General features: G+C 44.3%; 1 long non-coding RNA gene and 1 pseudogene across 1 annotated transcript; both read left to right on the forward strand.

Annotated features, from left to right (window-relative positions):
* The first annotated feature begins 14,726 nt into the window (after window positions 1-14,726).
* Window positions 14,727-25,576, forward strand: LOC142894954 (NLR family CARD domain-containing protein 3-like; annotated as a pseudogene).
* A 1,510-nt stretch (window positions 25,577-27,086) lies between these two features.
* On the forward strand, window positions 27,087-28,085 carry LOC142895075 (uncharacterized). Its single transcript, XR_012928158.1, has 2 exons — window positions 27,087-27,255; window positions 27,644-28,085. It is a non-coding gene; the product is annotated as an uncharacterized LOC142895075 (long non-coding RNA).
* Window positions 28,086-72,089: the final 44,004 nt, after the last annotated feature.

The raw sequence follows: 72,089 nt of genomic DNA on the forward strand, positions 1-72,089 counted from the left end.
ATGACAGGTTTGTTGCACTAAGCCTGGCTCTTTGCGGGCGCATTATAATACCTCCGTGACTAAATACCCTCTCTACTGGTGCACTGGTAGCAGGGACACTAAGCACTCTCATAGCCACCCTATGAAGTCTGGGGAAACCCTTAGTATGTCGATTCCAGAATTCCAGACAGTCTGTTTGCGTTTCTTCTTCATCGGCCGCAGTGGACTCCGAATTCTGGATGTAGCGCTTGAGTTCAGCCCTGACAGATGAGGCATGGTCTGGGTTCTTCTTGCTTTTCTTCCGATAGGCTGAGAACAGGCGAGGAACTTTGGCAGGTGTCGGTGACTGCTCCTTGTCATCTTCACCACCACTGCTGTTCTCTTGACGTACAGTGACTTGAGAAGCATCAGCCAAGACATGATCTGAAAAATGTCCACAAAAAACATGGTTAGTTACATTATGTTCATCAGATCATGAGCTTAGTTCTACAAATAGTGATGATTAAATTAAGGAATATATAAGTTAAGGAATCTATCACAAGTAAACTTACCCATTACCATCTCCTTCACATCACTCTTGATATCATTTGGGATGGGAACATCATGCTCCAGCCAAAAGAGGCAGTAGTATGGGTCCAGTAGTGCAGCCATCATGTAAACCTTATCTCCAAAGGGCAGGTCTCCTGCAGGCTTGTCCGACTCCTCCATTCTGACATTTACGAACATCCCCTGAAACAAAATCAGATCATCAAATTCAGCTTTACGGTCAGATCACAGGTTTACAGAAGTAAAGAAGTGGGTGAAAATGTTTTGTTTTTATAGCTACCATCATACCTGAAAACGGCGTTGGAGGGACTGCTGTAGGGCTTTCACTAAACCGCGCAGGTAATGAGCTTTCTTCTGCATACTGTTGAGGTGGCTGTTGAGTGATAGAATGCTAGGGAGAGCCGCACTGAGAGTAACCACCTTCTCTGCTTGTGTGAGATCTGTTGCTTGAAGAAACGGGCCCAGAATTTCCACAAGCTCTTTCAGCTGGCTCAACTCTCTGCCTGTTAGGCACAGGCTTTTGTGTCTTTCATCTTCCAGGAGAGTGTTAAGGCTTTGGGGATCAAGGTCAGTGACTGCCTGTACAAGGCGGAGAGTCGAGTTCCAACGAGTTGCTACAGCAGAGGGGATGCTCCGATTGGCTCCATACGTTTTCTTAAAAGCTTCCTTAAGTCCACAAGTTGTATGAAGTAAACTGCAGAATTTTGTCACCTTTGCCAATGCACAGTTAATAATTTTGGTCTCTTTCAGTCCATCTCGCACGACGTGCTGCAATGAATGGGCAAAGCACTGCAGCCGCTGTTGCCGGCAGCTACTCTGGATGGTGTCCACATCTTCTTGGAGGGTTTCACCTGTATCCTCCCATAAGTCATCATTTTCTAGCTCATCATCATCTTCACCCTCGTCATCCAACTCATGCCTCTCAGCTCTAGTTGTTGAGGGGAAACAAACTGTAAAGGCCTTCTTCATATTTGAAGCGTTATCACTGATAATGTAATCTAATTTGTGTTTTACATTCAATTTGTCACATATCTCCTCAAATTGTTCACTGATTCTGATTCCAGTGTGTGAACCTGTGAATCTATCACAACTTAAGAGAACTGTCTGCAGTCTTGAGACACTGTTCTTCTCCATTTCCATGAAGTGGGCCGTTACACCTAGAAAGCCTTGCATGCTCCTGTCAGTCCAAATGTCCACAGTCACAGACACAGTGTCTGCTTTTTGTAATTTGGATTTGATCTTGTACTCTTTGTCGGATGCTAGATCACTCAGACGTCTGGTAACGGTGTTTCGACTTACTGGGCAGTATTTTTCATCCACCACTGACATGAAGTTCTGGAAGCTGGGTATGTCAACCAAGGACAGAGGAAGGTTGCATGAGATGATGAGGTCATGAATTATGGAGTCAGTAATGGTCTTCTGTCGGGGATGGCCCTGGCTGTATGTTTTCACTCCTTGTTTTAGTCCCACAAAGGAATCGAGGCTGCTCTGAGTCTGACCCTCTTGGGCTTCTCCACAGGAAACTTTTTTGGCTGCCTTATATTCAGCATACCTGTAGATGAACAACATGGGAGGTTGCTCATTTTTGTAACACAAACACTAGTAGGGTTGCCACCTCCTAGAGTTTCAAATCCGGGACATGGGGGGGAGGCGGAGGCATCCCCGAAATATACGGGTAAAAAGTGAAGTGCGTATATTTACGGGAGGGTTGGCAACCCTATCTAGACCACAGACGGAAATCAAATGAGGTTTTGTCATTTTCCCTAAACAACGGGACAAATTGTGTCCCGGGAGAGATTTTATTTTTCCCGGGACAGGTGGTGAAAAAAGAGAACAATTTGTGGGAAAAACGAGACGGGTGGCAACCCTAAACACTAGTGTGATAAGCTAGCGCAACAAGCTAGCGCAACATGCTAGCGCAACAAGCTAGCTTGTAAAACGGCGGTAACCAAGCCGTGGTGTTTGTTTAACGTTACACTGCGGTCTCGTTAAACACCACGGCCCGACCGTTTCTTCTTGGTAATGCACCAAGCTAAACAATAACTAGACAATGTATGCAAAAACACTATGAGTACAACTTACCTTTCCTTGTGCACCTTTTCAATGTGCCGCAGGAAGTTGCTGGTTGTGGAACCTTTTTCTTTTATTGTCCTTTTGCAGCATTTACATTTTGCAGTTCTGTCTCTGCCGTTCTGTTTGAAGTTTGTGTAGCAGTACGTTAATATAAAGGGTAGCGAACCTGGCGGTGGACTTTCTTTAGCAGCAGCTGCTCCACTTGCACTTGCCATGATGACTGATAATGAAGGAGAGAGGGAGGGATGTGACGCGATGCGTCGCGCATCGGAGGTGGTTTTGTGAAAAATAAATAAATAAATAAAACAACAATATTATTATTATTATTATTATTATTATTATTATTATTATTATTATTATTATTATTATTATTATTATTATTTCTGAAATGTTTATTTGTTAATTCTGAGGGGTTTTTTTTATTCTCACTTTAACATGTAAAAATAAACAAGTGAGATGCGAAAATCTTTGTTTTTCATTTAGTTGCATAATAATTGTGCACACTAATAGTTTCCGAATAATGGTGTACATAAAGATATTCTCATAAGAAAGCCAGAACTTCACTTTTACTACTTAAATGTTCAGGTTTGATGGTTTGTTCACATTTTGGATAGATCAAAAGCACTCTAGATGTACAATAGCAAAATGAATCCTCAAAAATACAACTTGCCTAATAATTGTGCACACGGTGTAGACGGTACCGCTGCGGTTCCGACCCGACTCTGTTCATGACAGACAGAATCTTCAGACATCAAGAACCTGATTCTAACTCCACTGGTAGTTTGGTGGCCTGCAGTGCTGGGATGCTTTGTTTTGTCTGTCACTGTGGTCCATTGAAGCAGCTCCAGAGAGTTCTTCCTACACACAGAGATGTGAAGGTGTGAATGGTGTTAGTGAATGGAACTCACTCTGCTGTAGGTAGTACATGGTGGCGACGCCTCCACCAGTCAGCACAGTGGTGAAGATGGTGAGCTGCTGCAGCTGAGAGGTAGACACCCTCATCTTCTGCTTCCTCTGCAGACTCTTCCAGTGAGCTCACAGGACAAACTGTTGCACAGAAGATCATGTGGAGATCCACAGTGGGACATTTCAAAGAGATGGTTGCTTCTTCAAGCCCAGGCCAAGACCATGGTGCTCATCAACAGACACACTACACTATTGATTTTATTATGTTAATGACTTTGTAAAGTGTCTGAGGTTTCTAAAATGTGCCATACAAATACAATGTATTAATATCTATCTATCTATCTATCTATCTATCATGCTTGATTACTACTATTACTGATGTACTACATCTGCTGAAGTTCCACAGGCTGTCTAATACATTCAATGAGTGTTTGTGACCAGTGTATTCTTTCTAATGATCCATGAAAATACGTGTGAACGAAGTGAAAATACACCAGGCCAGGCAGAAAGTACCGCGCCGCACCGGTAGGGGGCAGTGACGTGCCGGGAGGCTGATGACTGACTGACTGACAGCGCTATCAGGTGCAGTCAGGCACAGACGTAATAAATAATAATAATAATAATAATAATAATAATAAACTTTTATTTGTACAGCGCTAAATCACAGCCAAAGGCTTCTCAAAGCGCTTTATACAATCAGAGAGAACCAACTGGGCCCCCGGAGCAAGCACGATGCGACAGTGGCTGGGAAAAACTCCCCTGTGGGAAGAAACCTAGGGCAGAACCAGACTCCAGAGGGACATCATCTGCCTATGAGTAGTTGGGGTGAAGTAGAAAGATAGAGGAGAGACAGAGAAAGAGAGAAAGGAGCAGAGTGAGCCAGGGTGGCAGACAGGACAGAGTGAAAAACAGATACACCAACCAGGCAAAACGGATATAAACACAAAGAATAGGAAATAATTCAAGGCTGCTGTCCATGTGGAGTGTAAGTGTCCATGCTTTGGAAGGCAAGAGCCTAGCTCGATGGACAATCTGCCGATAGGACTAGTCCAGGTCTTAAGCGTGGTGGTGGGATGAAGCGATGACAGCAAGACCCCCAGGACAGCACAATCCAGCTCCTGGCGCAGTGGTCATCACCTGCCGGGGACACAGAGACTGCGGCAGTATCATGCATATCGAGCATACTGTACAAAGCATAATGAGAGCTTGGACAGAGTGGATAGAGTAAAAGATTGGATAGAGTAAAAGATTGATTGGGTGAGGAGAGTGATAAAGGTTCCGCCTGCACAGAGCAACGATCCCTGTAACGGGAGCGAAAGATCTCCCTCCACGGCGTAAGCCTACAGCAGCTTAACTGACAGTGGATGGAGTCTAACTATAAGTATAAAGTTCAATGAGTTCCCTAATATAAGAAGGAGCCTGAGAATGAAGAGCTTTGTAAGTTAAAACTAGAATCTTAAATTCAATTCTAAATTTGACAGGCAGCCAATGCAAGGAAGCTAAAATTGGAGTAATATGCTGCCTCCTTCTAGTTCCAGTTAACAATCGTGCCGTGGAGTTTTGGATTAACTGTAATGTCCTAAGGGATGAATTTGGGCATCCTGCTAGTACCGAGTTACAGTAATCTAGCCTAGACGTAACAAAAGCATGGATTATTTTTTCCGCATCTTTGAAGGACAAAAAACTTTGAATTTTGGCAATGTTTCTTAAGTGGAAGAAAGCTGACCTCCCTACATTCTGTATATGAGAATTAAAGGTCAGGTCCTGATCAAAAGTGACTCCTAGGTTCCGCACGGTAGAACTGGGTGTAGTACCAAATAGACCACTTTGTCCATCAAAAACTCTGTCCCTACTCTCTCGCGATCCAAATATAATGACCTCAGTTTTGTCGGAATTAAGCAACAGGAAATTCTGTGTCATCCAAGTTCTGACATCACGAAGACAAGATTCCAATTTGGCCAACTGATGAGCCTCGTTTGCCTTAAAAGAAAAGTACAACTGTGTGTCATCTGCGTAAGAATGGAAACTGATGCTATGCTTTCTGATGATGTCACCAAGAGGTGACATGTAGATGTTGAAGAGGAGTGGCCCAAGTACAGATCCTTGCGGGACACCATGACTAACCCTCCTACGTTCTGACGAATGATTATGAACATGAACAAACTGAAAACGGTCAGACAAGTAAGATCCAAACCAGTCCAAGGCGCGATCCTTGATGCCGATAGTATCTTCTAATCTCCTAAGAAGAATGCTGTGGTCAACTGTATCAAATGCTGCACTGAGATCTAGGAGGACCAGAACAGAGAGAAGACCTTTGTCAGATGCACACAAGAGGTCATTACTTACCTTAAGCAATGCAGTTTCAGTGCTGTGACCAACTCTGAAGCCAGACTGAAAAGCCTCAAGTAGATTGTTGTCGTTCAAGAAGTCCACAAGCTGCCTAGCAACAACTTTTTCTAAGATCTTGGAGAGAAACGGAAGGTTCGAGATTGGCCTATAATTTGAAAGCACACTCGAGTCCAAATTGGGTTTTTTGATCAGAGGCTTGATTAAAGCCACCTTGAAAGCATGAGGGACAAAACCTGTTGATAGAGAATGATTAATAATTCTAAGAAGGACACAATGAAGCAATGGGGAAACCTCCTTGAGAAGCCTGGTTGGAATTGGGTCCAGAAGACTGGTGGTCAACTTAGCAGAGGAGACAAGAGAATCAAGTTCCGAGAGTCCAACTTGCTGAAAACTCCCGAAATACACACTGGGGTTGCCATGTTGAGAAAGATCTGCCATGTGACCTGTGGAAGACAAAGAAGACAAAGAAGACGAGGAATTCCCAATCTCAGTTCTGATACCTTCTACTTTTTGCTGGAAGAAGTTCAGGAAATCGTTGCTTGACAGGCCAGTAGGGACGCATGGCTGAACACACTGATGGCTCCTCGTCAGCTTAGCAACTGTACTAAATAAAAACTTTGGGTTGTTCTTGTTAGAGTCAATAAGAGCAGAAAAGTAGGAAGTTCTACTGATACGCAGGGCCTTTTTATAGGACCTAAAGCAATCCTGCCAATAAATGAGTGAATGACGGTGGCCAACAGAGGTACAACACCGCCCCCAAGTGGTGAGCACTAAACAAGACATGTGTGGGAGCTTTCTGACAGTGGCCACCTCTCTTTGAGCTGCAGCCAGTGATGGTCTTCATCCTCTTCCACACCTCCCTCATATTGTTGTTCTGCATCCTTTCTTCATTTTTCCTTCTGTGCTGCTCCCTCGCCTCCTTGACTTGGACTCTGAGTTCCCTCTGGACCCGCTGGAACTCCTGTCGCTCAGCATCTTTGAAGACCTTCTCCTGGTTCAGAAGGTCCTTGATGTCGCTGGTTCTCCAGGGCTTGTTGTTGGCAAAGCAGCGTCCAGATCCAACTTGAACAACAGCGTCCATACAGAAGTTTCTAAAGTCCGTAGTGCAGTCAACCATCTGGTCCATGTTGTGGTTGTGAGAGCCCTGCAATGCGTCCCAGTCTGTGGAGTCAAAGCAGTCTTTCAGAGGCTGCTCCATGTGACCAGCCTCTCTGTCGTGCCTTGTCTTGTCCAGTGGGTGAAGGGCCTGGGTTCTGGTCCAGGGCCTGGTTCTGGTACTCTCTTGTCCTGGGGGTCCCCATCCATCCGGGGGCCAGGTTGTGCTTCCTGTCCTCCATCCAGGGGTGTCTGCCTCCCAGCCCTCTGGTCCTGGCTCTTCGGGGGGCTGGTGGCCTCTGGCCAGAGGGGCTCACTGCTCTGGACCTCTTCCCCACCGGCTCTGAGTTCATCTGTTTACGATTTGAATGAGTTCATTTTTGGATCATTAATTATGTAAACTAATATCTGTTGTTGTTTGGACACAATACCTGTACATTGTTGCCAGTTGCTCTCCCAAGCCCTCACTCCCATCCAATTTTTTCTCTCTTTTTCTCTCTCTGTCCCTCCCTCAGTCCTGGCCACAATATCACTCATCCATCAAAATAGAATCAAAGCAGTCATCAGGTCCTTCCTGAACCCACCCGTGTCATTCACACCCTGGGCTCACAAGCTCCGCCTTTGAGAATCAAATCTGTCAGCCATCATGAAGACATTCAGACACACTTCTGCTGCTCATGATGGCCAGACAGGAGAAGGGAAAAAAAGATTCCCCTCTGTCATTGTCAAGAAACATTTGAACATTGACACCATCACCTACCCTCACATATATTTGTATTTGTATTGATTTATTGAGCACAATTTAAAACAAGGAGGGAACGAAGCCCAAAGGGCTTGAACAGAGTTCTACTCCCATCATCTACAATCAATCCAAAGTCAAATGTCAACATAGGAAGAGAATCATTTCAAACAACAGACAACAATATAGAATACATTGAACAGTTCAAACATAAGGAGATGTTTTTTCAGTCAGTATATTTGCAGAACACACACAGTGTGTGTTGAGGCCAGTCAGGTTATTGAGTCATACACACTCATCCTTTCATTGTTTGCTGAGGGCTTCTGTTAACTGCTGTCTCCCTCCTCCACAGTCACTGGGTCGGAACCAGAGCTGCTCTCAAGTGCTGCTGATAGAGCTAACAGGAAGTAGCCATCTGCACAGGGCTGCTGCTGATAGTGGAGCATCACGTGTGCTTCAGTAATCATCCAATCAGGAGTGTTGTGCTACGACTTTGAGGTTGACTTGTCAGGGGGAAGCAGTGGAATTGTGTGTATTTTTGTTTTGCTTGTGAGAGTGATGGTAGGGAGCCTCTAATGTTGACTGAAGGCCTTCTATTGGCTGCTTTTGTCATTTGCCACTTCATTGTGGGTTGGTCCAGAGGGAGGGGCTTGCTAGTTAAAAGCTGACCACCAAGGCTCAGGTGGTTGTGATGAGGCAATTCAAAGCAGAAACAAGGTATTGAAAGTCTTCAAACAGAATCCTAATGATCAGAGTCTTATTGTATATCAAAGATCACAAGCCAGGGTAGGAAGAATCATAAAGTGTGCAAAGAAAGAGTATTGGCAAAGGTTTTGTCACTCAGTAGGGACTAGTGTTTTCAATTCAAGAGGAGCAATTTGTCATCTCAATTGAAGCATCCAGTATTCAGAGATATTTTGCTTTTCATGCTGAGCTACGTGAAAACTCTGAAGTCACTTCTACTGATCTTTTGGGGCCATTGGAGTCTCAGTCCATGGTGGGACTCGAACCAACAACCTTGTGATTCACAGTTAGTTGTCTTATTAACTGAGCCATCTGTGGGCTGATGGGATGCAGCTCCTGGAGAACTGATTGAAGCTCTTCTCTGAACAGTTGAAAAAATCTGCATACAATGTTGTTTTTTTTCCAAGTACAAAGAATTTTAAATACTTTCATTAAAAGTTATTAAAAAAGTCCTGTGGTAGCTTAGCACGAGACGGCGCTACTCCAAGCAAAATCTCAACATGTCTGAAAACCAGAAAAAAACACATGCTATAGTATAAAGTACAAATATACACAGTAAAAACCTGGTCATGTGGGATTTGAACCCACATCTTCTACAACCACAGTGGGAGATTTAGCCTACTGAGCTAACCACCTTGTTAGCATGAGCACTGTGGAGGTCAATAGGTCACCCTGTTCATACATCCTATTATACAGTCCACTGCTTCTGGTAAACACGTGACTATAAACTGTGTCATTATATCATACAGTGACCTATATATGATTGATTTGATGCTGATGATCTTCTATTATTCATCACTGATGAGGAAATGAGTTGAAGAATCTTTGGTTTTGGCAACTTGTTGTCCTTTGTTGTGCGTCTGTGTCGCTGCTTGTCAGTGTGTGTCAGTGTGTGTGTGTCAGTGTGTGTCAGTGTGTCAGGTGAAGCACTGATGCCTCTGTAGTTCTTTGCTTTCTCAGCGCTGAAGACGGTCTTGTGGGGACCAATGCTGACTCCCAACACGGAGCTCCCCCTTCCCTCTTTTCAAACTCTGTTTGAATTCCATTTTCAAAGAGTGAGGAGAATTTTCTTTCCTCTTCATTGTATCTAAAAGGCTTCAGCTCCACTTGTTGTGTTGCACTTGTACAAAGTGACTGTGTGTTTGTTTCTCCTGCAGAGTCCAGTGTTGAAACGCACCAATGTCATGTCACTGCTGTCTATTGATGTAGTGACATCCCTGCACAGACCTCAGGAACCTGCTTAGCAGCTTAGCAGCTTAGCTCAGTGGGTTAGCCTGCTTACTGTGGTGCTGAAAACCAGGGTTTCAATCCTGGTTGTTGGTTCAATTCTGAAGCAAAGCCTCTTTTGTTCTCTTGCTACTTTGAACCAAGCCCAACTCCAACACTAAGTGAGCCTCTAATCCAGGGGTGGGCAAACTGTTTGACTGGTGGGCCATAATGGCTTCTACAAAATGACAGAGGGGCCGCTTTCTCATTGGAGGAAGACATATATCAGGGGATGTGTAGACAACATGTTGCTTTAATGGCAATTAAATAATGAACACAACAAAATAATTGTTTTCATTGTTTTCTATTTCATGACTTAATGACTATTAATATAATTCCTTCAAGTTTGGTCGGCCGGATTGGAGAGTGTAATTGGCCGCATATGGCCCCCGGGACGTAGTTTGACTTCAAACCTGGATCCTCTGACATAATTCCTCCCTTCTGAACAGGCCAGAGGTGGAATCATCTTTATATGACCTTCCGTTCCTGAAATACACGTCTTTGACCTATGAATTTGACCTTTGACCCGGTTCCAACCGCCTGACCCCTGATTCAATTGTTCCGTTACAATCAGGCGCCCTGAAACTGGGAGGGTGGGCGGAGTTTCAACTCAACAACAGGAAGGTAAAGTCAGTGAATGTGGCTTTGAACAGTGCCACTGATCCCTCTGGCCCTGCGCTTTTCAAAGCCTCCACTGGGGGGCGCCAGAGGACTGCAGGGGAGGCGAGCGTGAAAAGTGCGGCATCTTATTGAAAGTGAAGCCAAAGTTGAACGATGAAGCGGCGGGAAAAGCAACAGTGTCCATAGTGATGATGAAAGTCTCTGACTACAGTTGATGTGTTGATGATTTGATTGGAGGAATTGCACCAGCAGCCTCAGAATGAAGACATGAGTTGACTGGAGAACTGGAGGAGCTTTCAATGCATTGAAAAATATGTTGAAAAACACTGCGATATTTATTAGAATGTGTTTCAAAGAGATGGTAAAGCATGCAGATGATAGAATGTGTTGAAAAAAGACATTGAAGATCAAACACAAAGGATTATTAAAATGTTATTGAAATATACACGTTTAAGAACATACACATGTGAAAGATGCTTACAAAAATACACATGTGTACAACATTTATTGTTGAAACCTTTTTTTAATTAACAAAGCAATGAGAATAACAGTAGTAATGGACTACCTTGACCTCTGACCCTTGACCTTTGACCCTGAGAGAGAGAGATTATTTCAAGTCGAGGCTTTTTAAGGTCAAAGGTGATCAGAGCAATGATACTTCAGCATCAAAGCTTCTCTACAATAAATGCAGCATCCTGAATGCTGCTCATTGAGATGTGTGTGTGTGTGTGTGTGTGTGTGTGTGTGTGTGTGTGTGTGTGTGTGTGTGGCCAGCAGAGGGCAGTGTTACTGCAGTTTGCAGTCATTTGCAGCCATTTTCAAGCAGTGGCTCCAGTGCTTGGATGTTTCCCACAAGCTTCATTTGTCCATCACTACTTTGTCCTGCAGTGTGTTCTGCTCCTTGTGCAGTTTCTGCCACTGTTTTCCTGCCACTGCTTCTGACACAATGTTTGCTGCCCTTGTCTTTTGATGGAGTGAGCAGCTCCTTGAGGACCAGACCATCTTCACCTCTTGCACTCCAACTGCTCCTGGGAGCCACAGCCACACTGGATGCACCCTGGCAGAGAGAGAGGGGCGTGGCTGCACTTCAGCTCAACACAGCGTCATGTGATTTCAGGGAAGTGGGAGCAGAAACACTGATCAGAGAATATAAGAATCAGAAAATATCCCAAGAGCACCTCAAAGTCCAAGTGCTTCTCCGTCTGGCTGCATGTTGGCTGGAGGCAGCAGCAGCAGCAGCAGCAGCAGGAGTCCTCCTCTCTGTTCACAGAGGGTCGCTCTAGGTGGACACAGGTTGCTTCTTTCACTCCTCTCTCAAACCATCTGTCTTCTGTGTCTAAAATCTGGACCTTTGAGTCTTGGAAGGTGCGGCCTTTATCCCGGAAATACAGATGAACCGCTGACTCAACAGAGCTGTTGATGACAACACCTGCTTGATCATCAACACCTGATGTTGAAAAATCAACACCTTGCTATTGGTCGGTCCCATCAGCCTTGGCCCCGCCCACGCCTTCACTGGTAATCTGATTGGATGTTGGTTCTGGGATTGGATGGAATCTTGGAAACGGGTTGAAAAGGGAAAGAAGGATTCTGAAATGGGATTAGATGATGTAATCCAATCCTAATTTTAATCTGGATCAAAGCTTCAGTTTGTGTTGTTGAAAACATTTCAGTAGGATGTGGAGAACTTTGATCCAAAAAGAACTGTATTATCCTGATCCCAACTGGGGGTGGGATTTCAAGGTGAATTTCAGGAAGGAAATGAGCAAAACTTTAACATTGGTCAAATAACCAATTTGTATCATTTTAGCAGAGGCCCTTCAGGCAGGCAGGCAGCAGTCATACAGAGTTGGAGCATTTCTATCTGGCTGTACCCCAGAGAAACAATGGAAGGCCTCAGATGACTGGAGTATTGATTTGAGAATCCACGTATTGGACGGATCAATATTTTAGTCCTGATCTGCTCAATACTGTCATTTCCCATCATGCCCCTCTCACCAGTCAAGCCGTCCCGCTGCCAATACTGGTAAAGACACGACATATAAATTTAAATATTGAAGTTTCACATAAAGTATCCAGTTTTTAACGTAGGATTTTACTTATTTGATCATCCAACAGCATTGTTAGATGGCGAACCAATGGCTTGATACTATAAAAACGTCACTTCCGGGGTTGGCCAGCCGGAGGGAACGGTGGTGACGCAACGAGGAAATACACTGAAGGCTAGACCGTCCCCAGTGGTTACCGGGGAGGCGGGGTTTGGTCCGTCCTTCTAGGCTGGGTCCTCGAAGAACGCTTCCTTCAGACGGAGGACACTTGGACTGAAGGGTGCACACCCTGAATTGAGACACAGCACATATGTGACGGAGAGTCTGCTTCTCATCAGCAGTGAATCCATCATCTTCACTCAACAGCAGTGAATGTCTCTGATGATGCGTTCAAGGACTGAAGTGTGAGTGCTGACTTCTGCCGTCTCTTCTTCTCTCCTCACATGGAAGTGATGTGTTCACGTTGAGGGAGGATCACTTGGTCCTGAGGATGGGGGGAGGGCTCTTCCAGAGTGCAGCCAGTAGGGGGCATTATCCTTGTTGTCCTCAGGAGCTGACAGGAAGTGTCACATCACTCAACAAGTGTCCAGTCCCATCACGTCAGGGAGAAACAGGTGCAGCTCTTCAAAGAGGAGATCACATTTTTCTCACCGTCATCATGGACTGCCAACAAGTGATGGCAACTGTAGTTCTGGAAAGAGCCGCCAGGGGGCGCCCTCGAGTCAAAACTACCTTCTACTGCAGACTTTACAGAGAAATGAACACATACTGAAAAAATAACACATTGATTAACAGGCAGATATATCAGACAGGTCACTCTATAATATGTCAATAAGAAACACAATGTGTTCAAATGTGGCCTTGAACCTTCAAACCTTCCTGTGACGCGTCGGTCCTCGCAGCTCCCAGTTCTGCCACTGAGGGGCGCTGTTTGACCAGTTTTTGCTTGTTTGGTTTTGTTTGGAGCCACAATGCAAGCATCAGTTGTATCATACTGGGGAGTTGATCTTTCTGCCTGGCAACAAGACATTTCCAGCCAATAGAAAAACTATGTCAACATAATAATACTGCTGAAAATCAATCAATCCTCTCTCTCTCTGCCCCCCCCCTCTCTCTCCCACCCACTCTGTCTTCCCCCCCACCCCCCACCCCACCCCACCCCACCCAACTCTCTCTCTCTCTCTCTTACACACAGCATCATGTGACTTTCTGGAAATGTGGGAGCAGTTGAGGCGGCTGGATGAGAGGAGCCACAGTGAGCAGTAGAAACAGGAAAAGAAGCCTGAAGTGAAAGTTGTTCTGTGTCAGGCTCCATTTTGAAGCATAGCAGCAGCAGCACCACCACCACCACCAACAGCAGCAGCAGCAGCAGCAGCAGCAGCAGCAGGTGAGTCCTGACTGACTGAATAACTCATTCAGTGTGACGCTAGTCAACAATGTGACTTCAGTCTGGTTGATTTCTTCCTGTTCTCTCGCTCCCAAGTGGAAGTCAGAGTGTTCTGAGCTCACTGCCTCACTTCCTGTTTGACCTCCAGCTCAAGATGAGTGTTCGAGTGGAGGAAGAGGAGGTCGGAGCAGCAGCGTCTCCAGGGTCCAGTGGGGTGTCTCTGAAGAGTGACAGGTCCATGGAACTACCTGCAACCTTCAGTAATGAAGCTGGAGCCTCTGGAAGACAGTAAGAACACTAATGTCCTTGTTTCTCAGTCTAATTCTAGTTTGATTTGATAGTGATAAATTCCTCAGAAGGTGAAAAGGTGTCAGATGTTGTGGTCAGTGGTCAAGAGAAGAGAATCTTTGACATGGTCACATTCATCATGTTGAAATGCAGCAAAGCCCTTCTGAGACTGAACTTTATGCAGTGGCAGGAATGTTTGATGCTCTGTCATAAAGTGCAGCTCAACTCCACTGAGATGAATTTCAATCCAAAGTTCAGTGCAATGTGACTCCACTGTCTCTGTCTGCTGAGAAACAAAGGGCCAGTTCCACAGAGCCACTGCTCAACCAGAGCCCACCAGGTGTCCAACCACATCAAACATCAATTGATCCAGGATAACCAAGATATCCCGGCTTAATCCCTCATCCTAGTTTCCTGCAACAGGGCCCAGTCAAGTGAAAATCATGACAACAATAACAAGAGTGATAGAAGTTGTAGTCCACACCAGATAGAAAATATACATTTGATAGATGAATATGTCATCTAATAATATATTAGATGATGTGACAAGACCAGCCTAGAAAACAGCTACAAATCCATGACGGGCGCAACGTGGTGGCTAAAAGACGGCGTCATTAACGGCTGCGCTCCATTCTTTGTGGGTCAAATTCTTTGATTGTGAAGCTGCATGAAGGGATTGAAGTCCTGGTGGTGAGAAGCAGCAGCTGAAGGAGCTTCTACAGCGGCAGCAGCAGAAGCAGCAGCAGCAGCAGCAGCAGCAGCAGCAGCAGCAGCAGCAGGCCAGGATGAGCTGGACGTCCTCGTTATACAGAAGGTTCATTGGCTCATTCTGGGACCGGTCTGCTCCATCAGGTGAGTTCTCGTGTCTTCAGTGTGGAGCAGCACTGCAACCTGTCAGTCACAGCCAGACTGATCACAGTAAGACTGTCCACCGGCACCTCCTTCACTTCTCCCTCTGAGATCACGTCAGGACCTCCAGTGAGAAGATTCACTGAGGGACGTTGAGAGCAAACAGTCACACAGCAGCTTCACCACAGCAGCTGAAAAGTTGTGGAGAGAAAATGATGCTCACACTGTCACACTGATGTTTTCTTCTCCAACCTTTTCTCTGCTCCAGAGGCTGATGATGGTCTGCAGGAGCTTCTACAGCAGCAGAAGATCAGTCTGGAGAGGAGATGTGAACGTGCGACTGAAGGTGAAGAAGCAGGAAGTCAAACCCTCCTCAACAGCATCTACACTGACCTCTACATCACTGAGGGACTGAGTGAGGAGGTCAACAGAGAGCATGAGGTCAGGCAGCTGGAGACCAACAAGACCAAGAAGACCACAGAGACCAAGAAGACCACAGAGACCATGGAGACCAAGAAGACCAAGAAGAGCCTCCACGACCGTCCAATCAGGTGCAGCCAGATCTTTGAAGCCTCACCTGAGCAGCAGGGACTCAGAGTCAGAGTGGTGCTGACCAACGGCGTCGCTGGGGTTGGAAAAACCTTCTCAGTGCAGAAGTTCACTCTGGACTGGGCCCAGGGCCTGGAGAACCAGGACCTTCATCTGGTGCTTCCTCTCTCATTCAGGGAGCTCAACTTGGTCAAAGAGCAGCACTACAGTCTTCTGGAGCTTCTCCATGTTTTCCATCCAACGTTAGAGAAGCTCACAGCAGAGCAGCTGCATGTCTGCAAACTTCTCTTCATCTTGGACGGCCTGGATGAAAGCAGATTGGCTCTGGACTTTGAGAAGAACCAGGTGGTGACTGACGTCACTCAGAAGAAGTCAGTCAGCGTCCTGCTAACAAACCTGATCAGAGGACATCTGCTTCCCTCGGCTCTGCTGTGGATAACCTCCAGACCTGCAGCAGCCAATCAGATCCCTCCGTCATGTGTGGACAGGCTGACAGAAGTACGAGGCTTCACCGATGACCAGAAGGAGGAGTATTTCAGGAGGAGGTTCAGAGATAGAGGAGATGTGTCCAGCAGGATCATTTCCCACATCAAGGCCTCCAGGAGCCTCCACATCATGTGTGAGATCCCGGTCTTCTGCTGGATCACTGCCACAGTTCTGGAGAGCATGTTGAGCTCAGAGCAGAGAGGAGAGCTACCCAAGACCCTGACTGACATGTACTCACACTTCCTGCTGGTCCAGACCAAGAGGAAGCAGCACAAGTATGGAGGAGGTCCACAGGAGCTTACGGAGGCTGACAGGGAGCTTCTTCTGAAGCTGGGCCAGCTGGCATTTGAACATCTGGAGAGTGGAAACATCATGTTCTACAGTGAAGACCTGGAGAAGTGTGGTCTCAGTGTGACTGACGCCTCTGTGTACTCAGGAGTTTGTACAGAGATCTTCAGAAGAGAGAGTGTGATCTTCCACAAAACTGTCTACTGCTTCGTTCATCTGAGCATCCAGGAGTTTCTGGCTGCAGTCTTCAGCTTCCACTGTCACACCAACTGGAAGAGGACAGAAGATGGTCACTCTGGAGAATCCCTGGATGAGTTCCTTCAGAAGATGATGAAGAAATCCTGCAGAGTCCAAACGGTCACCTGGACTTGTTTGTTCGCTTTCTCCATGGACTCAGTCTGGAATCCAACCATAGACTCTTAGGAGGCCTGCTGGGTCTCACTGACAATCATCCAGGAACCTTACAGAAGGTCATCAACAACCTGAAGAAGATGAACACTGGTGATGTTTTTCCTGACATAAGCATCAACATCTTCCACTGTCTGCTGGAGGTGAAGGATCAGTCAGTGCATCAGGAGGTCCAAGAGTTCCTGCAGTCAGAGAACAGATCAGAGAAGGGACTCTCAGCCATCCAGTGTTCAGCTCTGGCCTACATGCTGCAGATGTCAGAGGAGGTTATAGAGGAGTTGGACATCAACAAGTACAACACAACCATGGAGGGAAGATTGAGACTGATTCCAGCTGTGAGGAACTGCAGGAAGGCTGTGATACGTTTAAGGTACGTAACACACTGTGTGTGTGTGTGTGTGTGTGTGTGTGTGTGTGTGTGTGTGTGTGTGTGTGTGTGTGTTGAATTGTGAGTCAATGATGAAGAATAATGTCAAGCATATTTTGTTGAGTTGCACTTCTCTTTTTTTCCTTTTTGATTTTGTCTGACTAATTATTCCAGCTAATCTTATGGACTGTATAGGAGAGGCAAGAATCAGCTTGGGCTTCAGCCTGCTGCTTTTTCCTTCACACAGTTGTTATGTTTTTGTTGTTGTGAGTCTTTATAATGTGCACATTTGTTTTGGAAGCTTCTTTTTCATTGTTGTCAGTTGATTGCACAAGATTGATTGAATTTACACTGTCAACCAAAATCAACTCTTCAATCATTCATGATGAAGATGATGGTGATGGTGGTGATGATGATGTTGATGATGATGATGATGATGATGATGATGATGATGATGGAGGTGATGATGATGATGATGATGATGATGATGATGATGATGATGATGATGATGAGGATGATGAGGATGATGGAGGTGGTGATGATGATGGTGATGATGATGGTGGTGATGATGATGATGGTGATGAAGATGATGATGGTGATGATGATGAAGATGATGATGATGGTGGTGGTGGTGATGATGATGATGATGAAGATGATGGTGATGAAGATTATGATGATGGTGATGATGATGATGGTAATGATGATGATGATGATGATGATGGAAGCAGCAACTTCTCATTCTGCTCTCCTTCATTCAGTGTTCAACTCTCAGATCTTCACTGTGCAGTGGTGTCTTCAGCTCTGCAGTCCAGCCCCTCCCACCTCACACTGCTGGACCTGAGTTGGACAATCCTGAAGGATCCTGGAGTGAAGCTGCTCTGTGCTGGACTGCAGAATCCAAACTGCAGACTGGAAGTTCTCAGGTCAGTTCCTGCTTTCTACTGGTGGACAGTGTGTGTCAGCAGATGACAACTGGTGTGTAACGCTGCTCAGTGTGAAGACTTTGAAGCAGATATTAAAGACTCATCTAGAGGTTTCATCAACAACATCCACCAAAGTGGATGTTGTTGATATTTTCATGTCAACAATCTGCAGCCAGAAAAGACTTTGGATGGTGGAAGAAAGTGTGGAAAATGTCTCTAGTCACTTGAGAGCTCAATGGAAGTTGTTGATTGGTGATGCAGGTCACATGACTGAGCAGAAGATCCTGTGAAGAAATATTAGAGGCAGATTAATAGTGCAGCAGTATTTCTTCATCTTGTCCTTTGAATGTGCTTGACTTGTAACGAGTCTCTGATGACTGAAAACAGCCACAAGCACACAAAGGACTCACTGATTATTTTCCATCTTCACTGCTGATTGGCTGCACACTGACTGACACACTGCTGTTGTTATTGTGTTGACAACACACTGGCACAATGACTCCTTTGAGGGAATGACTCAGTGATCCCAACAGCCGCACATCTGGATCATCAACAGGGAGGAATGACTCTGAATATGACATTTACACCATGGAAGGAATCAAATATTCATTCTTTATTCAGGTTGGAGAGGTGCAGTTTGTCAGAGCTCAGCTGTGATTGGCTGCTCTCAGCTCTGAAGTCCAACCCCTCCCACCTCAGACTCCTGGACCTGACTGGGAACCAGCTCCAGGAATCAGGAGTGAAGGAGCTGAGTGGTTTTCTGCAGAGTCCAGACTGTAAACTGGAGACTCTGAGGTCAGTTCACCCTCTTCACTCTACAACTTCTATCACTCTTGTTATTGTTGTCATGATTTTCACTTGACTGGGCCCTATTGCAGGAAACTAGGATGAGGGATTAAGCCGGAATATCTTGGTTATCCTGGATCAATTGATGTTTGATGTGGTTGCACAACAGTGGGATAGGTGGAAGTGAGATATGTTCTGCTAGAAGTTACCGTGGAGATTTATTGTGTGGAGTGAGCTGCTCCAGACCAGGCTGAGTTCCAGGATCTATTTCATCCTTGTCTCAGTCAACAGTCACCACCAGTGGAAGGCAGTGCTTCTTCCACTCAACACTGCACATTGTTATCACATTCACCTCCAGCCACTGTCATTATTTCAAGCTTTGGAATCATTTCATTTCAATCATGATAAAGAAATGAGTTGAGATCATATTGCAATCATTGGATAATTTCTAACATGACTTCTCCTTTGCCATGCATCCTATATAAAAATACACATCCCATAGAAAGATGAAGACACATCAAAGAGTAACATGAGCTTGTTTTTGTGACAGTGGACGGTCCTGTCACTATGCCTCCAATTGATCATGCGCCCTGGCTGCTTGGCCAAGGGAAGATCCCTTTGGCTGAATGCTTGGTGCGCATGACTATGACCTGGGAGTCTGGGCTTCCAAGCTCGCGAGCTTTGAAAGTTCACGAGTCTGGAGACTCATGGAGATGGCAGCTCGATAGAACGGCTCCCGAAAGAACCGAAGAAATCACAGACCTACCCCCATCCAGTTGAGTAATATAATTTCCACATACCACGGTAAACGTACAGAGGGGGTAAGACGACAAACGAAGCCCCTGCTTCTATATAACAATCGGCAAGAGAAAGGAAGTAGTTACAGCTAACTCCGTGAAGCCACGGGCTAACGAAGAAGCGAGGACGAGATGGCTAGCTTAGAAGTGTTACTAGAAGAACTGAGAGGTTTCCGTCAGGAAAACAACGAACAACTGAAGTCTATCAAGGAGGAAATTAATAAAACGAATGCAAGAATCAGCGAAGTGGAGGAGCGGGTGGAGAAAAATGAAGAGAGGACTCTAAACACGGAGGAAGTGTTAACCGGGCTGCTAAAGTTACACGTGAAGCTGGAAGAAAAGCTAACGGACCTGGACAGTCGATCTCGTCGGGAAAATGTCAGGATCTACAGTGTTCCGGAGGGGTCCGAGAAGGACTCGGAGTCGATGACTACATTTGTGGAGACCTTACTGAAAGAGGGGCTCGGTCTGGTCGAGAACGCGGCAGACGTGCGGATAGAAAGAGCACATCGGGTGCTGGGACCGCAACCCCCGAAGAATGTATCACCACGTTCAATACTTGTGAGGTTTTCGAGCTTCAAAATGAAAGAGTCTGTACTGCGCAAGGCTTGGCAACAAAAGGGACTCTTTTGGCGTGAAAAGCGAATAAATCTCGACCACGACTACCCACCAGCCATTCTCAGAAAACGACGAGAGTATACGGAGGTTCGTAGGGCTCTGAAGGAGAACGGGGTCTCGTTCCAGACCCTTTTTCCGGCGAGATTGCGAGTGAGATATGAAGAAGGGCCCAGAACCTACGACAACATAGAGGAGGCTACGGAGGACATGGTCAAAAGAGGTTACAAAGTGAAAGTCATCAGTTCACCTGATTCCCTGAAGGAGCAGATCGAGCGGCTGACCTGGACTAGGACAGGAGGGAGAAGAGAGAAAGGCGCCTCCAACTCTTCAAGAGAAGTCAACTACAAAGAGAGGCTCCGGGCATTTAGGAGAACATCACCACCAGCTCCTTGAGAACTGAAGGATACCACGTTTTTCCTCTTGAGGTACACTTCTCAGATAGAAATTTCTACATAGGCTAAGTTAAAGATGATAGTTTCACAAAAAGGTTCGTCAGGGTCCATCCGGAACTGTGCTGCTGCCACCTGAAGGGCCCTCACCAATAGATTTGGGAGGACATTCCCTTCCGGGCTGTCACCAAGAAGCTCAACAGGGTCTAGGTTATGGACCTCTGTTTGGAAGCCGAGCTTGTTTTGTTTTGTTTTTTGTTTTTTTGTTTTTTCATTGTGCAGTGAGTATGTATGTTCTTGCTTTATCTGTTCATGTTCTTTTAGTTCTAGTGGGCTTGAGGGGGCTCTCCAATGTGATTGGTGAAATGGAAGACATCACTTAAATGGAAAGAAAACAACTGAAGGTGGTTTCATTCAATATAAATGGTATGCATAATCCGATAAAAAGATGGAAGATTTTATCTAAATTAAAGAAAGAAAAGGTCCAAATAGCTTTTCTGCAGGAAACCCACCTAGACGATTCCGAACATGCCAAGTTGAATAAGATGGGATATAAATATGTGTATTTTTCTTCCCATGCTTCGGGGAGGCGAAGAGGGGTGGCAACTTTAATATCAAGTACCCTGCACTATGAACATATTGCAGAACATAAAGACAAGGAAGGCAGATTTGTTTTGACTACAGGGAAAATTGATGGCGTCCTGATAACTCTTATTAATGTTTATGCTCCACCTGGTAGCGACTGGACCTTCTATAGACACATATTTGAAATGACAGTAACAAAAAGTCAAGGGGTATTGATATATGCCGGGGACTTTAATGTTAGATTAAACCCGAATTTGGATTTGTCTAATGGAAAATCTAATACACAAACTATCAGTAAAAGAATCAGAAACATGTTAGAAGAAACTGGATTGGTGGATGTATGGAGAGTTAAAAATCCATGTCGTCGGGATTACACGCATTACTCCCCTCCATACAAAGTATACTCACGCATAGATTATTTTTTCATGCTCAAAGATGATATTCATAGGATAGAAAAATGTGAAATCGGCCAGAGCCCTAACTCGGACCACAGTCCAATTTATATGTCTTTTTTTCTGACTAAGAAAAACAGATTCACTCTCTGGAGGTTTAACACAAACTTGCTGAAAAATAAAATTATTACAAATAATTTGAAAGATGAAATTAAAAGATACTTGGATGAAAACGACAATGAAGAAGTGGGGCCAATTATACTCTGGGACGCGTTAAAGTCGGTGATCAGGGGTAAAATAATAGCGATCTCCTCAAACGAAAAGAAAATGACATTACAAAAACAATACAAACTGGAGGAGGAGTTAAGGAAACTCCAACAGGAGCATTCTAAAACCTTCCGGGAGGTAACAAATATTAAAATCAAGGAAGTGAAAAGAGAATTGGATGAGTTAAACACACTAGAGATACAAAAGAAACTTCTCCTTACAAGACAAAAATATTATGAAGGGGGGGAGAAATCGCTCAAGCTCTTAGCATTTAAATTACGAAAACAACAGTCAGATAGAACTATTTATAAAATACGAAACACAAATACAAATGGTGTTGAGACAGGACTGGGAAATATTCATAAATGTTTTAAAAACTTTTATCAGACTTTATATTCCCAACCCAAATTAAACAACGATCATCAGATAGACATCTTTCTTTCCCACCTGACTCTCCCTACAGTCACGAGTGAACAAAATAAAAAATTAATATCGGAGATAACCGACGAAGAACTACGAGCAGTTATTGGAAAGTTAAAAGGAGGAAAATCCCCAGAAATGGATGGTTTTACCTCCGAGTGGTATAAAGAAATGCAAGATCAGTTAATCCCTACTTTATTGAGAGCGTTTAACTGCGTTTTGAAAGAGAAAATAATCCCTCCTTCATGGAGAGGCGCAATAATATCAGTAATTCCTAAGGAGGGGAAGGATAAATTGGATTGTGGTAACTACCGTCCAGTGAGTGTGTTAAATATTGATTATAAATTATTTACTGCCATATTTTCACAGAGGCTTGAAAAGATTTTACCCGACATAATACATAAGGACCAGACGGTTTTTATCAAACACAGAATGACTCAGGACAACATCAGAAAAACATTTCACATCTTGAATCACGTAGAACAAAACAAAATAGAAACTGCGATGCTGAGTTTGGACGCAGAAAAGGCATTTGACTCGGTCAGATGGTCATTTCTGTATAAAGTGTTGCATAAATTTGGATTCCACCAGTCCTTAATTGATGTATTGGCGGCATTGTACGAGAAACCATCAGCTAAGATAAAAATTAACGGAGATCTATCGGAATCATTTATTTTGGAAAGAGGTACGAGGCAGGGGTGTTGTATTTCACCTCTCCTCTTCGCCCTTTTTATAGAGCCTTTGAGCCAAAGGATAAGGCAGAGGCCTGACATAACAGGAGTTGCGATGGCCTCTGGTGAACAAAAGCTATCCCTGTTCGCTGATGATTTAATACTAACTATAACAAATCCAACTAAAACTATACCCATATTAATGGAGATGATTGCGGAATATGGTTCATTGTCGGGTTACAAGATTAATATCAACAAGACTCAAGTTTTAACACTGAATTATGTCCCTCCAAACAAAATTAAGAGTTTGTATAGATGGAATTGGGAGGCGGATTCCATAAAATATTTGGGGGTTATTCTAACAAAAGAATTTTCCAGGACTTTCGATGCCAACTATGGCCCCCTAACATCAAGACTAAAAATAGACATACAGAGATGGAATGTGATCCCTTTTTTCAATTTACACTCCAGAGTTGAGTCAGTCCACGCTTGTTATATCTATTTCAGTGCTTACTTATCTTGATTCCAGAGAAACAATTTACAGAATGGGACAGATTAATATCACAATATATCTGGCAAGGGAAAAAGGCCAGAATAAGGTACAGAACACTGCAGTTGAAGAAAGAGAAAGGGGGGTTGGGTCTTCCCAACCTACAGGAATATTATCTTGCAGCTCAACTGAAACCATTAATCTATCTATGCTGTCCACAATACAATGCAGGATGGAAAGACAGAGAGTTCCTCAGTGGAAGGTGTACCTCTCTTATCGATGTTGATGGACAAAGAACTACAAGATGATTTGATGATACCGCATGACTCGATGTTATACACAATGCTAAACTCTTGGAGAAGAATAGTGAAAATTTGCCATTTAGGTAACCAGATCAAAATGTTCAAGTGGTGCGCTTTTGACTCGGCTTTTAAACCAAACAAGAATGACGGGAGATTCAAGGGATGGATCTCAAAAGGATTAACCACCTATTATACATTTATCAAGAGGGGGGTGTTTCAGAGTTTTGAAGAACTTCAAAGGTCAAATGGGTTGGAGAAGGATGACTTCTTCAGATATCTGCAGGTTAGGTCTTACTATAATCATAATCTACAAGAAACTTGGGAAACAGCTGGACCAGGATTCTTAGAAGTGCTTTTGTCATTGTTGAAATCAGGTTCCTGGACTAAAGTTGTCTCCAAGTTATACAATGGTATTCAGCTGTTCAAACAAGTTGACACAGACTACATAAGGAATAAATGGCAAAAAGAAGGAAATTTAATTATTTCAGTTGAAAGCTAGGAAAAGATTCACAAATTTCAATGGACGACCTCAAGCTCCAATTCATGGACGGAATTCTGTTGGAAGAACATTGTTCGGTTTTTTGTAACCCCTGCCCAGAAAAAACATCACAGCAACAGTGCTACCTGCTGGAGACAATGTAAGACAGACAAGGCAAATCATTACCATATCTTCTGGGGTTGTCCGGTGATCAAACCATTCTGGGATCAACTGTGCATGCACTTAAATAACATTTTTGTTGAGAAAATTCCTTGTAAATGTGAAGTCCTGTACTTAGGAGACATCTCATGGGATAACTGGAATTTGTCAGATAAAAAACTCATGGCAATGCTTCTGGCAGCAAGCAAAAAAAACTATCACGAGAAAATGGTTGAGGACTGAAGCACCTACAATTGATGAATGGATTGATATTGTTCAGAATATTTACATTCTAGAGAAATTGTCATTCTGTCTTAAAGGTCAAAGAGACTCCTTTTTCAGGATATGGACAAAATGGACGGAATATATAAAAGCTGTAATTTCTGTAAACTGAATTTGACTGCTCTGTAAAATCATTGTCATGATACACACTGCTAGACTGGTTCATGAGATGATACACATTTTACTGTGTTTTTTTTTTTTTCTTTCTTTTTTATGTTAAAAGGAATGGAGTATTATTAGCAATTATATTTTCATATCCACACTTGATGTGGACTTTATATTGTACGCAAGAGAAATGTCTGTACACTTGCTTCTCCAAATAAACAATAAATTACAAAAAAAAAGAAAGTTCGAGAGTCTGAATCCCCGTCCCAGGCGCAAATCCTCATGGAGGCTTATGAGGAGGTCAAAGATGGCCAATCCGTTAATCCCAGCTCCATAACCGGGGTCTATGGAAGGAAGCCGCGTGCATGGCGCACTGATCCAGGATAGCTTTCACCTGGCTTGATGAATCCGTGTCTTCTCATCCTGGATGGCTTTTAGTGCGACCCATGAAGCCTGGACACACGTGTTGTGGATTGGTTGAACGCTGAAGGCTTAGTGACTCATCTTGGATGACGCAATCCTACTTTGGTGCAAGGGGGCCCAGACAGCAACATCATCAAGAGCCAGTAATGGACTCCACAGTGCAGCACTCGTTCGCTCACCCTCCCTCTCCCATTTTATTCTGTAGAGTCAGATTCTGAAGTCGACATTTCACTTTGATTTTCAGAGTGATGACACCCTGGAAAAACTCTCCATCATTATAAACTCTCCATCATTTATTCTACATTCAGGCTGGAGAGGTGCAGGTTGTCAGAGCTCAGCTGTGATTGGCTGCTCTCAGCTCTGAAGTCCAACCCCTCCCACCTCAGACACCTGGACCTGAGTGACAACCAGCTGCAGGATTCAGGAGTGAAGGAGCTGAGTGGTTTTCAGTTCACCCTCTTCACTTTACAACTTCTATCACTCTTGTTATTGTTGTCATGATTTTCACTTCACTGCTGTTGGAAATTCAATTTGCAGTCACTGGTTTGTGTTTGAAATGAGTGAAACTGGGTTTGAAGGTCCAGTATGTAAAATCCTGCCATCTAGTGCCATCAGATTGCAGTGCTTACTTGCTGACGCTCCCTCTCCCCTTCTTGCCAGTGAACTACGGTAGCCTTCCAGCATCATAAAGGATGTGGTTGACAGCAAAGGTGTCTAGTTCTCTGTATAATGATAAAGTTCCATCAACACAAATATTACAACCATCTATTAGCATCACAATCAGTCATAGTCACAGCAGACAGTCCAGTGCTAGCATGATTTTCAGCTAGCGCTAGCATTAGCCACCTGTATGAGCACTTAGATACTGTAGATAGATCCGATAGATCCAGCTGGACTCAGCAGAAGGTCAAGGGTCAATGCAGGTTCTATCATCTCAGTCAGTTCAGTATTGATGAGCAAGATGCAGAAAAGATTCCACTGCATTTCAGTCACTTAATAACCATTTGTTCTCAGCATTTGCTTTATTAGAGGATTCCAGCCTCCAACCATCAATATGAAACTGTCTCTCAAACTCATCTTCCCAACCAGCCGCCTACAAACATGGCGGTGCAAGATGGCCACGACCTTTGACCTTCTGTCTGTTTCTAGAAAGAAGCATTCTAATGGCAGGAAAAGCAGAGGACTTTTATTTTCTACTAATCAAAGACTTCAAACTATATTGACGGTTGTATATGAAGCTTTCAGCAATAAATCTGCACTGATTTTACACACTGAACCTTTGAGGCAAAATGAATCAATGAATTCCAACATTGTTAACAGCTGATCAGTGGTCACATGACTAAACAGGTTGATATAAAATATTTTGTTGTGGTGATTCATTATTTCAGTATTATTGTTGTGCTTCTGATTGGTTTAATGGACATTACAGTGTTATAGACATTAATATTTTTAATTTGAGATAGTGATGAAAACTCCACTCACTCCATCATTTATTCTCTATTCAGGTTGGAGTTGTGCAGTTTGTCAGAGCTCAGCTGTGATTGGCTGCTCTCAGCTCTGAAGTCCAACCCCTCCCACCTCAGACTCCTGGACCTGAGTTGGAACCAGCTGCAGGATTCAGGAGTGAAGGTGTTGAGTGGTTTTCTGCAGAGTCCAGACTGTAAACTGTAAACTCTGAGGTCAGTACTGGTTTGGAACCAGTGGATGATGGTTTCAGCACCAAACACAGTTCATCACACATGTTGAATAAACATTGAACTGAAGGTTGATTCATATCAAAATGACATCCAGAAATATGAAAACTTCATTCTGTTCATCAGTGGTCATGTGACCAAACATCATTTCAACACACATTAGTTTTGGACTGAGGATTTAATTTCAAGGTGACATTTTCTGTCGTGTCAGATTCTGAAGTCGACATTTCACTTTGATTTTCAGAGTGATGACACCCTGGAAAAACTCTCCATCATTATAAACTCTCCATCATTTATTCTCTATTCAGGTTGATTGACTGCAGTTTGTCAGAGGTCAGTTGTGATTGGCTGCTCTCCGCTCTGAAGTCCAACCCCTCCCACCTCAGAGAGCTGGACCTGAGGTTGAACAACCTGAAGGCTTCATCAGTGAAGCCACTGATGGATCTTGTCCACAGCAGAGACTATCAACTGCAGACTGTGAGGTCAGTACTGGTTTGGAACCATTGGATGATGGTTCCAGCACCAAAGCCAGTTGATCCCACAGCAGAGGTCCAGTGTTCCCAGTCACAGTGTGAGAGGAGGATGGTGACGTCCAGCTGCTCCTCATTCATCCAACATCTGCTGCCAAACTGCTTCTTCTCTCAGTTCACCCCTCAATTATTGATCAGTTCATCTTCATCAGGCCTCAGTATCAGTCCAACACTCCATGGTCACATGACCTTCATATGTTCCACACTTGACATGTGACTGAGAGTCTGCTTCTTCTCACCAGTCACTCCATCATCTCCATCAACAGTCAACGTCTGTGTGATGATGCGTTCAAGGACTGTGAGTCCTGACTCCTGCTGTCTCTTCTTCTCTCTGCAGGTGGGAGAGGTATTGAGGGAGGATGAGGAGGAGAGTGAAGAGGAGAGCTCCATCTAGTGGTGGCTGACAGAACTGCGTGTCACGACCTTTGACCCCAGTGGAGCCTGGTGGCTGGCGGACTGCTTCTCCCTACACGCTGCTGTGGTTACTGGGAGAGACGTCCCAGAAGCCACTGGTGGACCTTGCAGTGCCACATATGGACTCTTGGATTGTTCTTGGCCTTCCAGTGAAGCACTGCGTGAGCACTGGAGGTCAACCATGACTGATAGAGGTCAAAGGTCAGAGGTTTGACCAATTACAAAGACCATAATTAATTAGATTATTTTCTTTAATGGAGTCCCAGCACTAATAAATATATATTTGTATGTGTACCCATATAAGTCCATCAATGTTTAATGCACCTTTTTTCTTGAGCAGTATCTTTAAATCTCCACCTGCTTGTGTTTGCATGTTCAGGTAGATTAATGTGTATGTAGATCTATGTTAGTAGCTTCAATGTGCTGTGAAATGTGGCATCTTCACCAACACTTGTATCATTTGACTCAGGTGTCTGAGTGTTTGCAGAGTCATTGCAATAAAGCGCTCAACACCCTGGTGGTTCTGGATTGTTCTCGGGGGTTCTAAGAGCTAAACACCCTGGTGGTTCTGGATTGTTCTAGGGGGTTCTAAGAGCTAAACACCCTGGTGGTTCTGGGTGGTTCTGGATGGTTCTAGGAGCTTCTAGGGTGTTCTAAGAGCTAAACACCCTGGTGGTTCTGGATGGTTCTAGGAGGTTCTAGGAGGTTCTAAGAGCTAAACACCCTGGTGGTTCTGGATGGTTCTAGGAGCTTCTAGGGTGTTCTAAGAGCTAAACACCCTGGTGGTTCTGGATGGTTCTAGGAGGTTCTAGGGGGTTCTAAGAGCTAAACACCCTGGTGGTTCTGGATTGTTCTAGGGGGTTATAAGAGCTAAACACCCTGGAGGTTCTGGGTGGTTTTGGATGGTTCTAGGAGCTTCTAGGGTGTTCTAAGAGCTAAACACCCTGGTGGTTCTGGATGGTTCTAGGAGGTTCTAGGGGGTTCTAAGAGCTAAACACCCTGGTGGTTCTGGGTGGTTCTAGTACAGACATGGGCAAACCCCGTCCTAATAGAGTTGCCGTATGTGACGTCATTGGCAGTCGCCTCTGTCCGGTGGGCGACTGCCAATGACATCACATACGGCAACTCTATTAGGCCAAACTACATCGGTTGATTAAGGTTATCTTTTTTTTTTCTGTCAATCCCTGGCGTATTTACGGTACTTTGTTTGTATTAATGTTGTATACACAAAATTCTCTCTCTCTCTCTCTCTCTCTCTCTCTCTCTCCATGTATTGTTGGATCAGATTTCCTTGTGCCGTGCTGCTGATCCGCGTGTTGGTTGAATGAAGAGTCACAGGAGAAGAATGCCAATTTAAATATGTCTTTAGTAAAGAAATCAATTGAGGGTACAACTATACAGAGCTCTGGGCCCAGTTCAGAACCCTAGCAACACCAAAGTATTGTCAGGGCATGAAGTCTGACTGCTCTCTGTCCCTTGACCCAGTCCTTTTATACAGAAAGAAAACATGCAAACACTCCCAGGTGTTGTCCTCTTCTGACTGGCTGCCCGGTCTCCAGACCCAAGCCTCATTGGATGTTGGGGCAGCCTTTGATCCAAGTCTCTGATTACTGAGTGCAACAGGAAACAAGTCCTTATTTGGCAGGGAGCCAAATGATCCATCATTGGTTCCAGCGTGACCTGTTGAAATAATACAGTGCACAACATGCCTGAGGTCACAGGCTCCTCCCCCCCGTGCCTGGATCATGAGTTCTTCCCCCTGTAAATGACCGGGTTATAAAGTCTTATGGTGGTCGCAAAGTCAGTTTGCTCTCTGTCCATCCTCTGGTCCCCCATGGTCACCCTCTGCTCCCCCAGGGTGATCCGGTCCCCCAGGGTCACCCACTGGTCCCCCAGGGTCACCCTCTGGTCTCCAGGGTCACCCTCTGCTCCCCCAGGGTCCCCAGTTAGTGAGGGATGTTCTTCCCTTTGTTCCTTCTTGAGCTCTTTGTGTGACTCCTGCAACAATGCCTTTTCTCTATGAGTAGGTCAGCCAAACAGCTTTATATTAATAATCATGTTATTATAAACAAACATCTAAACTAATTATATTATTCAACACTAACATCTAAACTAAATATATGATTCCAACAGTATAGATATACATACAAGGTAAATCAAAATACAGTGACGAATGTATGTATTCAACACACACTATCTATCACCGGCGAAATAGCGTTTTGACCGCCATCTATCCATATATCACGTTCGACCGCGATGTAGAGGTCTGTCCCAATGGAGTTGCCCCCCCCCCCGTCAACATAACTTTGGTGGCCCGCCGACTCGATGCAGGTCTGTCATGTCACCCCTGTTCTAGTAGCTCAACACCCTGGTGGGGCTTCACAGACACTGACTTGGTTCCATTGATATTACAGCAACACGTTTTCTCCATGATATCCCAGGATACATTGTCTCCTCCTATGAGGTGGCTCACCAAAACACTGCATCCATCTGCTGCTGCTCCGCTACCCCCCACCCCCTCTGTCTAGTAAAGCCTTCTCGTGTGTCACAGTTCCACTCATAGCAAGGCTCCATCAGGGTTAGGTAAAAACAAACCCAGTGTTTGAACAAACTGAGTGGAGCTCAGCAGTGACAAGGTCACTACTGTCCTTTGTCAAGGCCAACGTTGAGCCTCCTACTCCCCCTACAGCCACAAGGATCCAGGACTTCCTCTGGAAACACACCAGGACAAACAGCCCACATCAGAAAAACACATTTCAGTCCATAAAATGTGTGTATTTATTGATCTATTTGTAGTAGTTGATAATAGTTGATACAACTCACTGCTGACAAGGTTTACACAACACAACAAACCGTTGAGTTCAAAACCCAAAGAATAATTGTGTACTTTTCACACACATCCCCACGCCATGTTCACTGGTCAGTGAACGGGTCACGTGACCCCGTACGTCACCAGCAATCCATGGCTGTGTCTCAGTTCAGGCGCTGCATCCTTGGAAGGCTGCAATTTGAAAGGAAGTTGCGTCACCGCACTGCGCTGAAGGCTCCTCCCAATTCCCAATAGTCAGAACGACGCTCCAAATGCTCCCTACTGTTAGCACCAAGGCTACACCACTACTATCCTTCACCTCCTTCTGTATCCCAGGATGCTTTGCGTGCTGCTGCTGCAAAGCATCCTGGGATCCTGGGAAGTCAGCTGAAATTAGCGCCATCTACTGGCAAAGACACCGCGTATAAATTTAAGTATTGAAATTTCACATCAAATCTTCAGTTTTTAACGCAGGGTTTTTACTGATTTGAACATCCAACCAACCAATGGTGAGCTTGATGCTATGAAAACCACACTTCCGAGGTTGGCCAGCAGGAGGGAACGGCGGTGACGCAACCAGGAAGTACGCCCAAGGCTAGACCGTCCCGTGAGGTTACCGGGGAAGCGGGGTTTGGGTCGGTCCTTCTGGGCCGGGTCCTTGGGAGGACGCTTCCTTCAGACGGAGGACGCTTCCTTCAGACGGAGCTTCCTTCGGACGGAGGACGCTTCCTTCAGACAATGGAGGCTTCCTTCCAAGGATGCAGACCCTGGATTGAGACTTAGTCCATGAACTGCTAGTATGTTTTTCTAGATATACAGCGCTTACTGTCTCGGTGGGAACAACTGGCTGTGTGTGTGTGTGTGTGTGTGTGTGTGTGTGTGTGTGAGACGGGCACTAGTAGACAGAGTGTGCGGTCCTCTGGGACGTGGTCCTGCTGCTCTGGCTGCTGAGGCTCATGTGCTTGTGGAGGCACGGCAGCTTCCTGGCCAGCAGCTTTCTCAAGTGGCTCTGGAACTTCTTGCCCACAAACGTGTAAAACACGGGACTGACGCAACAGTACACGTAGGCCACGTTCTGCGTCACGTACAGCGCATAGTCTGTGGCCTCCGAGGCGGCACACGATGAGCCGCCCCCCCCCCGGCTGGGGCCGGAGAGCTCGAGGGCGCGCAGGAAGACTATCACGTTGTAGGACGTCCAGCAGAGGAAAAAGGTCAAAACGGTGACAAAGATGAGCTTGACGGTGCGGCACTTGTTCTTCAGCCGAGTGGACAGGACGCGGACGGTGATGCCGGTGTAGCAGTACATCACCATGAAGAGCGGGAGCAGGAAGAAGAGCAGGACGTACCGTACCACGGTGCTCTCGGGGTACCCGGCCTCCTCGCACATCAGCCCGTCGAACGGACTCTCCCACACCGTCTGCAGGACAAACTCCTTGGCGCTGGCCGCCACGCTGACCAGCCAGACCGCCAGCGTTCCCGCCACGGCGTTCGCCCTCCTCCTGCTCTTGGCGGCCGGGACCGCGTGCACCACAGTCAGGTAGCCAACAGAGTAGGCGCCGCTGACCAGCTTGCACAGCGCCTCGCCGAAGATCCACTCCAAGAGGTGGTAGGTGGCCCAGAAGGGGAGGCTGGAGGTGAAGAGGACATTGGACAGGACCAGGTTCAGGAGGAAGACGTTGGTGGCGGTGTTGAGCTTCTCATACTTGTAGATGACAAAGAGCACCAAGCCGTTGCCGAGGTAGCTGAGCAGGAAGTTGACGTAGTAGAAGACTGGGATGATCCTGGCGCCAAAGTGGTTGACGCCGGTCCTGGGACACAGCTGGACCGGGTCGCTGACCACGTAACCCGGCTCAGAGGTGTTGGCGGTGTCGTTGAGAAGCTGCTGGAAGAGCAAGTACTCGTCGTCGTACTCCTCGTAGTCCATGACCCGTACCGGACCTGTGGAAGACACATTACAGACGGTAAGTCTCAGTGGATACATATATATATATATGTATGTATATATATATATATATATATATTATTTTGAAATTAGTTTATTTTGAAAATTCACCGGATTTTCTTTTCTCGTTGTTGTTTTTTTTAGCGACTTCCTGTACTATTGACGAGGATCGCTCACGGCTCGCGCACAAAATAGAGCAGACGCCGAAGCGACAACTGCATGGCGCGAGCCGCGCGCCTGTTTGCGTCTAGTGTGAACCACCACATTGAATAACGTGGGCGCCGAATGGAAGCGCTCGGCGCTTCGCTTCCACGTCCAGTGAACTGACGTTAAATGCATGGCGCGATCCGCGAGGGGAGCCGCGCGCCTGTTCGCGTCGGGTGTGAACTACTACATTGATGAACATGGGCGCCGAATGGAAGCGCTCGTTTTTTTTGTTGTGTTTACAAGCCGGTACACCGGCTGCAAGCGTGTGACTGTGTGCTGTGAGTCAATTAATTTCCGGTTTCCACAACCTACGGAGCGGCCAAAGGCTCAAAAAGCATTGTGTGCGTTAATTGCGCGTTAGTTAACGCGTTAACTTTGACACCCTTAATATATATATATACACATATATATATATACATATATATATAACCCGAAAGCTTTAACAGATATAATTATATAATTATAGGTCCATAAATACAATAGATGTCAAGTTGTCAAGGCTGTGTATAAATAAGTACAATATGGGTACAACTACAATGCATACATACTGTATATATAAACAGTATCTCCATTATACACAGTCAGCCGTTAATAAGAATATATGAAGATATAATGTCAGCTGGAACTCACCAGTGCAGCTGCAGCCTGAGGGGGAGAAAGGCTGATCAGACAGAAGAACACTGTGCAGCAGCAGGAAGTGCAAAGCTGATTTCTAGCTTGTGCTCCAGATGTGGCCAGGCAGTGGACAGTTTGTGCAACAGACTGGTGTGATGTGGCAGGCAGGCAGCTAGCTGCTACAACAGGGTCACTGATCATTTTTATTGAAAGACATTGATGGCATAATTTACGTATAAATAAACAAATGGATTTTATGACGCAGGCAGAAAATGAGTTTCCCCTCCTTGAAAGACCAGAAGCCGCCACTGCCCTCAACAAGTGTCCAGTCTCATCACGTCAGGGAGAAACAGGTGCAGCTCTTCAAAGAGGAAATCACATTTTTCTCACCGTCATCATGGACTGCCAACAAGTGATGGCAACTGTAGTTTTGTAAAGAGCCGCCAGGGGGCGCCCTCGAATCAAAACTACCTTCTACTTCAGACTGTACAGAGAAATGAACACATGCTGAAAAAATAACACATTGATTAACAGGCAGATATTTCAGACAGGTCACTCTATAATATGTCAATAAGAAACACAATGTGTTCAAATGTGGCCTTGAACCTTCAAACCTTCCTATGACATGTTGGTCCTCGCAGCTCCCAGTTCTGCCACTGAGGGGTGCTGTTTGACCAGTTTTTGCTTGTTTGGTTTTGTTCAATGCAACCATCAGTTGTATCGTACTGGGGAGTTGATCTTTCTGCCCTGCCAACAAGACATTTCCAACCAATAGAAAAATTATGTCAACATTGATCAACTGCTCCTCATTCATCCAACATCTGCTGCCAAACTGCTTCTTCTCTCAGTTCACCACTCAATTATTGATCAGTTCATCTTCATCAGGCCTCAGTATCAGTCCAACACTCCATGGTCACATGACCTTCATATGTTCCACACTTGACATGTGACTGAGAGTCTGCTTCTTCTCACCAGTCACTCCATCATCTCCATAAACAGTCAACGTCTCTGTGATGATGCGTTCAAGGACGGTGAGTCCTGACTGTTGCTGTCTCTTCTTCTCTCTGCAGCTGGGAGACCTTTGTGATGGGGAGTGAGGAGAGTGAAGAGGAGAGCCCCATCTGGTGGTGGTTGACAGAACTACAACCAGTGGAGCTAACCAGCAAGCTGGCACGACCTTTGACCCCAGTGGAGCCTGGTGGCTGGCGGACTGCTTCTCCCTACAAGCTGCTGTGGTTACTGGGAGAGACGTCCCAGAAGCCACTGGTGGAGCTGAATCCTCAGTGGAAGAAGCAGGACTTGGAGCAGCTGCTCAGTGAAGGCAGCAGCAACACAACCACTGCTTCTGCTCTCATCATCCACGGCTGGAACATCTCAGCATGAAGGTTCCACACATCAACAACACACTGCTCTGCTCTCACTTCAGACTTCTATAACATCTTCATTTTGGAGGTGAAAAATACTTTTCAAGAGACTTTATTTCTGCTTCATGATCTTAAATAAGGAAATCATGTGGAAAAGATAAAGTGATTCACAACACCTGTGATGGGAATTCAAATCATAATTGAATTATAAGTAAGACAAAAGAAGTTTCCCTCAAAATAATTCATGGTTTTGATGCTTGCCAGATGTTTGTGTGGAGATTTCAGAAGGACGTCAATGAATCAGAAGGAAACCAGATCATTTATTTTATGTGATTATGTTATATCATCCAAACTTTGTTACAAGCTCAAACATTATATTTCAATGATTCAATATTCTGACAATAAAAGCCATCACAACCTGTGTGACCTTGACCTCAACTGTTTCATTTCTGCTGCTTTAACACTTTGATTATATATCTCCTGAAGTCCTGCCATGGGGATTCTCCATATCTGAATAACTTGTGTACTCAAACCTTCTGTAGGCCATACCCACTTCTCCACTCGGTCTCAACATAAACCACATGAATCAATGAAAATAAATCTCACTTTTACAAACAAATCCAATTCAGTTCAAATATAATTTAAATAAAATAAATGTTACATTATAATTAATCACCAACAGATAAATCAATGCTGGATATGAGGTGGTTTGTCCTCTCTGGGTCGGCGGGGAGGCCCTGCCTCAGGGGGAGGAGTTCCAGCATCTCGGGGTCTTGTTTGGGACGCCTCCCTGGGGAGGTGTTCCAGGCATGTCCCACCAGGAGGAGACCCTGCTGGAGGGACCAGGTCTCTGGGTTGGACTGGGAAGCCTTGGGGTCCCACTGGAGGAGCTGGAGAAGGTGACTGGGTCCAGGGAAGTCTGAGGGTCTGGGGGTCGAGACCTCACTCCGGATACGGCAGTAGAAGATGGATGGATGGATGGATGGCAGGTGATAGAACATTTCATAAAAACAGACTCTGCATTATAACTTCTATTACACTCTAAATAACTCACTCCAATATAACTGCACTCGTCCTTCTCTCACATTACATTGGATCACAATGACCAAACAACACAACAAAGACAATGATGCCACTGTGCTGCCACATCCAGACTCAGTGTAGGTCTGTAGGCCTCTTGGACCTTCATGTGAACCACTGCGTGTTGACTGGAGGTGAAACATGGCTGACTGCTGTCCTCCTACCTGGACAATGCAATCTCACTTTCAATCTCACAGCCACTAAAAAACCTGATTGTGATTGAGAGGTCCTCAGCAGCCAATCACTGTTGGGAGTCCAGCCTTCAAACACTCCTCCTGAACCCACAGTCACATCTGTGAGCATCTGGAACTTTGGCCCTGATCCTCCACACCACACACCTTGGGATGACAGCGCCACCTACCTGGATCCTTTCAGCAGCCAGTCCCATGTTCTGACCCGTTTCCACTGTGGCCTGTTGGCTCATCCCTAACCTATGCGCTGGAAAACACAAAACTATACAGCAAAACATCTTAACGTAAACACACTTTTATTGATAAAATCAAACATAGGCAGATATAACCTAAACAATTTTAAACCATGAGTTTTCTGTACAATGATGAGCAGAAATGCACATGGGAACATGTTGACCCATTTAATCCTTTCTTTCTTTATCATTGGACTACAAATATATTTCTGAATGACTTTTCCTGTTTTATAGGAGGTGGATCTTTTTGACTTGCTCATTTTAAAAGTAGCTTGCATGTTGAAAAAGTGTGAGCACCCCTGATCTATGCCCTTTTCCAAGTCCCACTATCACTTTCACTGTCATCTGCCTGATTACACCCATGCCATTTTCAGAAAAAAATTGCTCAAACAGAATACATTAAAAAATGTATCATACACATAGTTATCAAGTCAAGTTATTTATTTATTGTCATTGTTGAACAAAGTTAACAACAAAATTTGTTTGGAGCATCCCCATAACCACTGGCATCAGTACCGATAAAATAATCATAAATAAGTGAGAAAAACAAAACAAAAAAATATATATAATTTATGTAGAGAAATTATTTGGTCATTCATTTTTTGCAATTCATAGTCATTCCCAACAGACATAACAGACACAAAAATTCAATGCATCACACGTGGTTCAGACACAGCTTGCCTGTGATTGTACATTTGGCCAGTAGGTGGTTTCGTGTGCACATGAAACTTCGAGAAATGAACCGTTTCTCGAACCAGTTGGCTCAAGTGGTTCAATGCCACATGAGGCTTCACCTCACCATCACTACAGTCACTGCATCCTGAATCAGTCACACTCAAAGTCGCACACCACCTCTGCTTTGTTCTGGACTGTGGAATGGGCAATATTAATTTAATCGAATTACATTCTGTTTTATTACTTTATGTCTATTTTAATGATCTTTATTGGTGCTGAATGGAAGTGTGGTTGTTGTTTTATGAGCTAATGGATAGACAAGTGGCCTATAACATAAGACGCTTAAATGAAGTGAATAGGATATGTCCACAATGTCAAGAAAGGAAGCAGGGTGTCTTTAAAATCGATAACATTTAAATAAGTATTAAAAGTTGAGTTGATGTTATACTTGTATTGACATTATGAGTAATTTATACAACTTTTCCCAGGAACTTTTCCCAATGATGAGGTTGAGGGCCCATCATCTGCAATTCAGCATTCTGCAGGAAGTCAACACCAAAACAAGCGTATTCAGCTGTCATAATCCTGTTTGTAAATAATACATATAAACTGTGTACTTGTAATATAAGTCAAACTTTGGTAACTTGAATATAATTCTCACAAAGGGATTTTTCATGTGTATGCACTTTGTACCTGTTATGAATTTAAAAAAAAAAAAAAAAACATTCATAACTAAACTCAGTTGTTGGTTTCCATCTCTATAAGTTAACAAAGATACATAGATACCTATGAAACACTTGTTTATCTTGCTGAAACTAATACTAGGTTACTAGTACTAGATACACCAGTATACTCTCCCGGAGCACAGATCAACCCACTCAAACAAACAAAAAGCATTTTACTCAGTCAGATAAGATTACTAAATGCTGGATGATACACTGTTTTGTGCATTATTTGGGTAAATAAAATAGTTCTATTATTCATACCTCCGCCTACCATTTATTATTACCTAAGGCATAGGGCATTTAAAAAAACAAAACAAATGTCATTCCGGTGTGCCACCCGTCTGTGCCCCGAGCTTGCCCCCCCAAGAAAAAAATTCTAGGACCGCCCCTGTTTCCAACACTGTGGATGCTCGGTTGTTTATTGCAGCAGACAGATAAACAATTAAACGGCTAAAGCCATCTATTCCACCGTGAATGACAAATCTCCAGCTTTTGGTAAAAAAGGGAGAGAAGATGGAAAGAGAAATCTAAAATATATAAGGCATCAGATAGCTAATTGAAAAAGGTTCATGCACAGCTTATTTGACACAAAAAAGGTATGGTACAAAGATGAAAAGATTTGGAGTGGGTAGAAAATCTCAATGTTTCATTTGTTCAAGTATTTAAAAACAGTTTTGAAAAATACCGTATTAATTTGTGGTTTCCATCTATGTGCCACATTGCATTTGGTGCAGGAACAGAATACTGCCTCCGTCTTAGTGTGCGATTGGCCAAGGCTCGCACTTCAGTCCCAATTGGGTCCACTCTTCTTAAGGAATCACGTACTCTTTGAACTACAACAACAGCAAAAAAAAAAAGAAAGACAAACTACATAAAATATTAAAGGCACAAATCCGTGTTAACACAGATAATGCTGACAAAAGGTATGATTTCATTTATTAAATACCCCCCCTTTCTTTTTTTAAATATACCGCCATTCTTTTTTTAATCATCCATGTAAGCACTTTTAGCTACATTTTGTACGGAAAGCGTTATACAAATAAAGCTAATTATATTAGTTTGTTTCGGTTAAACTGATGCACAATACAGATTACTGAATACATTCATGTGGGGATCAACTTCATATCAAACTTACTTTGCACTCGTAATCCCCTGGCATGAAGGAATGCTCTCATCATTCTGTACCCTGTGTTTGGGTGACTGAGTTGGATTTCTGCAATGACGGCATCCAGCTCTTCATCACAAAGCGCTGAATACATGTCCGACATTCTAAACAAACAAAGAATAATTCCTGAAATTTTACTTGGCAAGAGCCAAAACATATATGATTAAAAGCGTCCATTTTCACTGCAACCATTTTGACGTGTATTTGTTGTATCATTAGTGTTATTAGGTACAAGTGTTGCTGCGTTCATTGCAAGGTTAACGTCATTTGCGTCAATAGATATGGAAAACAACTACACTTAAGTTTAAAAGAAATGTGCACGTTTTGTAAATGGCAATTTCTTAATATTATTATTATTATTATTATTATTATTATTATTATTATTATTATTATTATTAGTGTTCTGTTAAGGTGAAACAACAAAGAAGCCTTTAAGTCTAAATTGTTTAATAAATAGGTTAAGAGCAGTTGGTGTAAGTATGAAAGTCATTTCATTTATTTGTTGCGTTAAGAGAAGCATTTATAGAGCGTCGTTGCCACCTACTGGCATCTTTCGGTAATATTTCTGTTGTAATTTTGAAGCGAACTTTATACCGGAAGTAAGACACGGGAAACACACTGCCAGCGTTTTCTGATACGCACCCGTTCCTGTAAACCAGTGTTTGTGTGCCGCGAGATATTGTCAGGTGTGCCGTGGGAAATTATCCCATTTGTGTGCATGTGCAGTCTAGCGCCTGGCAGAGTAATCATGTAGTACTCTTCCATACCAGTAGGTGGCAGCAGCAGGTAGCTAATTGCCTTGCGCTTGGAGACAAGCGAATTAGTGACGCATGGATGCAGCGACAGGTGTGTGGATTGTGGATAGCGGGACGACGGTTGAAAGTGATGGATAAGTTTTTGAAGAGGAAAAATGCTGACTCTGAACTGGACCCTGGACAAAATCCGGACCCAGATGAAGGCCCTAGTATGAGTGGAGGCAAAGACGGTGACGTCGAGCAAAGTTTCTGGCGTGAGGCAATACAATGAAAGCTATCTTTCATTTGGATTTACTTTTAGATGGCACGACTCCGTTGTGCTTGGTATGTGGTGAAAAGCTCTCCAACAGTGCTATGGTCCCAAGTAAGCTTAAACGCCATCTCCAAACGAAACAGCCCTCAGTTCAAAAGAAAAATGTGGAGTATTTTGTTCGCCTGCGTGAACACACGGAGACACAGGCAACTTTCATGAGAAACACCGCAAAAGTAAACGAGAGAGCCCTTAAAGCTAGCTACCATGTCGCTGAACTAGGGTTGCCACCTACCAGAGTTACAAATCCGGGACCTCTGGGGGGTGGGGGGGTGTCTCAAGTCTGTCGACTGGGGTGTGTGTGTGTGTGTGTGGGGGGGGGGGGGGGTCACCGAAATATACGGGACACAAAGTGAAGTGCGTCCTGTATCAGTTCATTACGGGACAGGTTTTTTAGTTGCCAAGTACGGGACAATGGCGTATTTTACGGGAGTAGACCACAGGCAGAAATCAAATGAGGTTTTGTCATTTTCCCTTAAAAACGGGACAAATTGTGTCCCGGGAGAGATTTTATTTTTCCCGGGACAGGTGGTGAAAAAAGAGAACAATTCTGGGAAAAACGGGACGGGTGGCAACACTACGCTGAACTTGTGGCTAAATCAAAAAAGTCCCACACAGTGGCAGAGCAATTAATACTTCCCGCCTGCAAAGCCATTGTAAATGAGACGCTCGGACCCGAAGCGGCTAAAGAAATAGCCAAAGTCCCTCTCTCAGATAACACAATCTCCAGACGTATTAATGAGATGTCTGCAGACATCGAAAGTGTGGTTTTGGACAAGATCCCTATCAGTAAGAAATTTGCCTTGCAACTTGATGAGTCTACTGATATAAGTGTTGTTGCAGATTCTGAAGTCGACATTTCACTTTGATTTTCAGAGTGATGACACCCTGGAAAAACTCTCCATCATTATAAACTCTCCATCATTTATGCTCTATTCAGGTTGGAGTATTGCAGGTTGTCAAAGCTCAGCTGTGATTGGCTGCTCTCAGCTCTGAAGTCCAACCCCTCCCACCTCAGACACCTGGACCTGAGTGAGAACCTGCTGCAGGATTCAGCAGTGAAGGAGCTGAGTGGTTTTCTGTGGAGTCCAGACTGTAAACTGGAGACTCTGAGGTCAGTTCACCCTCTTCACTCTACAACTTCTATCACTCTTGTTGTTGTCGTCATGATTTGCACTTGACTGCTGTTGGAAATTCAATTTGCAGACACTGGTTTGTGTTTGAAATGAGTGAAACTGGGTTTGAAGCAGGGGTGCCCATTAGGTCGAGGGGGTGGGGGTGTAGAGAGACGAACCGCTCTCTCAGTCATTGGAAAACACGGTGGTTGTGGTTGATCTTGGTCATAATGTACGATGTGCTGGAGTTTGTTTCTATATGTGCTGTGTTTTACAGTCAAAGGTAAATGTGATGAATCGGCTTCTGCACTGCTCAGATCAAATAAAGGAGATATAAAGCAGGTTTCATTTTAAATCTGCAACTATAATGAACAAAATCAAGGTATACTTCAGATACCTGCATTCTGTTTGAGAGCAGACAGGGACAGCAAAAAGAGTTTGGCTGTTGTTTTCTTTAACTACACGCCAAACTACCGGGGTTGTTGCGTGAGCTTGCAATCCTGGCGTAAACTGACGGAGACGCCTCGCTCGCAAAATACGCTTCAAAGTCACGCACAGCAGAAGCACTGGACATCCTGGGAGATGCTGCTAGCAAAACATCTGCGTTCCACACACACACACACACACACACACACACACACACACACACACACACACACACACACACACACATCGATTGTATAGTAGGTAGATCTTTTTGACTTGGTCATTTTAAAAGTAGCTCGCATGTTGAAAAAGTGTGAGCACCCCTGGTTTAAAGGTGCAGTGTGTAAAATCCTGCCATCTGGTGGTCAGATTTCAGATTGCAGCACTCATTCACTCACCCACTCTCCTTTGTTGAGTGTCAGATTCTAAAGTCGACTTTTGACTTTGATTCTCAGAGTGAAGACACCCTGGAAAAACTCTCCATCATTTCTTCTCTATTCAGGTTGTGGAGGTGCAGGTTGTCAAAGCTCAGCTGTGATTGGCTGCTCTCAGCTCTGAAGTCCAACCCCTCCCAACTCAGACACCTGGAGCTGAGTTGGAACTGCCTTCTGGATTCAACAGTGAAGGTGCTGAGTGGTTTTCTGCAGAGTCCAGATTGTAAACTGGAGACTCTGAGGTCAATTCACCCTCTTCACTCTACAACTTCTATCACTCTTGTTATTGTTGTCATGATTTTCACTTGACTGCTGTTGGAAATTCAATTTGCAGTCACTGGTTTGTGTTTGAAATGAGTGAAACTGGGTTTAAAGGTACAGTGTGTAAAATCCTCCCATCTAGTGGTCAGCTTTCAGATTGCAGATTCTGAAGTGGACATTTCACTTTGATTTTCAGAGTGATGACACCCTGGAAAAACTCTCCATCATTATAAACTCTTCATCATTTATTCTCTATTCAGGTTGTGGTGCTGCAGTTTGTCAGAGCTCAGCTGTGATTGGCTGCTCTCAGCTCTGAAGTCCAACCCCTCCCACCTCAGATACCTGGACCTGGATGGGAACCAGCTGCAGGATTCAAGAGTGAAGCCACTAATGGATCTTGTCCACAGCAGAGACTATCAACTGCAGACTGTGAGGTCAGTACTGGTTTGGAACCATTGGATGATGGTTCCAGCACCAAAGCCAGTTGATCCCACAGCAGAGGTCCAGTGTTCCCAGTCACAGTGTGAGAGGAGGATGGTGACGTCCAGCTGCTCCTCATTCATCCAACATCTGCTGCCAAACTGCTTCTTCTCTCAGTTCACCACCCAATTATTGATCAGTTCATCTTCATCAGGCCTCAGTATCAGTCCAACACTCCATGGTCACATGACCTTCACATGTTCCACACTAGACATGTGACTGAGAGTCTGCTTCTTCTCACCAGTCACTCCACCATCTCCATCAACAGTCAGCGTCTCTGTGATGATGCGTTCAAGGACCCTGAGTCCTGACTCCTGCTGTCTCTTCTTCTCTCTACAGGTGGAGGTGAGGGAGGATGAGGAGGAGAGTGAAGAGGAGCGCTCCATCTAGTGGTGGCTGACAGAACTACAACAAGTGGAGCCAAACAGCAAGCTGTGTCACGACTCGTGATGGTGAGGTGAAGCCTCATGAGGCATTGAACCACTTGAGCCAACTGGTTCGAGAAACGGTTCATTTCTCAAAGTTTCATGTGCACACGAAACCACCTACTGGCCAAATGTACAATCACAGGCAAGCTGTGTCTGAACCACGTGTGATGCATTGAATTTTTGTGTCTGTTATGTCTGTTGGGAATGACTATGAATTGCAAAAAATGAATGACCAAATAATTTCTGGACATAAATTATATATATATATATATAAATATATATATATATATATATATATATATATATATATATATATATATATTTTTTTTTTTTCTCACTTATTTATGATTATTTTTATGGGTACTGATGCCAGTGGTTATGGGGATGCTCCAAACAAATGTTGTTGTTAACTTTGTTCAACAATGACAATAAATAAATAACTTGACTTGATAACTATGTGTATGATACATTTTTTGAATGTATTCTGTTTGTGCAATTTTTTTCTGAAAATGGCATGGGTGTAATCAGGCAGATGACAGTGAAAGTGATTGTGGGACTTGGAAAAGGGCATAGATCAGGGGTGCTCACACTTTTTCAACATGCAAGCTACTTTTAAAATGAGCAAGTCAAAAAGATCCACCTCCTATAAAACAGGAAAAGTCATTCAGAAATATATTTGTAGTCCAATGATAAAGAAAGAAAGGATTAAATGGGTCAACATGTTCCCATGTGCATTTATGCTCATCATTGCACAGAAAACTCATGGTTTAAAATTGTTTAGGTTATATCTGCCTATGTTTGATTTTATCAATAAAAGTGTGTTTACGTTAAGATGTTTTGCTGTATATTTTTGTGTTTTCCAGCGCATAGGTTAGGGATAATTGGTGTGCGTGTGTGTGTGATGCAGACGTTTTGCCAGCAGCATCTCCCAGGATCTTCGGCGCGTCTGCAGTGCGTGCGCACTTTGAAGCGCATTTTCCGAGCGAGGCGTCTCCATCAGTTTACACCAGGATTGCAAGCTCACGCGACAACCCCGGTAGTTTTGCGTGTAAAACAACAGCGAAACTCTTTTTCCTGTCCCTGTCTGGTCTTTATTTGATCTGAATAGTGCCGAAGCCGATAAGTCACATTTACGTTTCACTGTAAAGCACAGCACATATAAGAACAAAATCCAGCACATCGTGCATTATGACCAAAATCAACCAGATCCACCGTGTTTTCTAATCCTGCCTGAACGATTCTACCTGCTGTAATTGACGCGGATCTCTCTCTCTCTCTCTCTCTCTCTCTCTCTCTCTCTCTCTCTCTCTCTCTCTCTCTCTCTCTCTCACACACACACTCACTCTCTCTCTCCCTCTCTCTCTCCATGCGATAGACCCAAACTCCCTTCGCAATTGACCAGTAGATCGCGATGGACGTAATGGGCACCCCTGGCATAGATGCTTGTGTAACATGGACATTGATGTACAGGACAGGGGGCTCCATCCTATCACCTCTCCTCTCCTCACTCTCTCCCTAAGCTCTCAAAAATATCTCCAAACTAAACGCTATCTAGTCTCAAACACTCCAAACTATAAACACTATCAAAAATCTAGTCATCCAAACTCTCTCCAAATCTCAGTTGACTGCAACTGCAAGAGATTTAAAATATGAATTGCAGATATATATATATATATAGGTCCACTTTTCTGCTGCAGCTGGCCATTTTCATTTTACACCGTCCAAATTTACAGCTCAGGGCGCTGGGACGAATTGGAAATTGTGTGCAGATACAGGCCTACACTTCAAATAATTATGAGAAAAATCCAACGTAAAGAGAGCACTTCCATTAGGAAATAGTCAACATGAAATTTCGTCTTCTACTGACACCTGCTGGTCAAATTGAATAGTTGCAAATATTGTGAAGAAGTTGTCATCTAATTCTAATCCTAAACAATATGGCCATTCGAAGTGAAGTATTAAGACAATTAATCAGATTTGTACTGCTTGATTGAACACATTCATCCCGTTCCAGTGCACTAAAACCCACTTCCCTTCAGGACCGTGTCAGCGAAGCCAAAACTTCCTTGAGTGACGCTGTTTCCCAGCATGCAATGCGAGCTAGCGATTCACAATACTATTTCATCACAAACATGGATGTAAAAAATAAAAAGGGACGAAAAATGAAACTTCAGGAACACCAACCAATACAATGCAATACAAGCAGAACTGGGCAGAAGTTTTATATTACGTACACCATAATACAGCCTTCTGGTGGACAAGCCATACTATTTAATCCGTGTCCTCCTATGGTACTTCCGTGGGAGGAAGCTCATCGTAGACTTCACGTGCTGTGTGCTCGTCACTCCACCAATCAAGGTTGAGTGAGTTAGTGAACTGAAAAGTCGTAACAGGAGAAGCTTGCTGCTGGAAATAATGCGCTACAAGTGAATGTGACCCTCACTGAACCCAATTCAGACGACTCTCACTACACTATTTTTGTTTTGTATGAGCATTAAAAAAAAAACAAAACAACAATAATAATATGGATTTTGACCATGTATGTTTTGGAGTTCATTGAAAGAAGTTAATAAAAAAAGGGCTGGGCTGCCATTTTCTTTGTCCCCTCTTTTCTCCTGTTTATTAAGTATGTAGGGAGGTTAGCCTTTCTGTATTTGGCTTCTCTTTCTTTCTTTAGTTAGTTCTTAAGGCGAGGTAGTTGGAGTTTGGTTTATTATTTTGGCCTGGGCCCACCCTCAAGCCTTTGCTGCCCACCAGTTAAGTTGTTTTGTTTCTTTCATTTACTGATTCATAAATGTTTTTGTTGAAAACCGCCAACTGCAGTGAAAAATTAATGAGGCTTGGGAGTGGGGGAAGGTGTCCCACACGTTGCGTTTCGGTCCCCCTCGATGGGATGTAACACGGAGTTTTCACCGTGACAGCAGGTTGAGCTCCTACCGTTTTACAAGCGACGTCGTCACGTTAGCCTGTTCCATCCTTGCTAAATTCTTTAAAGAACTACCGTTAGTAAACTTTTAAATTATAATACACTCTACACTAATTGTAATTTCCTGCCCGTGGTTCTATATTGCAACAGTTGACGGCTCATATCAGCAGATAAGCAGCAACAATCTGGGCATTGCGGGTGATTCATAAATATGTCATTTCTTATTAATTAGCCCATAAGTGTTGTACACCAGTGTGACACCAAATGCTTGTTGCTGACAGCAGTGAAGAAATGACACTCTAGTGGTTCTGCACATTAGTATAAATAGAGTGATTCTCTATCATTACATGACAGGACGGCGGCACTCTGACAGATTCCATGAACCTGGACACTGATGATCCAGACTCCGGTCCAGATGACACAACAGACCACAGTGGAAACGGGTCAGAGCAGGGACTGGCTGCTGAAAGGATCCAGGTAGGTGGCGCTGTCATCCCAAGGTGTGTGGTGTGGAGGATCAGGGCCAAAGTTCCAGATGCTCACAGATGTGACTGTGGATTCAGGAGGAGTGTTTGAAGGCTGGACTCCCAACAGTGATTGGCTGCTGAGGACCTCTCAATCACAATCAGGTTTTTTAGTGGCTGTGAGATTGAAAGTGAGATTGCATTGTCCAGTTAGGAGGACAGCAGTCAGCCATGTTTCACCTCCAGTCAACACGCAGTGGTTCACATGAAGGTCCAAGAGGCCTACAGACCTACACTGAGTCTGGAAGTGGCAGTACAGTTGGATCATTGTCTTTGTTGTGTTGTTTGGTCATTGTGATCCAATGTAATGTGAGAGAAGGACGAGTGCAGTTATATTGGAGTGAGTTATTTAGAGTGTAATAGACGTTATAATGCAGAGTCTGTTTTTATGAAATGTTCTATCACCTGGCATCCATCCATCCATCCATCCATCCATCCATCTTCTACTGCCGTATCCGGAGTCAGGTCTCGGGGGCAGCAGCCTCAGCAGAGACCCCCAGACTTCCCTGGACCCAGTCACCTCCTCCAGCTCCTCCAGTGGGACCCCAAGGCTTCCCAGTCCAGCCCAGAGACCTGGTCCCTCCAGCAGGGTCTCCTCCTGGTGGGACATGCCTGGAACACCTCCCCAGGGAGGCGTCCCAAACAAGACCCCGAGATGCTGGAACTCCTCCCCCTGAGGCAGGGCCTCCCCACTGACCCAGAGAGGGCAAACCACCTCATAACTTGCATTGATTTATCTATTGGTGATTAATTATAATGTATCATTTATTTTATTTAAATTATATTTGAACTGAATTGGATTTGTTTGTAAAAGTGAGATTTATTTTCATTGATTCATGTGGTTTATGTTGAGACCGAGTGGAGAAGTGGGTATGGCCTACAGAAGGTTTGAGTACACAAGTTATTCAGATACGGAGAATCCCCATGGCAGGACTTCAGGAGATATATAATCAAAGTGTTAAAGCAGCAGAAATGAAACGTCAGTTGAGGTCAAGGTTACACAGGTTGTGATGGCTTTTATTGTCAGAATATTGAATCATTGAAATATAATGTTTGAGCTTGTAACAAAGTTAGGATGATATAACATAATCACATAAAATAAATGATCTGGTTTCCTTCTGATTCATTGACGTCCTTCTGAAATCTCCACGCAAACATCTGGCAAGCATCAAAACCATGAATTATTTTGAGGGAAACTTCTTTTGTCTTACTTATGATTCAATAATGATTTGAGTTCCCATCACAGGTGTTGTGAATCACTTTATCTTTTCCAGATGATTTCCTTATTTAAGATCATGAAGCAGAAATAAAGTCTCTTGAAAAGTATTTTTCACCTCCAAAATGAAGATGTTATAGAAGTCTGAAGTGAGAGCAGAGCAGTGTGTTGTTGATGTGTGGAACCTTCATGCTGAGATGTTCCAGCCGTGGATGATGAGAGCAGAAGCAGTGGTTGTGTTGCTGCTGCCTTCACTGAGCAGCTGCTCCAAGTCCTGCTTCTTCCACTGAGGATTCAGCTCCACCAGTGGCTTCTGGGACGTCTCTCCCAGTAACCACAGCAGCTTGTAGAGAGAAGCAGTCCGCCAGCCACCAGGCTGCACTGGGGTCAAAGGTCGTGACACGCCCACACAGTGTTGGTGCGTGCAGCTTGCTGTTTGGCTCCACTGGTTGTAGTTCTGTCAGCCACCAGTAGATGGAGCTCTCCTCTTCACTCTCCTCATCCTCACCACCACCTGCAAAGATAAGAAGAGACAGCAGGAGTCAGGACTCACCGTCCTTGAACGCATCATCACAGAGACTGTGTGTTGGACTGACACTGAGGCCTGATGAAGATGAACTGATCAATAATTGAGTGGTCAACTGAGAGAAGAAGCAGTTTGGCAGCAGATGTTGGATGAATGAGGAGCAGCTGGACGTCACCATCCTCCTCTCACACTGTGACTGGGAACACTGGACCTCTGCTGTGGGATCAACTGGCTTTGGTGCTGGAACCATCATCCGATGGTTCCAAACCAGTACTGACCTCACACTCTCCAGTTGATGGTCACTGCTGTAGACAAGATCCATCAGTGGCTCCTTCACTGATGACTCCTTCAGGGGGTTCATATTCAGGTCCAGCTCTCTGAGGTGGGAGGGGTTGGACTTCAGAGCTGAGAGCAGCCAATCACAGCTGAGCTCTGACAAATTGCAGCCCCACAACCTGAACAGAGAATAAATGATGGAGTTTATAATGATGGAGAGTTTTTCCTGGGTGTCATCACTCTGAAAATCAAAGTGAAATGTCCACTTCAGCATCTGCAATCTGCAAGCTGACCACTAGATGGGAGGATTTTACCCACTGTACCTTCAAGCACAGTTTCATTCATTACTATCACAAACCAGTGTCTGCAAATTGAATTTCCAACAGCAGTGAAGTGAAAATCATGACAACAACAACAAGAGTGATAGAAGTTGTAGAGTGAAGAGGGTGAACTGACCTCAGAGTCTCCAGTTTACAGTCTGGACCCTGCAGAAAACCACTCAGCACCTTCACTGTTGAATCCAGAAGGCAGTTCCAACTCAGCTCCAGGTGTCTGAGTTGGGAGGGGTTGGACTTCAGAGCTGAGAGCAGCCAATCACAGCTGAGCTCTAACAAACTACATCTCCACAACCTGAATAGAGAAGAAATGATGGAGAGTTTTTCCAGGGTGTCATCACTCTGAAAATCAAAGTGAAATGTTGACTTCAGAATCTGACACTAAAGCAATCTGAAATCTGACCACTAGATGGTAGGATTTTACACACTGTACCTTTCCACCCAATTTCATACGCTTCAAACACAAAGCAGTGACTGCAAATTGAATTTCCAACAGCAGTGAAGTGAAAATCATGACAACAACAACAAGAGTGATAGAAGTTGTAGAGTGAAGAGGGTGAACTGACCTCAGAGTCTCCAGTTTACAGTCTGGACCCTGCAGAAAACCACTCAGCTCCTTCACTGTTGAATCCTGAAGGTGGTTCCAACTCAGGTCCAAGTGTCTGAGGTGGGAGGGGTTGGACTTCAGAGCTGAGAGCAGCCAATCACAGCTGAGCTTTGACAAACTGCACCTCCACAACCTGAATAAAGAAGAAATGAAGGAGAGTTTATAATGATGGAGAGTTTTTCCAGGGTGTCTTCACTCTGAGAATCAAAGTCAAAAGTCGACTTTAGAATCTGACACTCAAACAAAGGAGAGAGGGTGAGTGAATGAGTGCTGAAATCTGACCACCAGATGGCAGGATTTTACACTCTGTACCTTTAAACCAGGGGTGCTCACACTTTTTCAACATGCGAGCTACTTTTAAAATGACCAAGTCAAAAAGATCTACCTACTATACAATCGGTGTGTGTGTGTGTGTGTGTGTGTGTGTGTGTGTGTGTGTGTGTGTGTGTGTGTGTGTGTGTGTGTGTGGAACGCAGATGTTTTGCTAGCAGCATCTCCCAGGATCTCCGGTGCTTCTGCTGTGCGTGACTTTGAAGCGTATTTTCCGAGCGAGGCGTCAAAACAAAATTCAGCACATCGGACATTATGACCAAGGGCCAATTCCAATTCCTCCCTTAACTCCTCAATCTCAACCCTCGCCCTTAACCCTCAATCTTTGGCCCTCAATCTTGGCCCTCAAAAATAAGTGTAAGGGCCTAGAAATGGGACACCCCTTAAGTGCAGTTACGTCTTCAGACTGTGGGGGGCTGCCTTACGCCAAAGCTAAGTCCAGTCTGTCAAGAAGACAACGATGACGAAGAAGAAGGAGAAGAAGAAAAAGACGATGAAAAAGAAGAAGTCCTCCGTCGCTACACAACGAGGTACACAAGTAACGTGAAGCCGGGACCGCCGGTCCGGCTGACAAACATCGTAAAGTAAAAAAAAATAAAAATGTTACGCAACAACGATGTCAATAATCCATAAAAAACTCTTAAACTAAGACAATAAAATGGTTTCGTAATATTTATATCTTTATTAACTAAGAAAATACTTCCATTTGTAGCTCGCTTTTTCGTCGCCATCTTTTTCGAAGATGTCTTGGCGAAAATACACAATGCCTTCTGGGTAGCCCTCACTGCCAAGGGTGGTCCCGGAGAATCTCAATATTGAGGGCGATACAGCCCTTAATCTCCTCCCTCAACTGGACGTTCTTAGAATGGGGACAGCATTTGCACCTAGCAGGGAGCGCGCATTTTTGAGATTGAGGGTTGAGATTGAGGGTTAAGGGAGGAATTGGAATTCACCCCAAGATCAACCACAACCACCGTGTTTTCTAATCATTGACTTCCTGCCTGAACCATTCTACCTGCTGTAAGTGACGAGGACTCCACTCTTAAAGCTCTCTCTCTCTCTCTCTCTCTCTCTCTCTCTCTCTCCCTCTCTCTCTCTCCGACCTAATGGACACCCCTGCTTCAAACCCAGTTCCACTCATTTCAAACACAAACCAGTGTCTGCAAATTGAATTTCCAACAGCAGTGAAGTGAAAATCATGACGACAACAACAAGAGTGATAGAAGTTGTAGAGTGAAGAGGGTGAACTTTACCCACTGTACCTTCAAGCCCAGTTTAGGGCGTGTTTTCATTGCCTTGCCTCACCACGGTTCGCCTCGGTACGATTGCGTTTTCATTGGCTCTGTGATTACGAGACCGTGGGCGGAGTCGACACGGTAAAGCGGGACAATGTTTTCCCCAGCATCACTTCTGTGCGATACACAACAGCGCAGCGATGGACAAAGTAGAAGTTGTTTCATACCTGCTGCTCGGTCTGTGGTTGCTTTTCTGTTCAAGAAAGAACACTTTCCCTCACTGAAGTCACAGTTGATCATTTATGCAGCAACATTTATAATTTATTGTTTCGTTTTCCATGCGAGCAAATGTGTAGTTCAACCTTCATATTTTCACCAAAAGTAAACACGAGACGGATACAACGGGAAATAGCGTTTATTTAAAAACAAACAAACAGAAAAACAGACAGTAAACACGCCTCCTTATTTGAAATAGCTGCCCTCGCGAGCCAAGGACGACTTTGTTATATGCCGCGGTGTTTGAGACTTCCTCGCGGCCAAGAGCCACGTCCTCTCGACGAATCAGTATTTCTTCTCTCCTCAAGACTCCTGGGGTTCCCTAGCTTACCGCGCCTCATGCAGGAGCAACTCGATTTGTTTTCTTTACCGAGCGCTTCGCCATTTGCCGTTTGTCGTTTTCGCGAATATGGTTGAACACACTCGCAACGTCGAGGGCATTCCCGGTTCGCCTGCCTCTCCCCAAAAGACGAAAGTAAACATGTATTGAAAAAGCTGTTTTCAAAAACTGTATTCACATAAATGTATTTGTACAACACCAATAGTAGCTACTTGTATTCACGGTAAAATGTACCTGACACGGAAGTTCTGTGTCAAAGGAGTTGGCGTGGATGTCAGCTCTGACAGGGAACATCGACGCGGACATGGAGCCAATCCAGTGCCCTGCTCGTCGCTACGTCACCACTAAACTCGCTTCGTCTTGCTCGGACCCTGGGGGATTGAGGTACCAAAACAGCGCCCCCTACAACTGTGTAGCGGCCAGTGCAAACACCCTAACACCATACCATGGCGAGGTGAGGCAATGAAAACACGCCCTTTCATTCATTATCAAAAAAAAAGTGTCTGCAAATTGAATTTCCAACAGCAGTGAAGTGAAAATCATGACAACAACAACAAGAGTGATAGAAGTTGTAGAGTGAAGAGGGTGAACTGACCTCAGAGTCTCCAGTTTACAGTCTGGACTCTGCAGAAAACCACTCAGCTCCTTCACTGATGAATCCTTAAGGTCGTTCCAACTCAGGTTCAGCTCTCTGAGGTGGGAGGGGTTGGACTTCAGAGCTGAGAGCAGCCAATCACAGCTGAGCTTTGTCAACCAGCAGTTCTCCAGCCTGAATAAAGAATCAATATTTGATTTCTTCCATGGTGTAAATGTCATATTCAGAGTCATTTCTCCCTGTTGATGATCCAGATGTGCAGCTGTTGGGATCACTGAGTCATTCCCTCAAAGGAGTCATTGTGCCAGTGGGTTGTCAACACAATAACAACAGCAGTGTGTCAGTCAGTGTGCAGCCAATCAGCAGTGAAGATGGAAAATAATCAGTGAGTCCTTTGTGTGCTTGTGGCTGTTTTCAGTCATCAGAGACTCGTTACAAGTCAAACACATTCAAAGGACAAGATGAAGAAATACTGCTGCACTATTAATCTGCCTCTAATATTTCTTCACACGATCTTCTGCTCAGTCATGTGACCTTCATCACCAATCAACAACTTCCATTGAGCTCCAAAGTGACTGGAGACATTTTCCACACTTTCTTCCACCATCCAAAGTCTTTTCTGGCTGCAGATTGTTGACATGAAAATATCAATAACATCCACTTTGTCTAGATGAGTCTTTAATATCTGCTTCAAAGTCTTCACACTGAGCAGTGTTACGCACCAGTTGTCATCTGCTGACACACACTGTCCACCAGTAGAAAGCAGGAACTGACCTGAGAACTTCCAGTCTGCAGTTTGGACTCTACAGTCCAGCACAGAGCAGCTTCACTCCAGGATCCCTCAGGAAGTTCTCACTCAGGTCCAGCAGTGTGAGGTGGGAGGGGCTGGACTGCAGAGCTGAAGACACCACTGCACACTGAAGCTCTGAGAGTTCACTGGATGAAGGAGAGCAGAGAGAGAAGTTGTGGTCGACATGTGAGATTCTAAAGACAGTGAAAGTGAATCAAGACTCATTAATGTCTGATCATCATCATCATCATCATCACCATCACCATCACCATCATCATGTAAATGGAGGGAAGTCCCGCGGTGGTGCAGCATGTGTTTACATCTGTGGTGCGTGGTGCCGGGACACTGCAGTGGTATGCAAACACTGTTCACCACTGGCACAGTTGATGATCATAAATTGCCGTCCATTCTATCTGCCCTGGCAGTTTACTGCCATTTTGCTAGTTGCAGTTTACATCCCTCCCACCAACAACAGCAGTGAGAGGAACGCTGCACTCAATGAACTGTACCAGGCCATCAGTGATCAACAGACAGCAAACCCAAAAGCTTTACCATCCTCACTGGAGATTTTAGTCATGCTGACCTCAAGACTGTCCTTCCAAAAGTCCAACGCTTTGTATGTGGAGGTGTTCCGAGGGAGGAGCAGGGCTCGTGCTCATGTGCGATCAATTCCACGAGGATTGGGACTCTCAAAGGAAATGGGTGTGTGTTTGTGCGTTTGCAACATTTTGAACATCCAGATTTTTTTGTTTCAGGATGAAATCCATGTACGTTTTTGTAAATGAAGCCCCAGGTCCTCAGTGCAGCTTCACACTCCAGTGTGTTCCAGCCACTGAGTGTCAACACGTCCTGTTGTGACTGACAGTGTTGCTCTGATCTGCTGCTTCAACTCAACATGATGCTCAGTTGTGTGTAAAGTCACTGCAGCTTGGAGCTCCATTGGATCAGAGATCCTTCACTGGCGTCTCTTCGGACTCCACTGCATCTCTGATCCAACTGCTGTTTTATTGTCTGCTGCCAAATGAAGGAAGGATGTGATGTGTTTGTGTGTTCAATGTGTTGATTGTGTTGATTGACTGTGTAGTTCCACAGTTTTCATTCATGTAGCCGCTCTTTACCTTTGACGCTCAGGTGTCTTCAATGTCCGTCCGTCATACCAGCACCACTACATCATTCATAAATTGATGAGACGTGGGTTCCATTTAACTCGTTTATTTTCCTTCCTGAGTTTTTGGTTCGAGGCAACACAGACAACGTGAGGTCAAAAGAATTTTTGGCTCACCAACCACTCCGGCTTGACCCGCTTTCCATCAAACAAACATTTCGGCCATTTTTTTTTCTCGACCTAAAATAGCTGCGGGTCACCTTTCAAAATAAAATAACGGCTTCAGCATCAGAATCGGATGGTCTTGGTTCCCTTTCTTGAAGAACTTGGCAGTTGTCAGCCGGAAGGCATCTTGCACTGTACCCCTGACGACGCCATTAACTTCGTCCAGCAGTGCAACGTAGGGCTCTTTCATCAGACGTTGACTGATACATGACTGAACGAATGGCTCGCGGCTTAGCGCATCAGCGACAACGTTCTTAACGCCAGGGACATACTTCAGATCGAAATCGAATGCGGCAAGCTTAGCAACCCATCTTTGTTCACATGCGTCCAAACACGGCTTTGTTAAGATGTAGGACAATGGGCAATGACAATGACCAAACTTGTCACAAATGGCCCATTTTAACGCCAGTAATTCCAACCTGTGCGCTGGATAGTTAATTTGTGATCGGGACAGTGTCTTGCTGGCGAAAGCGACAGGTCGAGCAACAGTCTCACCTGGTGGCACTTGAGACAGGACTGCGCCAATGCCATCAAACGACGCATCAACAGCGAGAACGAAGGGCTCACTGAAGTTGGGGTGGGATAAGGTGACATTGCAAGCTAATTCATTCTTCAGGGTCTGGAACGATTCTTTGCATGCAGCAGTCCAGTCGCTCGCCATAAGCGCTGGTGGAGCAGATGATCGCTTTTTCACCTTCCTGCCTCTCATGGCCTTATGCTGCACCGGCCTTCCAGAGAGGAGTCTGAACAAGGGTTTTGCTTTAGCAGAGCAGTCAGCTATGAAGTGCTGATAGTAGAAGATTAGGCCCAGGAAAGAATTAATCTTCCTCCAGGAAGGGCTCACACCATCACTCTCCATCAGGTCAGCCTCTCCCACATCCATGATGGCTTTCATCTTGTCAGGGTCCTTCATCACCCCGTCCCCACAAATGACATGTCCCAGGAACCTTACTGACCTCCGCAAGAGATGACACTTCTTGGGGGCCAGTTTGAGTTTGTGACTTTTCAGACGGGAGAACACCATCTCTAGACGCTCAAGCGCCTGCTGTTCAGTTGGGGCAAAGACCATCAGGTCATCAAGATAGCAGAGCAGACAAGTGAAGTTTTCATCCCCGAAGATTGACATCATCATTTGCATGAATGTTGCAGGACTGTTGGACAGACCTTGTGGCATTCTGTTGTACTAGTGGAGGCCAAAAGGTGAAGAGAAAGCTGTGTATTTTTTGTGCTCTTTATGGAGTGGCTCATTGTAGAAGCCAGACGTCAAGTCCATGGTGGAGAAGAAGACATTTCCTCCAAGTGCAACCCACCGATCCTGGGGTGCCTTGGGCCAGGCCGTCGAGTCGGACCATGAACAGGACTGTTTGAAGCTGGGGAAGATCTTTGCAGGAGCACCTTCTCCAGCATGTTAATAAGGCGGTTCAGGGCATCAGGGTCAGTGGCCTGTGGCTGCAGTGGGCTCTGTTCTTCAGCAGGTGGTGCAGGTGGCGAGACAGCAGCAAGAGCATTCACTGACACCCTTTCTCTGGAAGTTCTGTTCACTGACATCATTTCAGAATGATATTCGTTCAGAATGTCTTGGACTTCACGAGCAGTCCACTTGTCTATCGTCTTCGACCTGAAGGTCATGGCGAGCACAGTAGAAGGGCAGTTCTTTATGAACATTCGAGTCACCTCAGTGCTGGGGCTGTCCAGTGACTTTCCTTGCTCCTTCAGACGTTCAATGGCCAAGTCAACAGCGCGGTTCAGTCTAAGCCAGTAGTCAAAGGCATCCTCACCCTTCCCAGGAAGAGTGGTGTAAAAGTCTGCTAATGGGAGTGGTGAACACGGAACAGAATCAAAGTGCTTCCGCAAGAGACCATAAATGGCATCGGGGTTACAGGTGATGTTAATACCACTGTTCCTGGTCCCAAACCTGACAACATCCTTTGCTTTGCCACCAAGATGAACAAGGATCTCCTCCGCTTGTTCCTCAGGTTGCAGATTCCCCCTCTTAATGAAACTCCTCATGAGCTCCTCCCACTCCTGGACGGAAACCGAGTCTGAGTTGTCTCCTCTGAAGCAGGGGGGCTCCTTCAGCTTTCGATGAGGGACATATTGCAAATGGGACACGTCAAAAGCATTTGTGGCAGACACATTTGCATGGCTAGGTCGAGGGGTAGCACTATGTAAAGGGGAACTGGCTAGCATATCAGCATGGGCAGGTGAAGGGGCAGCACTGAGTAAAGGGGTAGTGACAGATGCACTGAGGTGAGAGATAATGTCCTGTGCCACCCGCTGGCTGACCTGTTGAATCAATGCATCACCCATCTGACCTACAATACTAGCAGCAATAACATCAGGGGTAGGTGCAGGGGAACACATGCTGTGCCTGTCCGGGACAGGGGAATGCGTGCCCTGGCTAGCAAGGGCATGAGGGTTTGCATCTGAGTTGGGGGGAGGGATAACACCAGTACTGAGCAAGGGGCGCCCAGGTGTACACTGATTACCCAACACTACACCACCCCCCTGAACAGGACTCTCAAACAGTAAACTTGAAGGATGCATAAAACCCCTCCCTCTGCCAGCACCAAAAGGAGTTACAAAAACATTACCCTGAGGATTACTCATCTTTCCAAAAAGTTAACAAAACACAATACCACAAAACAAAAGGATGAAACCACAAAAGGCCTAGACTGGAAACTGGGAAAAAAAAAAATCAAATAAAAGTACATAAACCCTCTATCTGATGTCTAACACAAAAGCGACACATCTGACCGACTTCAGTGACCGCAGATGAACAGCAGCAGCAGAACAGTCCCCGGGTCCCTCTGCAGCATCGGTAGCACAACAAAAGAGTCTCGAGTCACGGCACCAATGTGACCTCTCCTATTCTGTCCTGCTTGCTGTATAATGAAGACTTGCAGAAGTCAGGTGTGGAGCAGCAGTTTATTCTCTGAAACAGAATGGGACACAACCATAACTTGCTCCGTGAAACTTGGTCACCTCCTGCTTCATGGGCTTCCTCTGTACTGAAGTAGTGATCGTATAGTTGTTGTTTCTACAATACAAATAATATTAAAAATAAAATACATTTTTCTACAAAATACAAAAAAATGACATTCGCAATTTCAATAATTCGCTCACTAAAGCTCCATTTTTATACACTGTAACATTCTTCCAGTTACACACACATACCTGAAACAGAATGGGACACAACCATAACTTGCTCCGTGAAACTTGGTCACCTCCTGCAGAGACAACGTGCTCCGTATGAGAGCTGTGTGCTGCTAATGGACATGCTAGCATGCTAATCGTTTTTAATAGCAATAAAAAAAAACGAACTTTGCTAAAAAAATAAAATAATGAAAGACACCAGCACACATTTAAACACTGAAACACAGTTAGATGAAGCATAGCTCAACTTATTGCATTAATTTCTGTCTGAGCAGGGAGGAGACCGTCTCACCTGCTTCATGGGCTTCCTCTGTACTGAGGATCGCCCAGAATGCAAAGCGCTAACTTCAAAATAAAAATACAAAATAAAATAAAAATAAAATATAAAGAGCCATGGCTGTGCCCCAACCAAGTTTAACATGATTGAACACAATTTATTTTGTGTGTGTGTGAGAGAGAGAGAGAGAGTGGATGACGCCTTGCAGGTGCGGTCCTGGATGTCGGCTGCTGATTGGACGCGCCACGGCTGAGAAGGAGGAGCAGTCGAGCCAGCCTGACTGTCATCCCTCCTCCGCTCCCAAGTCTGCTGTTAGTCACTTCTGAAATGGTGCGTGTTAGAGCACGCAGCCATAGGTAGTGATGGCCGATGGAGGCTTTGTTGAAGCTTCGACACTTGTTTCAAAAAATGGTTCATTACTCGAGGCTTCAATGACACAGTGCTCGAGGAGGTCATCTAGTGCTCAATAAAATGAAGTGCAATAGAAACGTGTTCATTGTTTCATAGGTTGTTTGGGATTTGATCCGCCATGCATTCTTGTTGGACAACACTACATGCTTGTATGGTTCAATGCTGACACAATAAAATAAAAATGAAAAATAAAGACAATGTCTCTTTTTTGGCACGACTGATTGTAGTAGACTATAGCTCTTATACTTAGCCTGACAGTTTGTGCAATGAATTATATTATATCCTAAAACAAGACTAAATAGCCTCGGGGAAGGTCGTTGCCCTTGCAGGGTACCTGATTCAGGTGTGTAAATGGAAAATATGGGTCAATGTGGTCAGTCGTAACAAGAGAAGCTTGCTGGCAAAAATAATGCACTACAAGTGGATGTGACACTTTTTTTTTGTTTTGTATGAGCATTTAAAAAAAACAACAACATAATAATAAAATGGATTTTGACCATGTATGTTTTGGAGTTCATTGAAAGAGGTTAACATATATATATGTATATATATATATATATGTGCGTGTGTGTAACTTTAACTAACTTATCTATTTCTATCCATCTATCAAACTTACTATCTAGGGATCTATCTACTACTAACTCTCAAAAAACTAACGGACAACCAAGAGCAACAAAACCAACCTACTGCAATTCGTATATTTTAGTGTGTGTGTGTGTGTGTGTGTGTGTGGGGGGGGGGGGGGGGGGGGGTTAAAATGAGCACAGTGATGGTTCCGCAGCATAAAGTGTATCTTCAGTCGTCGATTGTATGTGTGGGAGTCCCTCAGGTTCAGCCCAGCTGATTTAGTGTTCGGTGAGAGGACCCTTGCGTCTGTTAAGGGGTAAGTGGCTTTCCGATGTTAAACGAGTAGAGAATAATGTGTTAGATTACGTAATTTTTTTTCCGTGAACGCTTGCATCATGCTTGTGAAACTGCTCACCAAACTCTTGTCGCCAGCCAGTCTAAAATGAAGCGGCAGTTTGACAAGAAAGCTGTGGCTCGAGTTTTTGAGACAGGCGTTGTGTGTTGGTATTGTTGCCGTTACCCGGTTCCGGTTTGCAGGCTGGTTTTTCTGGTCCGTATGTCGTGGAGCGCAAACTTTCCGATACAGATTATGTAGTGCACACTCCTGATAGAAAACGATCGTCCCGCGTCTGCCACGTCAAAATGTTGAAAAGTTACGCCCGGTTCACACAGGACGCGGAAGCGCCGCGAAGCGAAGCGCCGAGCGCTTCCATTCAGCGCCCATGTTAATCAATCAGTGCGTTTACATGCAGAGCTTAATCGGACTAAGCAATCATTCGGTTTTCTCGTCCAATCGGAGTTCTCACCTTGGTCCCCGTATACATGCAGCTGAGAAATTCAAATTATTGACGGGTCCTCCTCCCAACACTAGGGGGTGGAGTGAGTTTTTTCAGCCGGTCAGCTGCTTTCGGTTGACATATTAAATCTATTATGATATGGAACGATAGTTCATAATGTACGTGTTACTTGCTTTGCAGATAAGGTGTACCCTATTTCTTGTGCTCATGGTTATTTTAAAAGGCAGACAAGAACGTTGTTTGCTGTTGGAGGGCTACAACAACACTTCGATGCTACGCTTTGTGCCGTCGCTACGGACCCCAAACTCTCGTTCTTGTTGGATTCGGGTTCGGAGCAGACTGGTGGGAGAGTTTGTGTACAGGTTTTGCAAAGGAACGGTGTCTTCAGTTATACACACGCTCATTAAAGTGCCGACCGTGGAGGAAGCTGGTGCCGCTGCACACCGTTTCCAGCAGAATAACAGCGAAATTACCCAAATAAAAACAAATCAGGAAAACATGTCTTTGCTGTGCTTTTATTTACAAAGTTAAAATTCTTCTAACTTACAAAAAATGTGAACGAAAAGGTAGAAATATAAATACGAAGGAATACGTATTTGTTCAGGGGTGCGCAAAGCCGGAGCCCTGCATTTGCTGCGCTACCCTTTTTAAAAAGGTCTCCGTTGCGCGTTATTTTAATATGTCCATCTCTTTTAGAAGAGAAAGCATCGCCCCGGTCTCATCCTCTCTCCAAATGTCAACATTCTTATTCGCGTTTGCCAGGTTGTTTCGCGCCGTCTGTTTTGTTAGACGACGTAGTTGTGCGGTCATGAGTCGCGAGAGCGATGCGTGGCGCATGCGCACTCGCATTGTCCAGTTAATAGTCCGATTAAGGCGTATACATGGCAGAGAAATTTGAATTCCAATCGCATTATCTGGGTGTCTCAATCGGAGTTCTCCGATTCCAATCGGAGTTCTCAAACTCCAATCATAATCGGAGTAAGGTGTTTACATGCACGTGAGTTCTCCGATCATAATCAGACTAAGGCAATAATTCGATTTTCTCTAGTGCCATGTAAACGCACTGAATGTAGTGGTTCAGACCAGACGCGAACAGGCGAACGGCTCGTGCCATTCATTTCAATGGAAGCGGAAGCGCCGCGCCAACGAATTTCGCGAGCGAGGCTCCAACTGGTTCACACCAGACGCGAACAGCTCCGCGACGGTCGACAAGCGCTTCTGCTCTCTTTTTTTCACTCCCACTTTTTCACTTCTTTTTTTTTCTTTAAAAAAAATAAAATAAAAAAAATCATTTTCGTCATCGCCCCCCCTCGCCCCGTAGCCAGCCCGCTCCATAGCTCACTTTTGTGCGTGTGTGTGTAAATAAATAGAAACACGCACTCAGGTGTCCATCTCAAGACAAAGACCTCTTTCATAATGATCATTGACCGGCATCTCTAGGATCAAACAGACGTATTTTGATCAAGTCTTTCTCTGTGTGTGTGTGTGTGTGTGTGTGTGTGTTTAATCTCTCTCGCACTCTGATACAATGTACTGACAAATATAACATACAAATATATGATCGAATTTGTCATTGGGTTTTTATTTTGAAATTAGTTTATTTTGAAAATTCACCGGATTTTCTCGTTTTTATTGAGCGACTTCCTGTACTATTGACGAGGACCGCTTGCGGCTCGCGCACGAAATAGAGCAGACGCCGAAACAACAAATGCATGCCACGAGCCGCGCAACCACCACATTGATTAACGTGGGCGCCGAATGGAAGCGCTCGGCGGCGCTTCGCTTCCACGTCCAGTGAACTGACGTTAAATGCATGGCGCGATCCGCGAGGGGAGCCGCGCGCCTGTTCACGTCTGGTGTGAACTACTACATTGATTAATATGGGCGCCGAATGGAAGAGCTCGGCGCTTTGCGGCGCTTCGTGGCGCTTCCGCGTCCAGTGTGAACCGGGCGTTACGTCGCTTGGAAAAATGTGTCGCCTGAGCCTCCGCCCCCTCCATGCCCATTGGCGGAGGGAGGGCTCATTGAAAAAAAGAAATCGGTGTTCCTTCGGCGCGCCTGGGAAACTCTGAAATTATGATTAACTTAAGCTTGTTTTTGTCCCATTTGCCTGCATCAGCCCGTCATGATATTGTTAAATTAATTGAGAGCCACCCACTACTGTTTTCTGACCACCCCCGCCGTACGTCAGTTTTGCACCATGACATAGAAGTAGAGGGACATGCCACAAGTAAGCAGCACGCACACAGAGTCCATTCTGGGAAGTTAAGAAAGAAGCTTTGGCTCTCCTTCTGACAATGCCCATCTTGATGTTAATTTGGGGTCAGGTTTTTACAGACTATAATGCCCTCGTGGTCCTGGATAGGATGCGCAATCAAACCAGCCGTACATGCGGTGGTCTCTGCTCCTGCAAGACTTCAATCTCCAGATTTGCCACAGGAAGGGGGGTTGATAATGTGTTGGCAGATGCGTTATCACATGTACATGTGGACTAGCTGCGGAATTCTTATTTCAGGGGAACTGAGGTTTTTCTTGTTTAGTTTTGTTTGTAGGTATGTTAATAGGGTTTAGTTCTTAAGAGAGGGGGTGTTATGACCCACAGGTGGGTCTTGGTGCCTCTATCTAAATAACTATTACCAATTTTAAACGTTTAGTTTTTTACTACTACACAAATGTAAAGTCAAACAACATACGCTTACAGAAACTCACACAACAAAATATGAATTAAAATGTGTAAAACAAAAAGAAAAAAAATCAGCATTCAGATAACAGTTTTGTCCTTTAGTGAAGATTGACAATGAGAAAAACCAAGAGCCTCAGCTTTGTGCGGCTGATCCTGTTTCTTCTCTCTGTAAATATCTGCCCTGTTTTGGAGAAGATTCTCTCTGAGGGGACTGATGTTGCTACAATGCACAGTCTCCATGCCATCACATGTGTAAGGCGTCGGTAAATTGAAGCCTGCAGTTTGCAGTTGCAGCTGTTGCACGACAAAACGGGTCAACCAACCCGACAAACGACCCGGGTGATAATCGGCTCTGATCGGCTTGCGATGGAATTGGGACACCCGGGACAACACCACCTTTTTTTTTACCTGCCGCACGGAATGACGTTGAGCGTAACGTACGCTAAATCATAATATCGCGCCAGTCAAGGTCATATCGCGGGCCTGTCCCGCTCACCAGATATCCAAGAAGGTTGGTGAGGGCTGAGCGGGCAAAACCTTTGGTGACTAAGTACCGAAGGGGTGAATTTTTTCTCTACCTTTTTGCGCCTGAGTAAAAAAAGGGGGCACAGGGACGCCTGTGCAGCTACAAGTAATAAGTCTAGACAGGGATGGGGAAGAACCAGCGCAAAGTGGCTGCTGCAGTTCCCCAGGGGGGACAAATTGTGGACGACATGCGGAAAAAATACGGTCCAGATTGTCTTGATATGTTGGATGTTTGGGTTGAAAAGTATGGTTTCCCAGAGGGGGGATCACTGAGTATGGAGGAATTGAGAAACCTCCGGGATAAACTGAATATAGCCGAGGGAAAGGTTACAAAAAAGAAAAACCCAAACAGGTGGGAGATTCAAATCATCAAAGATCATGAAAGGTGTTTTTCATTCTGGAAACCTGAAGCAGAGGTCAGGGACAGGAAACAAGTAAAGAAACGTGTGAACAGCGCTGGGCGCTGGAGCACAGGGGTGACAGAGATAACGGCAGAGGGTGCACACACTCACACACACTCCCCAGAGGAGGGAGAAAAGGAGCCACTCACACACGAGCATTCAAATGCACCAAATCGTCTGTATCCTTCTCTTACAGGCCCGAGGGACCCTCTCCTGGACATGCCTGTCTTCCCTCCTCCCGCCTGCCCTCATCCAACGCTACCACCGTACAACCCTGCGCACTCCAGCACCGACGCCGCAGCGTCGCCACGTTCATCAGGACTGCCGTCAACCAAACGGCCAGCCTCATCACTGCTTTCAGACAAGGGCTGCTCCCCCAGATCACCAAAGCAGTTAACAGAAGCTGCTGCGTGGGGATTGAAGATGCCCGGCTGACAGAGGTCCGACGTCATGCAGTGCACGCTGAGAGGCTTCTGCAGGAGGCCAGCGATGCAGAGGACAAGAAGATAAAGCGTGCCTCCCTCACCATGATGAAGCACCTCAGTGACACGGCGAGACGGCCCTACAGGAACAACGACAACCGACGAAGGGCGACTAGCGGAGACAGAGGCGAAAAGGGGGCGTGCCACATCTGCGGCCGCATGGGTCACTGGGCCAGAGAATGCCCTGACAAAGGAAGACACCGCGGGCAGAACCATGCCCACCGCAGCCAAGAGAGTGATCGCGAGGACCGGAAAAGAGGATCCAGAGGGGACCAGGACGTGTTTATGTAGCATAATTGTGGCAAAGCACTGTTCCTGCTTTTGTTGTGGTTTGTGGCGTGTGTGAGAGTGATCAGTGAGCAGGGTGCAGTTACCCACTTCTACCAGTGGAGGTCGTGTTCGCCCCGGGGAATAACGCTAGAGAGGTCTCTCAAGTGGCTCGTGAGACCTATGTGGAGCGAACCGTCGTAGCGGACGTTAACGTGTGTGTTATCTGTTGTGCTTCCACAGGTGAGAAGGGGAAATGGTTGAAAATAAGAGCAAATGTATGTGTGGCTGTTTCGTAATTGAAGTCTGAGATCGAGGGTATGTGAGTTAAATTTACGTTTTGAATGTATCGTCTCTGAGTGATTACCTAGCGAAGAGGAAACAACGGCTAGCCCGTTGCTAGGTTACCAGGAGGCAGGGTTGACGCTCGGTTACGTTAGTGTTCGTTTAACGTTATGGGATGTTTATTCAGTAGAAATGTGAATATTTAAACGTATACGAGTAAGATTGAATGTGGGAAACGACATGATTAATAAGTTCAAGTCGAAGTCGGGTATGGATCTGTGTTTTGAAATGTAAAAAGTAGATAACGCTCGAGAGGAAGTCTCTCAAGTGGCTCGTGAGACCTATACGGAGCGAACCGTAGTAGCGGACGTTAACATGTGTGTTGTCTATTGTGCTTCCACAGAAAACCAAAATAAAAGCTTCTAAAGAAACAAAGAAAAACAAAAATAAATGTGTCTTCGCAACATTACCATGCTACATTTACGTTTGACTATCTGCTTTAATATAAAACCACAACAAATGTGTTTTATAATTGTCTTTATATAATCTACAAACGTATTAGTATGATCCAGGGAAAATTCCATGTTTGTTTGCGAAACTCATTAGAAGAATGAAGAAAATCTGTTTGATTGTTATTGTCATGAACATGAATCACAAAACATATATATATGTATGTATATATATATATATATATATATATATATATATATATATATATATATATATATATATATATATATATATATGTGTGTGTGTGTGTATATGTACATATATATATATATATATATATATATACATATATATATATATACATATATATATGTATATATATATATATATATAATTATTATTATTATTATTATTATTATTATTATCATTATTATTATTATTTTTCCATGTGTCACTTTAACAGAGACAACGCCATCTGTAATTACTATGTTTGGTTGCATTTCCCTGGCAGGCAAAGATAGATGGAAGAGACATCCTTCTGGGTGGAAAATGGGACTGGCTTGTCTGTGGCTGGTGGAGGCTCACTGGGCTCATCAATCCGTCCATCCATTCACCTTGTTTGTTTCATCCTGACTGCAGCACGCCACTGTGGAGGCTTGACATAACACACATTAGATTAATAACAGAAAAGCAAAATGTGACTTATGGTGTATTATTTAGTGTGCTTCAGTTATAATTCTCATAATGACTATTTTGCTGGCTTCAGACAATATATATAATTGGCCTGTCTTAGTTAAAAGCCCACTCACCACGACGAGGTGCAGGCCAAGAGTGGGAACACAAACACAGACCAGAAACGAACAGGACAAATCCAGACAAGACTACAAAAAACACAAACACAAATAACACTAATATCACTTTGACCACTATCTTTTTTCACAAGAACTTTTATTTCTTTACAAATTGAACCTTAGATTGTGTCACAACAAACTAAATAAACCCTTGAAACAGCCAACAAAACATGAAATAACACTTCATCAATATTATAATGAGTATCCTCATAAATGATTTCAAGATAACTTTCAACACTTTCTTACAAAATTTTTTTTACGTCTGCCGTAACGATTTTCAAGTTTTTTTCATGTGAATATTTTAACATTGAACATGTTAACTGAACAGTCAATGTAAAATCCCTTCATTGTTGCTCTGACCTCTTCATCATTTGTGACCTCTTCATCATTGGTGATCTCTACATCATTTGTGAACTCTACATGTACATCAGACACAGTATGGCTGTTACATGGTTCCTGAATCACGAGAAAACTGTCTTCTTCAAAGATCTCTGACACCTCTTTAAATTTTTTAGAATATGTGTGGTCAAAGATTTGATCAAAATCACGTGTGTGTGTGTGGGTGTGTGTGTGACTCACTTACCTTTTGTTTGGCAGCCATGCTCTTACCTGATTTGAAGAAACTAAAAATGGTTGGGACAGCTGTTGAAGTTAGGCACTTTCTCTCACCGCGCAAAATGAAAGATGTCATTGGGTGTCCAGTTTTTTCTTCTCACATTTTCCACCCATTTGTGCAACCTTTTTCTGTCCCCAAAAGGAAAGCTGTAAAAAGCAAAACATTCCAAACATTTTTTTGTGTAATTTTACTTAAAATTGGGTATGCAAACATATTTAACTCATTTAAGCTTGAACACAATGCAGACAGTTGTGCAGAAAGTTTAGTGTTAGCTAAAATATCGGGCACACAGACGTACTTATTATGTATACATTTCTTTCCATTGTAACAGGTCACTACCAGATCTGCAATCCATTACCTAGAATTGGTTTTCCTTAAACTGATGTACAGGATTAATAATCTGACTTTGATGGGCAAATGTGACAACAGAATACAATTATGAAGCACTAAAACACAGGACCACAAAACAATTAAATGCATGATGAAATAATGATATGCTTTGTTAAATGAAATAAAATGGCATTTTCAACTGCCCGGACCTGGGACCTTTCTGTGTGGAGTTTGCATGTTCTCCCTATGTCTGCGTGGGTTCTCTCTGGGTTCTCCGGCTTCCTCCCACACTCCAAAAACATGCACGTGAGGTCAATTGAACATTCTAAATTGTCCATAGGTGTGCATGTGAGTGTGAATGGTTGTTTGTCTCTATGTGGCCCTGCGATGACCTGCTGACTTGTCCAGGGTGTCACCCTGCCTTCACCCTAAGACAGCTGGGATAGGCTCCAGCAGACCCCCGTGACCCTGAATAGGAATAAGCGGGTATAGAAGATGAATGAATGAAATCTTTATTGAATGAATGACACATTTTATTTCACTCGTCGTTTATGTAATTATTATTTTTTGCTCCATAGCTTTCATGATTCAGCATTACATGTTAAGCGTGATGAATTGCATGAAAAGAGAGAGCACTTACTGATAAATTAACATGGTGTGCTGTTTAATTCCATGAGGACGACAAAATATTTGCAAATTTGTGTTAGCCACACACACACGGACGTACGTACGTAAAAACGTCAGTGGCATAAAAGTTCCTTACAGTCATTTCATTAATCATTCTTACCGAAATAACGTGGGTCCTTTGCACCCTTTGCCTGTTGATCGGGTGACACAGTTAATTGCAGCACAGGTCGGCATTTTCTCGAACACTGTAGAGAAGCCAAAAGTTGACCGGTCGACAGGTGCAAGAGAAAGGGAGGAACTTTCAAGATCGTTGAGTTTTTATTTTTTATTTTTTAGTTCTGATGAAATAAATAGACCAATCATTTCATTACTTTGTCTGCTTTCCAAAGAGAGTTGCTTCAAAGAATTATCATTTATTATTCAGTGGCACATTGCTCACTTGTTTAATACACAAATAATAGTATATTATTATAATAATACTATTTTATTAATATAATAATAATATTCATCATCATCATCATCATCATCATCAAAATTTCCAAACAACAATCGTCAGTAGTTCCGTAAAAAATACATTCATTTCCAGGTTGAATTTCGTACGGTTCGTGACGGTCTCCACACTGACACAACTGCGCATGCTCTATTATCCCATCAATGCGGAAGTCAAAAAGTTTTTGGGAGCCATGCGCTGGGGGAGCAACTTCATTGAAAGGAATGGGACGCCATCTTGGACTCTGGGGGCTTGCCGCACTGTCACGCAGGTTGTGACGTGGAGGGCCGGCGACGCCGACAGGTATGATGTGAATGATTGACAGCTACCATTCGTTCCCGTTAGCGAGAGGATTAAAAACAAACAGACACCATAATGGCATCAGAAAGGAGTTATCCCAGCGGTGCGGAAAAACGGAAGGAAAAGAAAACTGATCAAGAAAAACTTGCAAAGGGGAAAGGTAAGTTATTTGTTTGTGATGTGGGCTGGAGAGGTGGAGGTGAAACGCTGTTGTCCCCCCCCAAGTTTGTTTATTTGTCCTGCTAGCCAGCTAGCTAGCGTCGGATAAATGTTAGCTGGCTGGCTAATATTTGTTCGTCATGAATCAGCGTTTTTGTTTGTTTTATGAAAGTTGACCATGTCCTGTCAAGTTGGCCTATCCTGCCATGGGAATGACTGATTGACTCCACACCCGTTCATTCACATTCTAACAGGGAGGGAGGGATGGCATGTTGTAGTTGTTGTTGTAGTCAGTCCCCTGTTATTGTTCAGTGGAAGTTGTCTCTCACATATTTGACTCTTAATGTTATTTTAGCCTTAACTTAGGATGAATTTACTAAGCTTAGTTTGTATTTTGTAGGCCCTTAATTAGAAATGTGCTACTGTTTTATAATTCAAAGAAATATTTTATGGAAATACTTTATTTGGCATGGTGTTGACTATTTTAGACTATTGTGGCAGTGGGTCATTTATCTTAGTTTTATTACTTTAACTAGTACAGTGTGTAAAGTAATGCCAAAAACTCTTAAAAGTGACAGTTTTGTAATTGGGTAAAAGCTTTAAAGGGACACTGCAATCATAATGTTTAATTTAAAAACAAATACATTTTTAATTTTCCTATATTACTGCAACATCACTGTAATAATAAAATAGGAGAATGCGCTTCTGATCTGTTTTGCTTGATGATCTAATGAGCTTTGTCTCTGCAGGAGCAATTCTAAAATATGTTGGCGCTGCAGACATTGAGCCCGAGGGATCTCCCGAACATCCTGACCAGGAAGCTCCAGGACCAACACATTCCTCAGAACCTCCTTCTGTCCAGGTGAATAATGTGTGTTATTCTTAGTAGCTAAGCTGATAAGTGTGGGACGAAGCTAAGGCAATTAAGCATTATTTTGATTGTTGGTTTGCTTTTTAGTGTTGCACTTGTTGGTTTGTTGGATTTTCTTATTTAAAGTAAGCATTTTTTTTTATGAATACTCAATCTGTTGTATTTATTGACATATAGAGGATTCTTTTCCTAGTATTATAGTGTTTTGCTCGCGAGGTGTAATAGATTGTGGAATCTTAGTAGACCTTAGTAGACGCATGCTGCTGAGAGTGGCAGCAATCAGCTCCGATGACAGTGGTGCTTGTAAATAAGGCAAATGCGCCATCTAGTGGGATGCAGCATGTTTATTCGTGTTGGAGCAATGGCAAGTACTACTAACAAAACAAAAGATGCACAGGGTAAAAAAAATAATCATAAACTCAAGCCCAACAAAGATAACAGATGGGCATAACTGTACATAGTAATGATTACTAGTACTTCCAACATTTGTATATTTTACTTTCAACTCGAATTTGAACTATTCATCCCCCTTTTTCAGCAGCCATTAACACTAATAAATTAAATTAAATCAAAACAATAAATTAAAGCTGCAAGCAGCGTTTGCGGGACTGAGCCGCCGTGGCCGACGCGATGCCCGATGACCCCCGATGACGCCTGACCCCTGTCGACGCCCGCAATTGACCCCCGTCCTCTGCCGACGCCCGGTGACATCTGCTGAAAGAAGTCTATGCAAATGATGCAGATTTCTCACCTCCATTTTTTTTTTTTGGAGGATGCTGTCAAATGTAAAAAAAAATTGGCCTTGATGAGACAAACACGTAGGTATTTGAATGACGTCTGTAGCACTTTTCTAAAGGAAACTGCAGGCATTTGTGTGTTGACAAAGAGGGAGAAGAGGTCTAATCATCATATGCCTGTGTAAGCAAATGATGCATATTTTTGACCTGCATTTTTTTTTAAGTGGCTGTCAAATGTAAAATATAGGTCTTGATGAGACAAACACGTGGATGTTTGAATGATGTCTGTAGCACTTTTGTAAAGGAAACTGCAGCCATTTACAGTATAGTGTGTGTGTGTGTGTGTGTGGAAGCAGGGATGTGCGATACCACTATTTTTCCTTTCGATACGATACCAGGTGATACCAAGGCTAGTATCCCGATACCAATACAGATACCGATACTTTTAGACGTCCAACTTGTGTATATGAAAATGATGACTTTTACAACGAAAACTCGTGAATGTTATTATAAAAAATGTATTTTATACCTATGTATAAGAATTAAACAAGCTGCCAAATATCAGACTTTGTTTTAATTTTAATCAGAGAAATCAAATCAACAGGTCAACTGAAAATCTGAGCAAATCTCTCTCAAAAAAGAGAAAATAAGAACAGCTGCTCTCAATTCAATATAATTCTTTTTGGACTTTTTGGACAGAGTGGTCTTCAGGTTAGAACTTGACAGAATATGTCTGTCTCTTTGGGAGTCATCTATGAAAAATGTAAATATTCTTGATGTAAAAGGAAGTCTTTTTATGGGAAGTATAACTCACATACCACCACAAATAGACTAAATAGCAACTGTTTTACTTGAAATGTGCCATTTAAGTAATTTAATTATTATGCTTTTCCAACTTAAAAGTGACACTGAATTGTGTTAAGATGATGGCAGGAATGTGAGTTAAATTAACAAATACATATTGTGCTGGGAGGAAACATTTTTATCTAACTAAATAAATAAAATATGTTTTAATGAAAAATTGACAAACATTCTGGTATTTTATGTAAATTTATCTTATCTACGTCTATATGCCTGTGATGGTGGGCACTGGGATGTATTTTCACTCCACCTGGATATTGCCTTTCTCTCTGCAGTGCTGGTTGGAAATTGCGCTCACGTTGACGGGGGGGGACGCACGCTATCGCTGTCGCGCTACGCTAACGTGTCGGCAAAGTTAACGTGCCAAGTTTCGTTGCAGGGGGGGGGGCTGGACTCCAAGATGCTCCTGCTGATCACTGCTATGCTGGAGATGTGGGCTGTGATGTCTGCACTGGGAGGAAACTGAAGGCCCTCAAGTCCTGTCTGGTCTGTCGGGCCTCCTACTGTGACTCTCACCTCCAGCCTCATCGTGATGCTGCTCCCCTACAGAGACACAAGCTGGTGGAACCCAGCCAGCAGCTCCAGGAGAACATCTGCCCTCGTCATGATGAGGTGATGAAGATGTTCTGCCGCACTGATCAGAAGATCATCTGTGCTTTATGCTGTATGGATGAACATAAAGGTCATCAGACAGTGTCAGCAGCAGTACAGAGGCCTGGGAGGCAGAGAGAGCTGGAGGAGACCAGGCAGAAGATCCAGCAGAAGATCCAGCACACAGAGGAAGACCTGAAGGGGGTGGAGTCCATCAACAGCTCTGCTGATAAAGCAGTGAAGGACAGCGAGAAGATCCTCACCCAGATGATCCGTCTGCTGGAGAAAAGACGCTCTGAGGTGCAGCAGCAGGTCAGATCCACACAGGGGGCAGCAGTGAGTGGAGTCAAAGAGCTTGAGAAGAAGCTGGAGCAGGAGATGATGGAGCTGAAGAGGAGAGACGCTGAGCTGGAGAAGATCTCACACACACTGGACCACAGCCAGTTTCTCCACAGGTTCTCCTCACTGCCAGCACTCAGTCCGTCTCCAGACTCCTCCAGCCTGGAGATCCGTCCTCTGAGATACTTTGAGGACGTGGCAGCAGCTGGACCAAGCTGAGAGATGAAATACAGCAAGTTCTGCAGAGTGCACAAACGTCTGTTATTATCTGAGGAGAACAGAAAAGTGACATTCATGGAGGAAGTTCAGTCTTATTGTGATCATCCAGACAGATTCACTGACAAGAAGCAGGTCCTGAGTAGAGAAGGTCTGACTGGACGATGTTACTGGGAGGTTGAGTGGAGAAGGGGGAGGGACTTCTGTGGTTTATTTTTGTATATTTATTTATTGGTGTAGCAGTGGCCTACAGGAACATCGGCAGAGCAGGAAGGTCAGAGGAAAGTAGATTTGGATTCAATTGCTGTGTCTCAATTCAGGTTCTGCATCCTTGAAGTGCGCATTTTGAAAGGAAGTTGCGTCATCGCACTGCGCGAAGGCTTGTCCCAATTCCCGAGGGTGTTTAGGACGCTCAAAATGCGCACTCGTAAATACGCACTCGTTTTAGCAGATTCCAAGGATACACCGCTACTATCCTTCGCGTACTTGGGTATCCCATGATGCTTTGCGTGCTGCTGCAAAGCATCGTGGGATCCTGGGAAGTCAGCTGAAATTAGCGGCATGTA

This window comes from Nelusetta ayraudi, unplaced genomic scaffold (genome assembly GCF_046127955.1).
Source record: "Nelusetta ayraudi isolate G7.1 ecotype Tasmania unplaced genomic scaffold, CSIRO-AGI_Nayr_v1 ptg000048l, whole genome shotgun sequence".
In the NCBI taxonomy this organism is placed as follows: Eukaryota; Metazoa; Chordata; class Actinopteri; order Tetraodontiformes; family Monacanthidae; genus Nelusetta; species Nelusetta ayraudi.